The sequence below is a fragment of the Cupressus sempervirens genome, chromosome 4, assembly GCF_028749045.1.
Source record: "Cupressus sempervirens isolate cs-2001-9-10 chromosome 4, ASM2874904v1, whole genome shotgun sequence".
Classification (NCBI taxonomy): Eukaryota; Viridiplantae; Streptophyta; class Pinopsida; order Cupressales; family Cupressaceae; genus Cupressus; species Cupressus sempervirens.
This window is the reverse complement of record NC_143121.1, coordinates 342,337,840-342,409,928: the sequence shown is the minus strand read 5'-3', so window position 1 is coordinate 342,409,928 and position 72,089 is coordinate 342,337,840. Positions and strand designations below refer to the sequence as shown.

Sequence of the window (72,089 nt, the reverse complement as noted above, 5' to 3'; positions counted from 1 at the left end):
ATGTTGTTGTCCCTACTTCCATCGCGATTAGTTCCCTACCTACTTTTTGTGATGTTGTTGATCATGGTGATGATGGTTGTGGTGATGATGGTTGTGGTGATGATGTCTTTGTGTGGCAGAAGGCTGCTGGTTTGGTGGAGGATGGATGGAGCACAATAAAGGGTAAAAAGGTCAAGCCATCCACTTCTTTTGATATGGCATTACGTTCTCAGAAAATGGGACTGAAAGGGAAAGTTTGATTCCCTTATGTGGCTATCTCGTTTTTGTTTTTCCTGGCTCTTTTAGCCTGCTATTTTTTGTAGTCAGTCATGGTATGTTTACCATGGGGATGCCTGTTATAAACCTATTTTGGTGGCTGGAGAATACTGTTTATCTGCAATGCCACCCTAGTCACATGTTCTTGGTTGTTGACCTATTTCACCTTGGGCTTGTTGTATTGTTGGTTTGGGCTTCTTTGAAATTTTTATGTTATGTATAGGGTTTTAGGGCCCTTCAAAACATGTTTTCCTTAATCAAAAAAATTCTTGTTGTGTACATACATACACATACACATACACATACACACACATATACATCTACATATATATGTATGTCTGTGTGTGTGGACAATGAAATATTACAAACGTACCTCTAAAGGATCGATGACTACTTTACCTGGGAGTCGTCTATCTTGATGCAAAAAGATATGATGCAATACATACATACCATCCAAAGTAGTACATAACAGTTGGCCAATCATGAAACAAAGAATAATAGAGGTGTTATTTTTTTAAAAATATTCTTAAATTTCTATGGTTCAGTCCATGTGGAAAGTTTTATTTTCAAAACTTAGATTTAATTTTTTAATTTTAATATTTGTTTGGTTTTCACGTCATAACTAATAACTTTTAACTTTTTGTATATTTATTTTTATAGTACTTTGAATTCGTTATAACTTATTTTTTATTTTATTTTTATTTATAAAAAAGTGTAAACAATAATGAAGATGTTCTAATATTATATTTCACTTTAAATAATATAAGCTTTTTTAAATTATATTTTTAAAAATAAAATAAGGTTTACTATGTATAAATATATTATTTTTCATAATCTATGATAATCATTGTTGTTTTTGAAATTAAAAGCGACCAAAAGCAAGGGGGTCGGCCCTTAACAGTCAAAAGGCTGGTAACCAACACATTACCAACCAGTAACAAAAAAAGACAAAAAGAATAGGAGAACCAGTAGTCAGAGACAAGAACCTAAAACTAGAGAGCTAGAACCAGAAAGGAACCCTAGCAACTAACCAAAGTCCAACGAGGCACCCAGGCCAAATAAAAACTTAATTACAGCTGATAACCAGCAAAACTATAACTCTCATAACAGTATATAAAGTCTTTGGATCCATGGACCCCATAACTAAACAGAAATATTTTTTAAAAAGACTTAGATTTCTTTTTTCCCTTTTCCTCTTGCATGAAGAAGAATTTGGGCCCAATCGTTAGCAAGGAACTTAAAGAGTAATTTATTGTCCTCCATGTCCAAGCTAGCTTCCTCCTTCTCCTGTGCCAGCAAATATTGGAGGGTAGTTGCAGTAGCATGAGTAACTTTAAGTCCAAACTTGGAGAAGGTGAAAAACCCCTCCTCCAAAGCTTTGACTCTTTCCTCCAGATTTCTATAATGCTCCTCCACCATCACCATCTCCTCTTTATGCTCCTCGACCTTCTTAGCAGCAACCTCCTTCATTTTTTGTCCCTTTGGTTTATCCTGCAGCACTCGTGGGTTAGAAGAAATCTTCGAATTTTCCTTAATAGGGGAAGAAATGGTAATTGGGGAATTATCCTTTTTGCTTGTCTCATCACAAAAAGTAAAGGGTTTAAGTGAGAAGCTAGCTAAAACATGGGTTGTCTTAGTATTCCTTTCTTTGTCGTCCAACACTTGAGTTTGAGTGTCATCCATCAAAATGTTCCCAGAATTGAAACTTTTTTCCCCCTCCTCATTACCATCATCCTTTTTAGAGTTGGAAATGCTTTCCTCCTCCCTTCTGTCACTGTTATTGTCTAAGCTATCTTCTTCAACTTCCTCAATAGGGTATCTAATTGACTTCTACTTACCCCTAGCCTGGGACTAAGCTAGCCTACCAGACCTTCTTCTTGCTTTTCCCCCAATATCTTCAGCAGAATCCTCTCCAACAACCTCTACCACCTTATCAACTTTTAATTTCATGTTTCCCTTTTGTTCTATGGCTATGTCAAGTTTTTTCTTTTTCTTAGTATCCTTACTAGGAGATGGCCTAGGAGTATGGATTTTCGTCCCCGTATTGGAGCTTGGGGGGGGGAAATCCTACTATGGCGGGGGTTTTCCACAAAAACCTCTCTGGGGGGACATAAAGCTAAGTGGAACTGATACAAACAAAAAATTAACCCCTGATGAATAATGGTGAAGTTTAGGTCTTTACTTTTTTTTTCTTTAATATCCTTAATCATATCCTCAAGCAAATGTAGAAGAAAAAACGGAATAGAAATGAAATCCCTATTTCTAAAATGATTCAACAAGGGAAAATGATAGTAATAGCACACTCCAAACCTGCCTTCCAGGGTGAGATACTTCATCAGGACCAGACACACATCATCCCAGGGCTTAGGTAGCTTATCCCTTTTAAACCCTCCTCTGTAGCGAACTGGCTCCTCATTCTCCGCAAAGAAGTTTTTCATGCTATTCTCATCTGAGACTTTGGTGACTTTCTTCCACTTTTTTCCCTTCATTGTGAGTCTTGTTGCCATGGCAATAACCTCCTCCATGACTTGAAAAGTAATGTCGTTGATTGTGACCTTCCTATCATCCCAATTATTCACAAATTGTAATGCACAATTTTCATCGTGCCCAGCCATGGACAACATATATTGCAAAAAACCCCCTTCCTTCAGGAGATACCAGGTCGCCATCCTATCCTTGAAGTTCTCAAGTCTCGTTGGTTCCAACCGATTCAAATCACCTCTCATATCAATTTCACCACTATCCTGCCTCTCTTCCTCAAAAATATGCATCAGAACTTTATTGCTTTCCAATTCTTTGTGGCTGCTCTCTTGCTTTAATCCTTTGGGGGAATAGGGATCAAAATTACAGACCCATGTATGATGAGCACCAGAATCCCATAACATCTTATTATGAGATTCGTGGGTATTAAAAAACCTAATTTTCTCTCCCCATTGATTTCTAACATCCCAATCCATAATATCTATCATACTTCCATTTGGGAAGCAATTTGAAGCTTGCCCCGAGTTACCATAATTGCGAAAAGACAATTTCCTTAATTCGTAATTACTCCACTTGTCATTTGTATGACCACATCTATCTCTTATTTCCAAAACGCTAAAGTTAAATTTAGCGACAAAGTTCTCCATCTCGCCAAAATTGGCCTTACTTTTAAATTTAGTGATCATCATTTTGAATTTTGCCACCTTTTTCCTTGAATATCAACATCCTTAGATTTTCGTTGATATCAACTAAATTTTCCCAGCACGTGATTGCCCTAACGTTAAACCCCATGGCAGCCACAGCGTCTGCCACTTGATTACCCTCCCGGTAGATATGTTGCAGGTGGACCATTCTCATTTCCTCTAATATATTTTTAATATCCAAGATGATATTTCTAATCTTCCATCCCAATTTTTCCTCCCCCTTTACCCAATCGATCACCCGTTTGGAGTCCCCTTCTATAGTTAACTCTAAAATGTTTCTTTCCCTAGAGAGTTGTAGACCCCATAATAACGCCATAGCTTCTGCCACATTATTGCTACCAATCCCCACCTGGCCTGCATAAACCAATAGAACATCACCATTCTTGTCTCTCAGCACACCACCAGCCGCTCCCTGTCCTCCTTTCATAGCTCCGTCAAAATTCAGTTTATACTGTGTGATGGTGGGTGGTCTCCATATTGTTTGTTGTCTCCTCCTCCTAGCAGAGCTATCAAAAAGGAAGAAGTCCTCTTGACAACCCCAATTCTCAGCCACAATGCCTTCAATTCTTCTAGATTCCTCCTTTGGCATCTTGTATTTAGCTACTCTTATATTTTCCTTCAACAGTTTGTTCATCACTCCAAAAACCACTTCAACCGTCTTATTTTCTCCCCTAAATATCCTGTTATTCCTTTCTTTCCATATGTGTCAGCATACATATGGTGGGATAAACTTCCATAAGAGGGTTAGTCTTAGATGATGGAATGGGCAATCCCAATTATCCACAAACTGTCCCAAGTTATCTTTCATGACCCATACCACCCCCAATCTTTCCCAAACCTTAGTCCAGATGTCAACCGCAAACTGACATTTAATGAAAAGGTGGTAAATACTTTCTCCTTTTGTTCACAAAGATAGCAACGGTTTGTTATGTAGAATCCCCTTTTTTTCAAATTATCGATTGTTAGGATTTTTCCATGTTGAACTGTCCACCAAAAGAAATTAATCTTAGGTATAAGGTTACTGATCCATACCTTACTCCACATAGTTGGGCATAGTTCCTTACTGAACATTAGGGTATAAGCAAATTTGATAGTGAAGTTCCCAGTCGGAGTTAAATCCCAAGCTAATACGTCTTCCTGTGGTAGCATTGGGATCCTCTATTCCTTAATTAGTTCTTCCAGTTCCTCTATGAGAATACCTATCTCCCGCGGATACTCCTCCTTCAATAGCTTCTTCCATCTCCTCCCCTGATCAATGTAGTCTTCCACTCTAACCCTTATGTTCTCCTTAAGGAGTTCCTTTAAACCACTATATTTACTTAAAGCCAGAGGTTTCCCCTCTGTCCACCTGTCTTCCCAAAACCTTATATTGAAGCCATTGCCCATAATCCACCTCAATCCTTCTCTTAGCAGTCCTCTATTTCTAATAATGTTCTACCAGATCTTTGAACCACTCGAGAGGTCATTATTATACAGGTTCCACCGAAAGGAGGTATTAGACAAATATTTAGCTTTCATAATATTTCCTCACCCCGTGTTTCCTTCTGCCAGTCTCCATCCAATTTTTGTAAGGAGAGCTTTATTAAGGTCTTTCATTCTTCTAATCCCAAGCCTCCCCTTAGCTTTTGGTTTATACACCTCCTCCCAGTTGACCAGATTCAATTTATTTTTCTCTTCAGTCCTTGACCACAGGAATTCTTTTGAATTCTCTCAATTTTCTCGACCATATTAAGATTAATCTTAAATATGGATAAGAAATAAATAGGGATTCCCTGAAGGGCAGCAGCAATTAGTTGAAGTTTTTTGACATTGCTTAATATCTTCCCTTTCCACCCTACAAGCTTCTTTTGAATTCTCTCCACTAGTGAATTCCAAAATTCATTAGACACCTCCATGGTAGTGAGGGGGAGGCCTAAATAAGTGTCTAGGAGGCAAGCAGATTGGCAATCCAAGATTTTCCTAATCCTTCTTTGAAGTGAAGGATCAGTGTTAAAGAAATAAATCTTGCTTTTATGGTAGTTCACCCGTTGCACTGAGCTTTCTTCATAATTATGTAAAATCATTTTCCAGGCTTTAGCCTCCATGATTGAAGATTCTCCAAATAGGAAGGTGTCATCCACAAATTGCTGAATAACCTCAGCTTCAACATTAGTGGTTGGTTTCACACCTTTAATGCAGCCTGAATCAGCTAATTTACAAAATGACCTTCCCAAGACTTCAGCAACCATGATAAATAGGTAAGGTGAGGAGGGGTCGCCCTGTCTTAAGCCTTTTCTTGCCATTATGTTACCCCATGGGCACCCATTTAGTAGGACGGAGTACTGCACTGAGCTCACCATCAACATGATCAAGTTTATAATCCTATTGTTAAATCCAATTCTTTCTAGTACATCCTAAAGGAAGTCCCACTTGACCTTATCATAAGCTTTGGAAATGTCTAACTTGAATGTCATTCCAGGTTGCCTACTCTTTTCCATTGAATGGATAACCTCATGGGTTGAAATAGCCGCATCAAGGATCTGCCTTCTTGGTACAAACCCCTTCTAAGGACTACTAATAGTTTTTTCCAAGAAAGGCTTTAATCTGTTCACTAAAACCTTGGCAAAGACCTTGTAAATAGTATTACATAGACTTATAGGTCTAAAATCATTCAAATTCAGAGGATTGGAATTTGTAGGAACTAGTGCAATAAAGGTCTTATTTATGCTCTGTAGTATTTTGCCAGTTCTAAAAAAATCCCTAGTCGCCCAAATAACTTTTGATTTGATCACCTCCCAGAAATGTTGAAAGAAAGCAAGTGGGAAGTCATCGGGGCCCGAAGCCTTAAAAGCTTTCATTGAGAACACTGCCTTTTTCACTTCCTCTTCTGAGATCTTGCCAAGGATCCAATCATTTTCCTCTTCTCTTATACTCCTTGGGATTGAATTAATCAAACTTCTCCTGATCACCTAGTTCCCAGCAAAGTTATCTTCCTTAAGCGCCTTACTGAAGTGATCAACCACAAGTTTCCCCATTTCCTCCTGCTCTTTCAATACCCTTCCTCCTTCTTCACTTAGTTTTGAGATAGTGTTTCTTCTTTTGTGGTTAGAAGCAGATCTGTGAAAGAAGGTGGCATTTTTATCCCCTTCCTCCAACCATTGGATTCTAGATCTTTGTTTCTAGAAAATTTCCTCCTTTTGCAAGATCTCTTTCCACCTTCTTCTAAGTTTTTCCTCTTCCTGAATATTCTCCTCCAAGTTATTCCCTTATGCAATAGCCCCTTGGAGTTTTTTTAGCTTTTCCTATACTTCTCCTTTACCTTTAAACAGATCCCCAAATGAACTTTTAGCCCAAGCTTTGACATTTCTTCGAATATTATCTAGTTTCTGGGTAAGTCTGTACATTGCAGCACCCTCTATTCTTATATTCCACCACTCCTGAATCTTATCTCTGAATTTCGGATGTGATTCCCACATTATTTCATATCTGAAGGTTTCTTTCCCCCTTTATAGCCATCCTCCCAATGGAATAAAATGGGTGAGTGGTCAGACACCATTCTGTTGAGATTTTCCAAGTAGGAGTTGCCCATGCTATTCCAATTCCCTGACAGTAATAATCTATCCAGCCTAACCTGAATGAGATCTTTGCATTTCCTATTATTAGTCCAGGTGTATGGGTTACCCCTCAACTCCACATCCATGAAGTCTAGCTTCCCCGTAAATTCACTTAGATCTTGCAAGCTTTCTTGACATTCTTTGTTGTCTCCCCTCTTCTCCGAATGGTAAAGAGGGGTATTGAAATCATCCATACACATCCATTTCTCCTCCAACATAGTTTCAGATATCCTTATCAAATTGTCATACATTTCCTTCCTCCCTAATCTGCTATTAGGTGCATAGATATTAATCAGTTTCCAACTGTGACTATTCGATTGGAAATGAGTAATTATAAAGTTTTTTTCCTTCCAGATCTCATAGCCCTTCAACGAGTTTAGATTCCACATGGTAGCAATTCCTCCCGAAGCTCCTTCTGAATCCCTATGTATATACCCTACCCCTGGCCAGATATAGCTAGCAATTTTATCAAAATTTGAGCTAGACATTTTTGTCTCTTGAATTAACACAGTCTATTTTTTCCTGAGATATTAATTGCTTGAGAGCATACTGCTTCTAGGGATTATTCAATCCCCTTATATTCCATGAAAGGAGTTTCATTTCTTACCTTTTGTTACTGTCTCCAGTGTAAGCTATTTACCACTGGCTACATCTCTAGCAGTTTGCTTTGTCCTGGTAACTCTGCTTGATGGTCTTCCTACTGTTCCTAAAACTCCAATATCTGGTTTTCTCCCTCCCCTTTTATTCTTCTTTTGCACTTCCCATTCTCCATTATCCTCCTGAGGCGAAGAGGGGCTCATCTCCTTATCCATATTATCAATGCTTGCCATTACTCTCACCGCTATCTCAGCCTGCGAGGCCTTTACTATCCTCAGAGGGGAGCAAACTAACTCCCTTATATCACCTTCCTTATGCTTATGGTACCCCCCCCCCGTTTTTGAGGAGCCCATGAAAGCGGGGGTTATCCCTTTCCCCTTACAAGGGGTTTCAAGCTTGCTCCCCCCAAACTGGATTTGTCAAATCTTGTATAGTGTTGGTTCCTTCTATTTCTCCATCTTCCAAACACTCTTCTACCGAAGACCTCGCCAAAGGTGAGTCTAGAAGATCCTCCAAATCTCTTTTGAAAGGGTATTCCTCCTGAGCCTTCTCATCTTCCTTAGTCTCCTTACCCCTAGGACTCATATCCTGCGTGGAGGTCATAATGGGCAAGGTCATAGGAGGTTTCGTTACTATCTTCTCAGTCTATACAAAAGGTTCCCCAATGTTCTCCATAACTATCCCTGGGGAGCACTCCTATTTATCTTTTTGCATTTTAGCTTTGCAATCCACAATAAGGTGACCGAATTGCCCACATCTTTGGCAAAACAAGCCAGCATTCTCATATTCTATGGGCTGAACTCTCTCACCCCATTTAGTTTTTAAAGTGACCACAGTAGGTAGTGTTCTGTTTAGTGCTACATTCACACAAAATCTAGCATAGACAAGTCTCGATTTTTGCATTGTCACTTTGTCAGTAGTAACAAAATGACCAACAGAGTTCCCCACCCATCTTAATATCCTTTCATCCCAAAATTCCAGAGGGAGGCCAGGTAATCTTACCCAAACTAGGGCAAGTTTGTTTAGCTCCAAACCAGCATCAAAGCTCGGATGCCATCTAGTCAGGGCCAGACAGTGCTTCCCAAAATACCACGTCCCAGACAGAACTGCCATGAGATCTTCTTCTGTGGTGAATCTGAAACAAAAAAGACCACTTGGCATGGCAGAAACACTTACAATTCCTTTGACCTTCCACTTATGGTCCACCCATTTCCTTACCGTCTTGATAGAAGGGCAGAAAGCAACAAATCTGCCAACAACACAAAGTTTGAGGCCAAAAGTCACATTATCCATCATGCCATTAGGGAGTACAATCATAGGACCTTCTTGTCCACGTGTTACTATGGGATTCTCCATGATGGGGCTGGACATCTTGGAACCCACGAGCGCATTCTTCCATCCTGACAGAGAACCCACATCCAACTTTTGGGCATCTCCATGCTGACAACCGGCAGAACTTCCTCCCACCTGCTCAGGGACGTCCACACTCGACCGTCCATCCTCCAAAGCTGGCTTGACATACCCCGACCCATCAAACACCATGGACCCACCGCCAAACAATTGGTCAACATCTCTACTCACCACAAGCACCAGTTGCAGGTCCAGGCAAGAAGGCAGATCCGGAGGTTTAGGGCCCTCCATCATTCAAAATTCAAAAAGAAAATGGGTGGCAAGGTTGCAGAGTTTTTCAATTTTCCTATATTATAAATAATTATTGTTGTTATTGATATACATCTAAATAATAATAATTAGTATTATTATTATTTAAATGTATATTATTATTATATATAAGTTGAATAGAATAAAAATGAATTATGAATTGATTATTTCTTATTAGATTTGTATATTTTTAATTTAAGATTTAGGTTTACTTGTAGTTTTTAATATAAAAGTTCTTTAAAAATATATCTAATATTTTTTGTATAATTATTTTATTTGAAGTATAATTATAATTTTTTTAAATTGGCTAATTAAATATTTTGATCATATTCTCTCAATTTTATAATAAACTTGTATTTAGTAATCTTTAGTTTATAATTATGTTAATATTATTTAAAACATATTTTGAAGGTGTATATTTTAATTTCAAAGTTTAAAAAGTCACAATTTTTTAGTGAATGTCAAATAATTATAGAGAGAAGAGGGGGAGATAGAGAGGTAATTGGAAAGAGGAGACTAATGGAGAGGGAGAAGGGGTTCTAGAGAGAGGGAGAGAACTAGAGAGGGAGAAAATAGAGAGGCGAGAAGCTTGGACGGGGAGAGAAACATGAGAGACCTAGATGGGAAAGAGAGCGATAATATATATGGAGGTGGCCAACAAGAGGTATTTCGATATCCAACCTTTAATTTGACATAACATCAAATTAAAAGAAAAATTAAATCTTACCTACTATGATGTAAGTTTTTGTAGGTTGGGCAAAATAATTATAGCTCAACCTAGAACTTAGTATTTGCAATGAAATCTCTTTGAGGTGTTCTTACCCACTTAAAGAGATCCGATTTAATATTTTACATTTAATATACATTTTACCAACCATTGCACATCTCTCTCTCTCTCTCTCTCTCTCTCTCTCTCTCTCTCACTCTCACTCTCTCTCTCTCTCACACACACACACACACAAGCTCCATTTCACCTCTCTTACCCTTTTCCTACTACTTTATTTTATATCCCTACCAATTGTACCATCAATATTAGCCTAAAGAGAGATGAATAAGGGAGGAAGAAACCTAGATATGGAAGGAAGGGAGAAGAGAAGAGACAAACAAGAGACAAACAAAGATGAATAGAGGAGTAAGAACAAAGAATAAAGAAAAATAATAAAATGATGAATATAAAATATAAAAAACTATTATCTTTCCCATCTCCATAACACCATCTCTCTTACCCCTCTCTCACTCTCTCACCCATATCCCTGACTTCATTTTTCTCTCTATCAATGGTACTATCAAAAAGGGCATGAGAGATAGACATGGAGAGAAACTGAAGGGAGGAGGAAAGATAAATATGGAAGGAAGGGAGAAGATAACAGACAAAGGAGCAAATATTGATAGAGGAGTATGAAGATATTGAAGAATAGGTAAGAGACCTAGGGAGAGACAAGATGAAAGCTAAGAGATATGACATACTTAGAGAGGGAGAGATACATGAGATTATGGTTGAAGGATTTACATAATAGTTGGATCAAGGGTTCGGAATACAAATAGAGAGAAAGTTGAGCTTATTGGTTAAGGATGAGATTATGGTTATGGATACAATAACCATATAACACTCTCTTTCTCTCTACCTTGTCTCCTTACCACTCTCTCACTCTCTTCCCCATTTCCTTACTACTTTATTTACTCTCTCTTCTAGTTGTATCATCAATCTTTCCATATAGAACAGAGAGAGAGAGAGAGACAGAGAGAGAGAGAGAGACGTAAGGAGGGTGGGGGAGATAGATAGGGAGAGAGGAATAAGGGAGGAGGAATCCAATTTCTCACTATTTCTTATTTTCCCTTTCCTTTTATCTATCTCTATATCTACAAGTATTTTATTTTACTATTTAATTGATCTAAATATCAATATTGAAAAAGAAGAATAGTTAATAACATGAATTTAATCAAATATATCTATTGTGTGTGTGTGCGTGCGTGCGTGTGCATACATACATATATTGTTGAGGGTGTGTGACTATAGTGTCTATAGATAATAGATAGTGACTATAGTGTCACAAACCATCAATTTTATATATATAGTGTCTCAAACCCTACACACACTCGCGTGCACGCGCGCGTGTGTGTGTGTGTTTTATATATATAGTGGTGTGTGTGTGTGTGTGTGTGTGTGTGTGTGTGTGTGTGTTAATATATTATTGAGGGTTTGTGTATTTGTGATACTAATATATTATTGGGCTCATGACACATTCTCCCATGATCCAATATTCTTTTGGTTCTGTGTTATTTATATATTATGTGGCACCCAATCTTACAGTATTTATAATTGGGTATCTATGGTAGATAAGTCACTTACCTTGAGCCTCACAATAGTTTGTTATCTTAACAAGGATTTCCTTTTTCACTTCTTTTATGGTATCTTGTTGCATTATCCCCTTCTATGGTCTCATAGGGGCTATGAACTCTTTGGCTTGAACTAGGTGTTTCTTATGGATACTATATTGTTGTTGAAAATGCTTTATCCCACTTCATCAATTCCTTAAGATGCCAAAATAAGCACTTATTTTTCCATCTAAAGGGGGAGCATACGTGGTCCCCTTATTTGCATATATTTTTATTCATTTCAAGCACAACATACAGAGTACACTCGCATAACATAATTTGTTAAGGCCAATTACTCTTCTTCTTTTTACATTTCTTTGACTAGAATTCCACACACTAGACCATTTGATCTATCCTAGAACATACACAAATCATCCTCATGGTATAGGAGCACTCTATCATGGGGGTGTAAACTTACCACATAGCGCAAAGGTTTGTAGGATTGACTATCAAGCACACAAACCTGCTAGACTATTCGACCCTATCCTTTTTTGTCGGATTGACTATTGAGAACAAAAACCTATTAGACCATTTGATCCTACCCCTTTTGTTTCATGAGATTGAATAACAAGCACAATAACCTACTAGACTATTCAATTATACCCTTTTTGGTGTGGTTCACAATAAGAAACACAAACCTTATTGGGTGATTTCTCTCTCTCTCTCTCTCTCTCTCTCTCTCTCTCTCTCTCTCGCTCTCTCTCTCGGTGACATATCTCTTTTTATGATTTCAGAATTGAAAAGGACTCAGGTCTGTTGGGGCTCACTAGTTTCTTTGTCTCCTTATCCATAACAAGATAATTCCTTTGATGTACTTTACCATGGGTATAAGGTATCTCGTACTCCCAATATGATTAGGGATAAATGTACTATCTTAAAATAGAAGCACCAATCATTTAAGACATTTTATATCCTTCCCTTTAGTGATTTTATGGACTATGCATGTATTTGTGCTCAATCAACTCTTGCTCACTCAAATTTCTCTTTTCCAATTTTGTCAACACAATTTTTGAGACCTCATGGATCTCTTTTTTTGGGATAACTCTAGTATAAGTCAGCCCAAGTAAAACTATAGCCAAAATGTCGACATATGCCTCAAAAGTCAACCTATATCTTGGTCATCTTTGGTTTTGGGGCCTGTTTTGTCTCAAGGACTTAAATTTGAAAATTGGGTCTCTATCAGCTTGCTTTATTTTCGAGTCAAAAAACTAGTATAAAAGAAGCTTAGGCACCTTATATTCACAGCAAGATACTTATATACACACATGAAGGACACTCAAGCTAGCATACTCAGGGCATTCATAAAGTTTTCAAGGAAAAATTCAAGCTATTCTCAAGATTCAAGGATCCTTTGTGAACATTTCATCTTCAAATCTAACATTTTTTGGCCATCAAGGGAGAAGATCCAAATTGTGGAGTTCATCATCCTCTTCTTATTTGTTTCACATTTAAATATGTGCTCTATGATGTGACTCTGATGGATCTATCACATTTGTGGAGATTTTCTACATCCTTTATTGCAAATTCAACATCTACAACAATCAAGCATTACAAAATTCTTATTGACAAGGCTTTTATCAAGGAGGTGAATATTTACGTTTGTTTTTCTTCCTTTCATTCTTGAGTTTTATTTCAATTCAAGATTGATTCCTCAATCTAGGGCTTTACCCAAGGCAATCCTTCCCCCCAACAAATAAAACCAATCTTTTTAGTGTCCAAGAGTAGGATATCAAAATTGTGACTAGATATGAAAACTACTTGCCAAGAGCTTTCAAGAGAACCTGGATTGTTTTTTCTATAGTGCCCTGGGAACATGCTCAACTGCTTGTAAATTCTATGAATAGTTTTCCTCAGGTCAACCTCTTCTTGGAGATCTGGGATAATTGGGGTTTTATGGGGGTTTCTATCCTGACCACAAATTCAGAGTCAGAATTACAGTCGCAGTTTTAGATATGTGGATTTTAGAGTGGAAAAAAATCTTTTGTGTATTTCAAGGTAATTTCTCCATCTTTTAAGGAAAAATTAATTTAATCAGTAAATTTGTAATTTAGCTTTTATGCATGTTGGTATCCCAGAATGTGTAATATAAAGCCAAACAACTGATGCCTAGAAACCAAAATGGTCAAAGTTAATTTCATTGTTTTCCTTCAGAAATGGATGCCGGATCTCCCTTCTGAGTTTCCCTCTTGTGAGATTTTTTATATGATTTCCAGGGCTGAAGACTGATAATTTTTTCATGCAAGGAGAAGATGATTCAATTCAAAAATTTACCTTGCCCTCTATTGTGTCCTGTTATATATACTGCCATCCTCTATTTTTTCTAGATTAGAAAAGTAGCAAAAACACACCAACTATTTTAATCTTTTTCAGGTTGCAGCTGTTCTGAAAGATAGGCCTGCATGATTTGTGATTACCATCGAATGAAAATGTTTGGGCACATGCAAACAGCTTTTTTATTTATTTTTCTTGGAGAATGTTATGATAATAAAAGTTGACTTAATCAACTAGCCTTTTGCATTCAGTGCGATTTACCAGGGGTGCAAGTGGAGTCATGTTGTACAGAAGTTGGAATTTTCTAGTTTTTAGCATATAAAAAGAGATTTGCATGCATTCAATATTTAAAGAGTCTGCTGGATCTATCGTACCTTAATTGCAGAATTTATTTATCGAGAACCATCGTTCTTGTTTTTGTGACTATATTTCACATGGTTGCTACTATATTTCTCTGCACATGACATATTACATTGGCAGACAGAACTTTGGTTATTAAAAATTAAATTTACCGTTTGCCTTTTTGTATTTCTCTGAGCATTCATATTATGTTCAAATGTCTATCTTCCACTGATATGATTTCGTTAACCTGTGTGGTTCATTTGTACTTCATGGATGGATGTCAATATTTCTAAATCCTTTGAACTCAAAATGCCTAATGTAGGTCCTTTGATTGGACAATGATCGTTTTCTTGCTTTATTTCAGTTTTATAATTTATTCGAGCTCACTAAAGCTGAGCATAGTAGCACCAAGGCAAGATTTTGTTAGAGCAGAGATGCTGTCAAATGGATATCTCATCCCACCCTGTGGAGGGGTAGGATCAATTGTTTATATAGTTGACCACTTGGATTTTGAGATCTATGTTTCTTGCCATGTTTAATGCTCCAAAAGGATCTAACTTTATTACTAGACAATATCTTGTCAAAAAATTTCAACAATTAATTTGTTATGTCATGAAATGGCTTTCACCATAAGGAACAAATTTGGGGTTTCTTAATTGCAGTTGGCTTTGATCTCTGTGCAGTAAGTTATAGCTTAAGCTTGTGGCACATGCAAACAGCTTTTCTATTTATTTTTCTTGGAGCATGTTATGATAATAAAAGTTGACTTAATCAACTAGCCTTTTGCATTCAGTGCGATGAGTCTTGTAATTAGAGATGACTAACTAATTACATTAATCACTTAATTGGTTACGTACCATGCAAAAGTATCCATATCCTGTTTGGGGTGCCAAAAACATTAATCAATATATCTTTTTCATCAAGTCTTTTTTCTCTCCATTCTCAAACTAACACCATACATGTTAGTTTTTCAGGATGATGAAGGCAACAAGAATACCTAAAGTTGGGAGGTGGGACCAACTAATATGAATATTATCTTGATGATGGCTGGTGGAGGCTGATTCAAATTGTTGATGTTATTATCTGCTAATCAAGTGTTCTCCAAAAGATTAACTCTATCATTAATATTTGGAGATAACTCGATTATTAATATTATCTAAGAAAACTTGATTCTCCCATGAACTGTATATTGTTTTTTGTCAATTCTAGCTACATATTGCTCATGCGTGCTTATTTTCTTGTTTATCCTCATCATAAAGTGTTTCTTTTCACCGTTCTCAGTTCAATGCATTTCCCTGTCTCAACTGACTGCCCTCACAGACAATCCCAAGAACACAATACAATGTTCTAGTACCAATATGATGGAAATATATGCAAAACACATACACACAGTTTCTGCTCAGTTTGCAAAAACAATTGGTAATACACGCAAAACAACACCACAGGCAGAGCTGGAGACAAGTTATTATTTCTATTAATCATAAAATGACATTTACACAATATCTCAAAAACAGATTACAAAAATGATTTCAAACAACTCATCTGCAGCAACCTGGAACAGCAACCGCTGTCTAAAGTTGCACTGAACTCCATGTTCTTCTGCTTGTCTAGCACTACCTGGTTTCTATTTTGTTCATATGGAGTTTCCTTTTTATATATCAAACTATCAAGTTTTATAACAGCTGATAAAATAATAGCACAATAATTCCACATAAAGTGGAAATGCTCCGACTCCTCCTATGCAATTCCCTAAGTAAACTCAAGTGTCATTAGTACCTAGGTGAGAAATAACCAAGGTAAAACATCTTGATTACACCAACACACTACAACCAGATGCATTGCATGAGCTGAGGCTTCGAATTGCTAGGTTGCAAATCTTATGAGATAAAATATGGAAGACATTAACCTTTCTATGATGGGTATTCCTATTACTAGATCTCAGTATGTGATATTTTGTGTATGACCTTGATGCAGGGGTTCCAATGATGCTATAGACACTTTTTTCTAAAGATGTATAGTTGTCAGTTACTAAAGATGGAATGGACGATGTCAATATTTCACTTCATTCATCTTGGAGTCCTAGAGTGTTTGGTCTTGAATGTGCCCCTCCAATAACTTATATTCTGATGGTGGTGGTCATGTGCAAAGGCTCCAATGCTTTTAAAGGTATGCCTGTTTTCAGATGCTATCTTGTTAATGATTAGAGTACAAAAATTACTTTCATGTAAACATCTTCCACCCTTCAACTGGGTATTTTTGTGCTGCATAATGTTCCTCCTGCAGAATGTTTATGATAGCTGCAAAAGAGCTCCTCCATACCTCTAATTATCAACATCAGTTTTTCTCTGAGTTTATCTGCTGTGCTGTCAATGGTCATCTCCAGCACATTGGTTCTCTTCTTTATTTCATACCTATTTATTCACCTTCATATCTGCGGGGTATACAATGACTTGGCTTCATGGATGAGATGTCTTGGCATCTTGGACTTGCAGAGTGTGCTGTGTATCGCATAAGGCTGTGTATATTCATCTCTCATCGGTATTCTTTATGTCTGGCTGGTAGATTGGTCTTCCTTGTATCCACGTGGCTTAACTGTCTTTTAAAGATTCGAAATGGCTGAGTGTTACTGGTCAACACCTTTCGAAGGGAGGTGAAGCTGTGTGAAGTTACCTTGTTTTGCATTCATTCTTGAGTATGTTATGTAACTCTAGCAAAAGGTAGAGTAGGCGATATATATATCACAGGTGCGTATGCTATATAGCTTGCGCTTCTGATTTTTCAATCTTTGCATGATCAATACTATCGAGGAACATTATTCTTGTGTTATTAGCATCTGTGAGATGCTTAAAGCATTATATATGTCTTGTATTCAAACAGTGGTTATAGCAGATGTATTAGGACTAGGGATCTATTGATTGACTGTTAAAAGTTATCAGTCCTATGTTTTCATCATTCAATAAAGGATCTATCTTTTGTGGGGCTAGGATTTTCACCCTTAAGTGGAGGGTTTTCCCAGGATAAACAGTTAAGAGTCGTATGTTCTTATGCTTTCATGAGTTTCTGTTTATTGCATGTTATGGTATTCTGCTTCAAACATTGACATGGTATCAGAGCAGATCTAATAAAGATCTAAAACCAGAATAGGAATATTGATAATTTAAGAGATGCAAAAAATGAGGGATTTTTATAAGAACGTATAGCTGAAGAGCCTTGGAGGATGTGCTGGTGTTCAAATTTTTCTCCCTTCCAGCACTATAATTTTGTGATGGCGAAAGATCTATTGATAAATTGAGAGGAAATTTAGGCAATAAAGAGATAAGTATTTGAACAAACATTTAATGTAGTTCTTCTTAGTATAGTAATTCATGTATTCTTTTAGCAATGATCTCTAAATTTCTCTTCTAGGTAGTTTGATTCTATGAATTATTATTAATCTCTCTTGGTTGCAGGAAAGATCAAGAAGCTGAACTATGGTTAATAAATTATCTGAAATCACAGTAGGTTGATCATTCATGAAGACTTAGCCCACAGTAATGAGTCTAAATTCATAAGATCGGATCAGCCTTGGATGAAGAGTTTGCTTCAGTATGGAAGTTGAGAAAGACGAAGATACTAATTAATGGAATCCCTATCATTGTGATCAGCTACTTCTAAGCGGAGGATATGACAATTAGAGAGAGCTTAAGCAGCAGAGGGATAGTGCCAATCCTTTTGTAAGGATCAATAAGCTTGTCTAGCAGTGTGACTGTTAAAGCTCCTTGTTCGGTCAAATTTGAATTAGCTCTACTTTGTTCTGCTGTGAACATCAAAGCAGCGAGAATGCTGCCCCTGTTGAGAGGGAGTCTGACTATCCATCACATGCAACCTTGGACGAGGAGGTCAGAAGGTTGATATTGAATTCATGGGGAGTCTGACTTGGACAAGGTCAGAAGGTTGACGTTTATCTCAAAGAAAGCCATATCATCATGAAGATTTGTTCATGAGTTCTTCTCCATGAGAGATAAGTTTGAGGTGCAATCTCTTGTTAATGTGTCATGTCCCCTTCTCAATTTTAATTCTGAGCGACAGAATTAATCTCTCTCCACATCCGGATAGATTAATATCGACTTCAGGCATGATGCTATCCAGTCACAAAAGGGGAATTTAATTTAATATATTCCAGGACTTTATTAGATGCAAAGTTAAGTCACTTTAATGTTTTAAAGTATTTACTTTATAAATAGTTTTAAGTGACTACAGGACGAAAATGACTTTTAATCCCACATTCTTTGCACGTGGTACCTTTCCCTCGTTCTGAGGTTATAAATGCACGAGTTTGCATTGGGATTGACACACAAGAAGAAATATATGAAACCATATACACTGAATTCTGGTTGCTTAGATGTGACTGGTTCATGACTGGGAGGACGAAAACCCTCTAAGTCTGGAGTTCCTTCAAGGAGTTGGACGTTACCCCAGCTTCTCCATTTCATGCATTGAAGTAATATTGGGCAAAGTCGGCAAGTTCAGAAGGTCAGTTTAAGGAATAAAGATTCAGCATTCTGTGTCAATTTGGAATTAATACAGTAAGGGTCAGAACTAGGGCGAGATTACTTTTTGTCTATGGCTGGTAGTTTCCATTGTTTGAAGGTGAAAACCCAGGGAAACAGCGTTGCAAGTTTTGTTACGGGAGTTGAATAACAGATGGTCATTGTTAACGTGAATGGCTGAGTTTAATGGTGAAAACGTTGCTATCGAGTCAGGTCATTCTACAGCAAGTTAAACTCACGGAAATTCGCACTGCTCAGCTGGTGTATTAATATTCTTTGGCGTCTAAGGAGAATCCGTATACAGTTTCCGGTTGGTCAAAGAGAAGTGTTACACAGTCAGGCTGACCCAGACTTATAGCGTTCGGAGCTAATATCTCACACGGGTGAAGGAATTTCAGTTTCTTGGGCCGCAGGAAGGATTTCACGGGTTTATCCATTTCTCATATTACTATCAGACGGGTCGGGTTGTACCGCCAGAGCTCATTTCGTGACTACCTTCTGAGGTGACCTCCTGGTTCAACGGCTCCAGTCTGACGCGTTTCACATTCAATCGTTTCTGTAGCAGTGGGTGACTGCAGGCTTACTTGTTGAAGGTGAGGGGGTTGAATGTGGAAAGGGAGCTGAACTCAAATGGGGTCTATGGCATCTTAAGTGGTTAGCACAGTCGACTCCATTCAGCAGGAGACATTACCAGCAAGCCCAACATGATTAGAGTACAGCAAACTCAGGAATCACTACAGAAGTCTGTGAACTGTTTGTTATAAATTACTATTACATTTCAACATTGGCTCAATTTGATATCAAAACGTTATAAAGTTCATCAGTACTGCTGTAGGTAATAGCTCAGTATATTACATAATGAGCTCTTCTCTGCGAGGGAGAAGTTCAAGGTGTGATCCCTTGTTAACAACTTCTTTTCCGTGAGGAAGAAGTTCAAGGTGAGATCCCTTGTTAATGAGTTTTTCTCTGTGAGGCAGAACGTTGAGGTGCAATCCCTTGTTAATGAGTTCTTCTCTGTGAGGGAGAAGGTCGAGGTGCAATCCCTTGTTAATGCATTCTTCTTTGCGAAAGAAGTTTGAGCTGCAAGCCCTTATTAAAGCATTCTTCTTTATGAAAGAAGCTTGAGGTGCAAACTCTTGCTAATGCATTTTTCTCTGCGAGAAAAGTTTAAGGTGAAAGCCCTTGTTCCACCCTCTAGGAGTAGCCATGGTTGATGTCATGTGAAAGACTCCATGACTTAGTTCTCTGTTCTTTCACAATCTGGGAGTAGCTATGGTGAATTTCATGCTAAGATGACAATATTATGTTGAGAAAATCTGTATTGAGATTTTGTTATTGACACTTTTTGGTTGTAGTTCCATTGTGCTTGTCAGCTTGAGACACATGGCGACATGTGAATGATGTCTCCCTCGCTAATGTTTATGGTAGCTGCAAGAGAGCTCCTTCATACCTGTAACAATCAACATCATTTTTCTCGAGTTTATCTCGTATGTTGTCAATGGTCATCTCCAGCTCATTGGTTCTCTTCTTTATTTCATAGCTATTTATTCACCTTTGTAACAGCTGGGTATACGATGACTTGGCTTGATATATGAGATGACTTGGTTTCTTTGTCTGGACGGTGGATTGATCTTCCTTGTATCCACTTGGCTTTACTGTCTTTTAAAGATTCAACATGGCTTAGTGTTACCGGTCATCACCTTTCGAAGGGAGGGGAAGCAGTGTGGAGTTTACCATGTTTTGTATTCATTCTTGAGTATGTTATGTGACTCTAGCAAAAGGTAGAGTAGGCAATATATATAGTGCAGGTGCTGTACACTACAGCTCATGCTTCTGATATTCTAATCTGTTCGTGATCAATACTATCAAGGAACATTATTCTTGTGTTATTAGTGTCTGTGAGATGCTTAAAGCATTATATACGCTTTGCATTCGAACAGTAATATAGCAGTTGTATCAGGACTGTGAAGTAGGCAACTATTGATTGGCTGTTAAAAGTATTCAATTATATGCTTGAAACCATTGTATTTGTTTTGAAATTTGATCAATCAATAAAGGATCTATCTTTTGTGGGTCTGGGTTTTTCACCCTCAAGTGGAGGATTTCCCAAGGATAAATAGTTGTTATCTGTTCTTATGCTTTCCTAAGTTTCTGTCTATTGCATTTTATGCTATTCTGTCTTAAACATTAAGAAAAATTACTTTAAACATCTTCGACCCTTCAACTGGACCCTTCAACAGGGTATTTTGTGCAGCAGAATGTTCCTCCTACAGTATTGATAAATCTCCTTCATGAACATCAGTCAGAAATTCAGAATGTGTAAACACTTTATGGTTTTCCCCCAGTTTTTGCATCTTATATTTGTCAAAGGTTTGGACTGACACTAAATGGATAATTTTCTGATTTTTGAGTTAAGTTTTCCCCCAGTTTTTGCATCTTACTTTTGTCAAAGGTTTGGACTGACACTGAATGGATAATTTTCTGATTTTTGAGTTAACTTATTGCTTAGCATACAAGGCTTCTCATTCATAGATATTGATATCGGAACAATGGATAAGTTAATAACAATAATAGCAGGTATACATACACCACAGAACTTGCAGTTTATGATTAAATATAGGACTTTGCTGTCATAACTGAAATATAAATTTGTTACAGATTTAAATTGGGCAGATTGTCAATACAATCATTTGAGTGTCCTGACCTTGGCTTGCATCAATGTAATCATTAATGAAGTCTTTGATGAATAGCAGCAGTCTACTGGACATCCATGCCTTCATCTCCACAACCAGCGTGGATGTATGCACACAGCCAAAAGGAGTCTCATGCCCCATAATCTGCACTTTGTTCACATGTCCACCTTCACATAGCATGACTCCTCTATATCCCACCAAAATGTCAACTGACTTCAATAAAGGATCACTCATGCCTTTACTCAGCCTTCCCTGACCTCTAAGTATGACATCTCACTCCACACAACAAATTTTAAAATCAGTAGTGACAAAGCATAGAATTCGACACCCCAATCAGCAATATTACCCTTCAACTTGACACAAATTGCCAATAGAAACCCATGCCTTGCATTTGAAATATCACCCAGTATTCATAATCACTAGTGAAAAATATTATGCACCGATTTAGCAATGAGTAACTGCCCAATAATGATGGAAATGTAATATTCAACATTAAATCACAAGGCTCCCTTGAAAGAATTCCAATTCTCCACACACTAAGCTCAGAAGTTTGTCTTTGCAAAAAACTTAATTTATGAAACCTCGTCAACTGATGAAAGCAAGCGAGAAATCTGAATGATCCCTCCTGCAACCAGCTAAGGTAGAATCATGCACTACCTAACTAGTATTCCTTAGGGATCTTGTCTGAAGGTTTCCACTCCACAAGAAGTTCTCCAAAATACATAAAGATGAGATAAAACCCAGCATAATGAAGTGGGCTCCAAAATCACCTTTTTGTAAAACCTGTCGAATATTCTCAGAAACCTTTTCAAATGACTACTTAAATAATTCTTTAAGTCTAGAAAATAAAGTGACTTTAATATTTCACTAAGTCACTTTATGGATCTTTATCAAATTAATTAAATAAAATCACCATTAAAATGTAATTTATTGGACAATATTAAATAATTAATTTAACTTATTCCATCATTGCCACACTTTAGCCTACAGGAATAAAATACACTAAATGGTATCCTGGGCTACTCCTGAGGAAGGTACATTACAGAATGGGCAGATCCAATGGATTGTGGTTTTGATACAGGCAGTTCAAACAATTAACAAACTTGTGTATATGATGCCTCAGCATTAGCTGGAGCTGAACTTGAAAGACAACAAATACCTATGCCTCTAGCCCATTCTGTGGAGCATGAACAAATACCTATGCCTCTAGCCTCTTTGGTTATTTGCCAAAGAATTGCATCCTTTGCAATTCTTTGCAACTATAAATAATGCTCAATTTGATTGAATCAATAGAAATTAACTTTTTCATCTCTTCATGTTGTTGTATGTTGGGAATTTCTTCCCACTTTCATACATGAATGAGTTACTGCCTTTTTTGAAGGGGTTTGTTTTGCAATAAAAAAATTGCAAAAACTGTTTGTAGATATCATATTCACTCCTAGTGACTTTTGGATCCCATACCTCCATATTTCTTTGTGAGGACTTTGTGAGTTTAGGTCCTTTTTTTGGTTATTTTGGTTGTCATGACGAAGAGGAAACTTATGAAGTTTTGTTGCGTCATGGCCCCTTTCCTTTTTGCATCTCTTTATCGCTTTTTTATCTTTGAGTCATTAGAATAGGGCTAAATTTAGTTCAATGTGTGTTGGGTGGACTAACAAATGCCTGGGCTTTGAAAGGAATCAACCTTCTCTACATGTTTGACCTCAATTGCAAAGGTCCCATACCTTCAGATTATTTTCATTGTATCACTAAAATGTTAAAAGTTAATGTACTATTTCAAGTGATAACACTTCCATATTCAAGTGTGTTAGGAAGCCTCATGTTTATGATAGTTTATACTTGACAAGACAGAGTCCGAGAAATGGGAGTTCTACTAAAATCATGGAAAAACTTAAGTAAAAAAACATTGGATGCATGTAAAGGGAGTGTTTAGTGAATTGAAGGGAACTTTGGCAATTGCTTCTGGTATGGACAGTTGATTGTTGAGCATAGAGGGTTTGGTAGATACAAATTAGACTAGAGATTTTTGACAAACAGAGATCTAAAAGTAGGTATGGGTTTATTTTGTTTGGTGAAGTTATGAGTTGGATGAGCAAAAGGCAACAAATAGTTGATTTATCAACTCTTGAAGTAGAACATGTGGTCACAACATATTTATAATTATGTTCCATGGAGAGGCATGCTTTGGAAGAAACCTCACATCTCCTATAACGCACACCCCCCACCCCCAAAACCACCACCTTTGTCACCTCCACTTCTTGCTATATTGCACATGCCACACATACTCACTGCAACCTTTAACTTTGTGAAAACTAGTTTGCCTTTCATGGGGCACTCACAAAGATATTATATTGCAGATTTTGCCTTGAAGATTTCTATTCAGCTCAATTTGTATATCAATGCCACCCACCAACTACCACTCCTCTGTCATCCCCTTGTTATCCCCTCACCGTCCCCAAGTTGATACCCTTGCTCCCTCAGACCCCAAAACTTGTCCCCACATCCCACATCACAAAACCTTGTGAAACTATGGTTTATAAGGAAGTTGTGTGGTTGAATAGGTTATGTAAAAATATTTGTTTTAAGAGTCTAATGGTGTTGAATCAATGTCAGTCATAAAGTGCAATTTGTTTGGATACGAATCCTATTTGCCATTCATAAAAAACACATTGATGTGCAATATTAATTTAAAATGATGGTTGAAAACAGTCCAATGTCGAGAGTCCTTGTAGAAAGAGTAAATCCATCATCACCTTTGCGGTAAAATGTGGTGAGTTGTCAAGTATTGTAGTATAGTTGGCATAGTGATTTACATACAATAGTAATGTTGCAAATGTCACATTGCAACAACCTCAAGGCATTTAGGGGATTTTATAGCCACGTATGAGTTAAGTGCTTTCTAAGGCATGATTAGTGATGTAGGAAGATGTTTGACAAACTAGAAAACATGCAAGATGAGTCAATGGCATGATTATGTCTTAGAAGATGGCACTAGATATTGTAAGCTTATGACCAACATGATGATGTTGTGAACTACCTTGATATAATGCCTTTTCATAAAAGTTTAAATGAACATGCAATTTTGTCTATCTCCAATTCATGTATGATTGGCAACTGATAAATTTGTTTTTTGAAGAATTTGTGATTTTTGTGTTTAGAGATTTTATGCTTTTTTTGAGTTTTTGGAAATAAAGAACAATACATGAAACTCAAATCTAAAAAACTTGCAATTCACCAATAGAGATTGCTTAGTGCATATATTGATAATAACAAGGCATAACATTTGCAATTGAAAATATAGAAATGGAATTGCGTATTAAAGGAGATCCTGGATATCAAATGCAGCCTAGAAATTATTCCAGACCCCTTTAATTTCTGATTACAATGAGCATTAACAGCTACACACCCAATATGGGATATAAACACCGATTGATTTGACTAGGAAATCCAAACGCTGGCTTTGGGATGTCATGTGGGCCTGAAAAAGGAGTACAACTGCCTTGAACTTTGTCACCAGACCTGTCCCAAAGCTGTGATCTATTCTACTGACTGCCCTTGACAAAATTATCTGCAATGAATACTTTATTCAACTCAATATAAACACCGATTGATTTGACTAGGAAATCCAAACGCTGGCTTTGGGATGTCATGTGGGCCTGAAAAAGGAGTACAACTGCCTTGAACTTTGTCACCAGACCTGTCCCAAAGCTGTGATCTATTCTACTGACTGCCCTTGACAAAATTATCTGCAATGAATACTTTATTCAACTCAATCCACACCTTGAACTTTATAAATGAAGCACAATTATGACTCTAGCGTGTAACCATCACAGAAATAAAACTGAATTATTGCCCGCTAATGTTGTGCAGAAGCCCTTCTCTCACACACAAGTGGAACTATTAACATTGCTATCGTCACTAACCAAATCCTACAATGACATCATGAATACAACCAGCAGAATCTGCCAAACTAAAACCATCTCAACAATCAATGTCACAATAACAAAACCATCATGTGAGAGCAACTTTGTTAGCAAGACTTGCTCCCATTCACTGTGCGAGATAAACTGTTATACATTATCATCTAGCTCATGTGCGTTTGAACTGTGCATCCAATAAGTATCATGTACACGAGGATCAAATGAAAAACTATATGCACTCCTTACCTTGTATGCCCCCAAAAAACTCCTTTGCAAGACCTACCAGCAATTTGATGGACTAATAGGATACCAAACATCATGAATGCTCATCTCAAGAGAGTGATCACTATCAACCTCAAAAGGTGGACTGTCATATGACAATGCAACATCCACCTCAAACAAAAGATTGTTCATGAAGCGAGCCTCACCACTGTGTTGATTGAACTGTCTATCCCTCAACTGTCGGAGACATAATGTGTCACACTCCTGAATCATATCATGCTCCTCTATCACCTTGCCCTTCTCTCTAAAAAGAGAAATAGAGTGTTAACTCACCTTTGTAATTCCCTTCAATACGTACCTCCTGCCCTAGTACTCAAATCTCATCTCCATCAAAGGAAGGTTGAGGGTGAATTCTCCAATGTCTTGAAGTCATTGCATACCCAAGTATGCTTGTAGCCATCAAATGAAAGAGTGAGATTGCATATACATCTAGTGCAAGCAAGGGTATAACCATCTACCATTAACACGGAATCCAATAAAATCCTTTGTTTGAAGTCTACACCTACTGACAAATCCCTCTTCAATGACATGTGTAACCCCAATGGTAGCCATGGCAATAAACCGTTGCCCATCCACTAATCCCCTGATCCTGAAAGAAGATGCATGTGGTACAATGGTGAAGAATGCCAACAAGGATAGTCTAGCATCAGGTCCAAACTCGAGAGAGGCTTTCCAAGCCTCAATAACATCGTAAACAACTAGCTGGTCTGAAATTTAAGCCTCGTCATCCTCGTAATAAACCCATATGGAACGGACAACTTTTCCCTCAGGCCTCAATGGACAAGTGTGCTCATGATCATAGGGTTTCTACAAGTATACACCAATAACATAGTTATTTCTTCCTCACATCCCCACAAGCTGCATCATCATATTTTGCTATGATTTTTTCTTTTGATCAGCAACTGGTGGATTATCCTCCTTAGAAGGCAAAGTGGTGGATTAAGACTGAAATCACCTCTTAGGTGTTGCAAGCTCCATACTCATTGCCTTTTTAATGGCCTCATGCAAGAAAGGCGAATTCAAAAGCCAAGCCAACTTCTCAAAGGCTCTTGACGACCCTCAGTGCATAACATAACCAATCGTCTCTTTGTCACATCAAGTACCATCACAACAACCTCTGAATCTGACTCATGAGAGAAGTCAAGCTACCCGTCTATCTAAGTTGAGCAAGTTCTCAGAATTATACCTTTGGATCCTTATTGTCAAAGTCTTAATCAACCTTTCTGAGAATTCATGATAGGAGGCAATGAGGTTGTGTTGCATGGTAACCATCCCATTATGCCACCAGTCGTGGTTTGCACCATCTACACGCAATGCTACAAATTTAATGGCATCCACTTCTATCATAAGAATAAGACTCAAGAAAGTAACCAATTTACCAATCCAAGCTCTCATTGTGACCTTCGCATTGCCATCAAATGTAGGAAGTGAGAGCTTGCTAATGACATGTTTAAGATCGTTATTCTAAGTCCTTAATCCTCTTTCTTGCGTGGGCCTGCTATGCTCTCCTCTCTAGGTCATGATTATGTCAAAAGGCAACTGATCTTTAGCTCTTTGTAGCAATCCATCCCACTCATCATGCATGGCCAAAACATCATCAGCAAAAGCTATACATTCTTCCTCTACACTCCCTACCTTTGTCTCATTCCTCAGGAATGCAAGACATGTAGGCCTTTCATAGGTGCCTATAGGAACTCTTCTCGTCATAAAGATCCCAACTGCACTGTCATGCTCTTCTCAGTCTTGATTTTGCCCTCTAAGACAAGACATTTGTTGAATGGTTGCGGTGAGCTACAAAACATCAGTCACCTATTGGTGCCTTGCTGCAAGACCCCTAAAGATTTACATAGCTTTTCTATCCTTGTTATGTTTTGCATTCCTGGGTGGACTACCACCTCTCCAATCACCCATTGTGTCTAATTGCATTTCCTGTAACTAACCAACCAATTGTTCTATTCTTCCCCTTCATGTATAATACATATTAGGATCAAACCATTCTGGATGCCAAAAAAACTGAACCCTGTAGGATAGAAGGAAATCCCTCGGATACAAATATGATGGACCCTGCCAGCTCATCCTCTAACCAACTGGAAACTGACAAGTTTGGTTTTTGAAGGATTGTAGTTTTTTGTGTTTTGAGATTTTATGTCTCTTTTGAGTTTTTGAAAACAAAGAAATATGTGAAATTCAAGTCTAAATCACTTGTGATTCACCGATAGAGACTGCTTATTTCATATATTGATAATATCAAGGCACAACATTTACGATTGAAAATATAGGAATAGAACTGCTGATTAAAGGAGAACCTAGAGATCAAATGCGGCCTAGAAATTATTCCAAACACCATCAATTTCTAATTATGATGAACATTGACAGCTAGACACCCAATATGGGATGATATACAAGCATAAACACTAATCAATTTGACCAAGAAGTCCAAATGCTGGCTTTGGGGTCTCACATGGGCTTTGCAACCAGACCTGTCTCAAAGATGCGATCTCTTGTACTGACTGTCCTTGACAAAATTGTCTGCAATTAATACTTTATTCAACTCAATCCACATCCTAAACTATGCAGATGAAGCACAATTATGGCTCTTGTGTGTTGCCATCACTAAAGTGCAACTTCAATGGGTCTTTCACCACCTCAAATGGTACAAACGTTGAAGAATTATCACCCTCCAATGCTAATGTTGTGCAAAACCTTGTCTCATACACACTATTCCCAAGATTCCAAGAAACAACTCATAAACTCACATTCGTAATGAATGAATTTTCACTTTTTCCGTTTTATAATTCCTTCACAAGGTTCAACTCAAGAGGAATCTCAGATAAGTCACATTAATGACTTATTAAATTGCATTGAATTGACTTTATAACATTAATTTATATTTAGGTTTCCACTTAATTTAATCAATTAATGCCCTTTAATGATGTCTCGTGGCCCCCATTTTACTTTATAAACTCTACAATAGACTTTATAATAAATTATTGATAAAGTTCACTTTATTAATAATTTAATAACATGAACTTGTGCCATTAATTTTAAATCACTGAGTCAACTAGGAATCATGTTATAAACTGCACATGCATATGATCTAGTGCCCTGCCAAAAATAGCAACTTTGTGAAGATAGTAAGTCCCTAAAATAACTGCTCAAGCCAAAGATGCCAAAGCTCAACACTGCAACACAGCCTGTTCAGGTGCCCTTCTCTAATTAGAAAGCTCTGAAAACTTAAGAGCAGCATCCTCTTACATATAATAAATTGAATAAAACATCTCATTTAACCATTAAAAGTCTGTTTATATAAATTATTATGGCATCAATTTGTAAAATGATTAGCATTGCATTAACTTCTAACATTTTTAAAATTTCAAACAACCCAGAGCTCAGGTTTTGTACTTTATACATAATAAATAAGTAATCATGTAATTAAAAGTACAAGCAGTGATAAATAGAAACATTAAGATAATATAATAATGATGGCAAAAGAGACTATACATAATAAAATGATTCACCCATGGACAAGATAAATTGAAATTTAAAGACTGGATTTTTATAAGCATTTAAACAGTTGATTGTCCACATCTTAATACAAGAGGCTTCAAGGAACTAAACCAACACAACTTAGGTGAAGCTTCAAATGCATATATATTCTTCCAGTTCCAGGCACTTAATATATAATTCTTGAGAGAAAATCTTCAAGGAACCCTGCTATGCAAAAATATTTGCCATAAACATGAAATCATATGTTAGTCACTAGCCCATCAAAATTTAGAACATTAATGGATTGAATTATAACAAATACATGTCAACATTAGTAAAACGTTATTACATCTAATCAAATGGATTGCTTCAGCATTACATTGAAGATGCATAATACATACAAATAGAATAACACACAAGGCACCTGTTTCTTTCTCAATCTGCTAGTCAAACACTTTGCTGTTGACTCCAGCCCTGTATAAGTGTAGAGGCCTGTGTTCTTTATTTTCTTCCATGAAAGAGGAAATGTTAAGGTGAGTACCTGCTGGAACAAAGAAAACATCTCCTTCCTGAACATTAGTTTTTGACTCATCATTTACAAGTTTTTGTGTCATTACCCCCTCCCCATATAGAATTAAAAAAATGGATGGTCCTGAGACTGCTGGAAATGTTACAGTTGTGCTAAGGGGGAGGATACAACGATCCACTTCAAACTCATAGAAAGGTGGTGAGTATCGTGTTGTAAAGGAATTCAAAGGCACCCCTTGCAAAATCTCTGGTAAGCCCTGAAACATTTCACAAAGACTAACTTAAAATAACCTCAACTAGAAAAGAAATAATAATTATTCATAAAACACTAAAGAAGAATCACTTGATAAGACATTTCACCTGTTTGTATGTTAACATCGAACAAAGTGTTTCAACATCCCGGTATTTTGGGGTCAGGCCAGCCCGCACAACATTATCAGATGTAGCCATGCATTCAACACATTCCCCATACAAGTATGCATGAGGTTCATTTGCATCTAAATAAAGAGCTTCCCCAGGAGCCAGCTTGACATAATTAAAGAAGAATGCAGATATAACACCAATATCATTTGGGTATTGCTTTTCCAGCCTTAGAACCAGTTGCTCTTTTAGTGTCAAATTCCTCACCTGTTGTGAACAAATCAAAAGTTTCAAAAGGAGAATATAATGTTTAATGTGAATTTAATGTTGCCAATACTTAAGAATCTCAAACACTGACAAAAAATGATTAGAAAGTATATTTAGTGACCTGCCTGATTCTCCTGATTCAGACGTACTATTAAATTCATCAGTGCCTCCATTACTGCCTCTTTATTAATTGTCATCAGTTGAGTAAAAGCAGACTTCAATGACATTTTTGCATGATCATCACCTTGGTCCCTCAGTTCTATATTCATGAGTTCTATTGTTCTTGATTCTCCAAGAATATTCTCAATCTCAGGCACAGTTTGTAGGACATTCTTAAGCTCCTGCAGAAATTATACAAAAAAGGTATTCACATCAAATATAATTTATGAGTTGTGATGACATAGTTTTTCCCATTGCCTATGATTAGAATCATCCTTGTTTTAAGTGTAAAGAGAAAAACATTTCAAAGCAGTTAACCTCTTCTTCACTTCCTAATGTTTTTCCACAAGTTAGTTGGGTGGCAACCACAAGCTCTAAAGAAGACTCATTGATCACATGGCCAATAATGGAAAATGCTGGATTGTGGATAAGATAGCCAAGAGAGAGTTGCAATCAATTAATAAAGAAAAGAATGAGTGTGAAGATGAGCATTTGAAGCTTGACAATTAAATATAAGAGCTCTAACAAGATCTAGATAGGTAAATGACAGAAAGAAATATCAGAGTGAAAAAGTTAGAGAGATGTTCATGGTGCAAAGAAGATCATTAGGGAGCAAGTCAAACAAGGGAAGTGTTGTGACCTTTTCACACCATCACCTCATTGCAAATGGAGACCCCCTCTTTTTGCTTGACAATACTAGTAGATGTCTCGATAGGACTTAGTTTAGTGGCAATTTCTAAGCTTTTAAGTCAATAGGCTTAAAGTGATCAAATCTACATATGTGTCATGCCCACTTGAGAGTAAGCCAATAGAGGAGGGAGTTGTTAGCAAGGGTTCAACACTCAGTTAAATTCTTGGAAGTCTAAGATCTGATATGACAATGGTAAAACTGATTTGAAGTCTAAATAATTGAGAGAGAATGGAAATCTAGTTGAAAAGGATTGAAGTATGGCAAGTTAAAATCGAGACATTATGAAGTGAAGACAAGGTGCAATAATAGGACCAGTTTTGAAATGGAAAACATCTAATTATGAGGTCTTTTTTATCAGGTCTGAAGTTGAACAAGATGAAAATCATGACTAAAGGTGATGCAAGAACATCCTGGGTGTAAGGGCAATCTTGCATCACCCAAAAATATTTCTATTTCTAGTTTTCCAATTTCTGTGTTTTTAATAAGGTATAGTCCTGTACAGTGTTGCTATTTGTGGGAGCTTGCTAGTTTTAGTAAGTTGGTATTATGTGCTCAGATTGTTCTAATCTCGTATATAGAGGTTCATCTTTGACATATCAGCTTGTTGGATAAGTTTTATTGTCATATCATATGATTAGTGTAATTATTGCAGATTTTCAGTATGACTTTTGGCTATCCAAACTTCAGGTCCAGTGATGAAGACCTAAATGGCTTTGAAACAAGGCAAAACCCCAATTGATGAATGCTTGTGCGATCACCTGCTGTAGATCACTAACCGAGGATTCCGGAATGGGGTTATGATAGCCCATTGGGTCAATGATTTGCTAACTATGGTCTCCAGAAGTTGACCCATCCAAAAATGTAATTTGTAAATTCTCTTGAGTTGATCATATGTAATAAAGTGTAATGGAATAATATAATATGAGGTTGGTTGGCCTCAAGAGTTAGGGCTTAGTCTCTAGAACCTTCTCAGGCGGTTAAAAGTGTCTCTATAAGGAAGGCTCGTAGGTTGTCTAGGGCAGTTATGGCTGATAGTCGCTGCTCTGTCTTGCAAACTATTGTAAGGAAGGTGCCCATGTGGGTTTGCATATTGTAATTCTGTAATTCTACATTTACGATGATAATAAGCCCATATTTTGTTCTCTCAATTTGTGGTGTTCTCTGTTTCTGTTGTTTGTTGTCGTATTAAGGGGAGCACCCTTCATCAAGTGGTATAAGAGCGGGAGTTCTTGAGTGTGTAAACAAATCGCCAACTGGGAGGTAGTTTGCACCAAGATCGTGGTTTGAGCTGACCATGTGAACAGATCACGGATTGTGAGGAAGTTTGCACTAGGGTTTCAACGGAAGCGCAAAAATGCCTCACCAAGAAGAGCGTGGTGAAGATTTGTAGGTGTTACGTCAAAGAGTTTTAGAGCCCTCATGAGATAGATACAAGCATCGAAACAACAAATGTGTAGAGGAATAAATCTTGCTGTAAGAGATGAAAGTGAGGATGAAGAAGAAGAAACAAATGTTGAAGAAGAGGTCATTTTGAACCTAGAAAAAGAGAGGCTTTTTAGGGTCATTTCCAAGATTGGAAAAAGACCTAAGTTTAAGGTTCCCACATTTTCGAGAAATCTTAACCCGAAAGAATTGATCGATTGGATCAATGAATTGGAGGAATACTTTGGGTATGAAGATATTGAAGATTCGGATAGGGTCAAGTTTGCAAAGGCCAAACTAAAGGGTCATGTGAAGATCTGGTGATAGGAGATTCAATTGGAGCGTAATAGAAGAGGAAAGAACAAAATCACAAGATGGGACCAGATGATAGCTAAATTGAAGCGACAATTCATTCCTGTGGAATATGAGCTTGATCTGTTGAAGAAGATGCAAGGCTTGAAGAAAACGGGAAGATTTGTTTAAGAGTATACCAAAGAGTTCTACCGAGTTCTCATCAGAACAAGCTATGCAGAAGTTGACAAAGAGAAAGTTGCCCGTTATCTTAATGGGTTGAGACCAAGCATTCATGAGGAATTAAGTCTAGTCCGAATAAACAGTATTGAAGAGGCATATCAGTTTGCCCTAAGAGTTGAGGAAAAGATGAACAAGAAGTTTGATAATAAAAATAGCAAAAGAGGTCGCGGTAGAGGATCTAGCAAACGGTCTTATGAAGGCCAAAATGATGATCAGAAGAACAAGGATGAGGCTAGCATTAACAGTCAGAACTAGAGGGGAAACACCTCCAATCATTTCCATGATCAGAATAATAGAGAACAGAGAGGAAGACGCAAAGGGCAAGGATTTGGGAGAGGAGGTTTTCGTGGAAAATGTTTTCACTATGGAGAAGAAGGGCATAGAGCATTTGAGTGTTTCCATCGTCGAGTAAGGAATGATAGAAGAACTGAATAGCACATGTTGATGAAGATGTCAAATCATCACACTCTAGAGATGTTGAAAGAGAAGTCCTAGTCAATAGAAGAGTCTTGCTAAGTGGTGAGAATGAACTTGATCAAAGGGGGAGTTTGTTTTGCACAAGGTGCAAATGTGAAGATAAGTGTTGTGATGTGATCATTGATGGTGAAAGTACTGACAACCTGGTCTCAAAAAAGATGGTCATAAAGTTAAATCTCAAGAGGCAGAAACATATGCACCCATATCCTATTGCCTAGTTGCAAGATGACCACAAGGTCATGGTCAATGACCAATGCTCAATGAAGTTCAAGATTGGAAGCTACCAGGATGAGGTGTTGTGTGATATCATACCTATGGACATATGTCATATATTGCTGGGTAGGCCGTAGCAGTTTGATAAGCATGTTGTACATGATGGGAGTACAAATACCTATACTCTGACAAAGGATGGAGTGAAACATAAGTAGAAGTCATTGAAGGAGAAAAAAAGATAAGGTATGTAGTGCTGCCAAAATATGTTTTCTTAATGGAAATGAGTTACTCAAGGATATGGGGCGTGAGCATATGTGTTTTGTTGTAATTCCAAAAGATTGTAAAGAAGAAGTAGAGGAAGTACCTGCAAAAGTTGCAAATTTGTTAGAAGAGTTTTCTAATATTGTATTAGATAATGTACCTAATGGATTACCCCTAATGGAAGATCAGTCACCAAATGGACTTGGTTCCAGGAGCTAGTTTCCCAAACAAGGCAACGCATAGAATGACACCAACAAAAAGCAAAGAGTTTAACACACAAGTGCATGAGTTATTACAGAAGGGGTTGATTTGAGTCCATATGTTGTGTCAGTAGTATTGGCACCTAAGAAGAATGCAGAATGGAGGATGTGTACAGATTCTCAACCTATCAACAAGATCACAATCATGTACAGATTTCCATTGCCAAGGATGGATGATATTATGGATTGTTTGAGTGGAGCTATGTATTTCACAAAGAGAGATTTGAAGAGTGGGTAACATCAGATTCGCATCAGAAAAGGAGATGAGTGGAAGACTGCCTTCAAGACAAGGGAAGGATTGTACAAGTAGTTAGTCATGTTCTTTGGGCTGACCAATGCACCAAGCACTTTCATGAGGCTTATGAATGAGATACTAAAAGAGTTTCTAGGTAAGTTTTTCATTGTTAATCTAGATGATATTTTAATCTTTAGCAAGACATTAGAGGGGCATTTGATGCACATTCGTAAGGTGTTTGATAAGTTGAGGGAGGAAAAGTTGTTGATAAATTTGAATAATTGCAGTTTTGTGAAGGAGTTGGTGTACTCAGGATTTGTGCTGTTAGTAGAAGGTCTAAAAATGGACCCTGAGAAAGTGCAACAAAGGTAAGATCTTTTCGTGAATTGGCTAGTTTTTACAAGAAGTTTGTCAAAGGTTTTAGCAGTATTTGTGAGCCTTTGACTAAAACAATGTAAGGAGATAGGAAAGAATTTAAGTGGATTGTAGAAGCAGATAAGAGTTTTAATCTGTTGAAACATAAAGTTACAGAGAAACCTGTTTTAGCACTTCCAGACTATAATAAGATGTTTTAAGTACACTGTGATGCTAATGGTACTGCAATAGGAGATGTGTTGAGCCAAGAAGGTAGACCTATTGCTTATTTCAATGAGAAATTAAATGATGCCAAAAGAAAGTATTTTGTTTATGACCAAGAATTTTATCCTATAGTTCAGGCATTGAAGAAGTGGAGACACAATCTTCTTCCTAAGGGAGTTTGTTTTGTATACTGGTCATCGAGCTTTGCAAATATTTAAATAGTCAAAGAAAATTCAACCAAAGGCATTTGAAATGGGTTGAGTTTGTGCAAAGTTATACATTTGTTTTGGAACAAAGGAGTGGAAAGTCTAACAAAGTTCCAGATGCTCTTAATAGAAGACAAGTTTTGCTTACAGAAATGCAGATTGTGGTGGTTGGGTTTAAGGAACTCAAGAATTTGTATACGGAGGATCTTGGTTTTGGTGAGGCTTGGAAAGTTTGTACAGGACCTGTTTCACTCGACAAGACAAAGTGGTTGGATTTCATAATCCAAGACTGTATGTTGTTCAAGGGAAGTCAGTTGTGCATTCTCAAAAGTTCCATGAGAGCTAATCTCATCAAAGAGAAGCATAGTGGAGGATTGGCTAGACACTTTGGTAGAGATAAAACTATTGCTTTGGTAGCTGGAAATTATTATTGGTCACGGTTGCAGCAAGAAGTCAAGAAATTTTTGCAGTGTTGCAGAGTATGTTAGATGGTGAAAGGAGTGAAGCAAAATACAGGGTTATATCAGACATTACTTGTACCTGAGAAGCCATGGGAAGATGTTAACATGAATTTCGTTCTTGGTTTACCAAAGACACAACGAAGGCATGATTCCATATTTGTGGTGGTTGACAGACTTTCAAAAATGGCACATTTCATTCCTTGCAAGAAGACAAGTGATGTTTTTCATGTGGCAGAGTTATTTTTCAGAGAAGTTGTGAAACTACATGGTCTACCAAAGAGTATAGTTTATGATTGAGATACCAAGTTTGTTGGTTATTTCTGGCATACATTGTGGAAGAAATTGAAGATAGATTTGAACTTTAGTTCATCCCATCATCTACGGACTGATGGCCAAACAGAAGTTGTGAACTGAAGATTGGAGAATTTGTTGCAATGCTTGGTTGGAGATAAGCCAGAAGGTTGGGATCTGATTTTACCATAGGCAAAATTTGCATACAATAATTTTGTCAATAGGAGTACTGGTAAATCGTCATTCCAAATTGTATATGGGAGTAGTCCCAGAAATGCTTCTGAATTGCGGCAATAGGATAAAGGAGAAATAAGTAGTGTTGAAGCAGAAAAATTTGTTGAACATTTGAAGAACATCCATGAGGAGGTGAGGAAACACATTACAAAGAGAAATACACAGTATAAGACTAAGGCTGATGTGAAAAGGAGGTATAAGGAATTTCATATTCGAGATGAAATCATGGTTCATTTGAGGAAGGAAGGAGAGATTTCCAGTGGATACATATAATAAGCTGAAAGTCAAGAAGTTAGAATCATGCTTTGCGAGATAGTGAAAAAGCATGATTATGGAAATGCTTATGAAGTAGAGTTGCCTGTTGAACTGAGTATTTTACCAGTGTTTAACATTTCAAATTTGACAAATTATTATGAGGGAGGTGATGGAGATGAAGTTGCAAAAGCTCTATGGAGTATTCCAGCATCTACTTCAGCTACACAAGACATTGAGGAGATATTGGACAACCGTATGGGAAGAAGCACAAGAAACAAAACATATGAGGAGTATCTGGTCAAATGGAAGGGAGGCCAATGGAGGATTCATCATGGCTAGCACGTGAGGGGGTTGACCGTCTTGGTTTTCCTCTGAATACCCGAGACGTAACAGGGTCACTTCTCAAATTACCCAAGGTGTCTGATGTAGGAGCATCCTAGGTGTAAGGGCAATCTTGGATCACCCAAAAATATTTCTATTTCCAGTTTTTGTGTTTTTAATAAGGGTTATTCCTGTACAGAGTTGCTATTTATGGGAGCTTGTCAGTTTTAGTAAGTTGGTATTATGTGCTCAGATTGTTCTAATCTCATATATAGAGGTTCATCTTTGACATATCAGCTTGTTGGATTAGTTTTATTGTCATATCATATGTATTAGTGTAGTTATTACAGATTTTCAGTAAGAATTTTGGCTATCCAAACTTCAGGTCCAACAATGAAGGCCTAAATGACTGCGAAATGAGTTGAAACCTCAATTGATGGATGCTTGCGCAATCAGCAATCGTAGATCGCTAGCCGAGAATTAGGGAATGGGGTTATAATAGCCCATCGAGTCAATGGTTTGCTAATTATGGTCTCCAAAAGTGGACCCTTCCGAAAATGTAATTTGTAAATTGTCTTGAGTTGATCATACGTAATAAAGTGTAATGGAATAATATAATATGAGGTTGTCGCCTTCAAGGGTTAGGGTTTAGTGTCTAGAACCTTCTCGAGCGGTTAAAAGTGCCTATATAAAGAAGGCCCGTAGGTTGTCTAGGGCAGCTCTGGGTGATAGTCGCAGCTCTATCTTGCAGACTGTTGTAAGGAAGGCGCCCATGTGGGTTTTTATATTGTAATTCTATAATTCCACATTTGCGGCAATAATTAAAAGCCCATATTTTGTTCTCTCAGTTTGTGTTGTTCTCTGTTTTTGTTAAGGGGAGCACCCTTCATAAAGAGGTCAAATTGATAACAAGAGGGAAATTCAAAGGGGAAGACCAATGTTTAACATGGACATGGAAAACTCTTGGGAAACCTATCCCAAGGTAGGTCGGAATCCAACCTCACCTTGGACAGGGCTGTCCAAGGGGAGGTCAGAATTTGACCTCTTCATGGACAGGCTTGTACGAAGGCCCCCCAAAATTCTGCCCCTTAGCCTTGGTAAAAATTCAAACCATACTGATTATTATCATGAACACGATCATTTTGGATCACCACAAAGCATTTACAGCATGAAATCTAATCCAAATTGATGAAGAAATAAACCTCCTCCATGCTAAAAACATGAAATCAGATCTCAAATCTGGAAGAGTTTGTGATCATATCTTAAAATTCACAGTGAAATCGATGGTCTAAGATGAATTTCAAGACTGAAAATGACAACATAAACGTAAAATTGAGTTTGTTCCAAACCAGATACAAAAGTTATTGAACAAGAAAGAATGCAGTTCAACGAGAGGTTGGAATCCATCCACACCTTAGACAGGGCTATCCAACAGTAGGTCAGATTCTAACCACCTGTTGGATAGGCTTGTCCATGAAACCTTGGAGGAGAACAATTCAATCTTGCAAACCAAAGTTGCCTCATCAGAAGGGCTAATATAGGCCAGCCATGATGAGAAATCCATCATTAAATGTAAATAGAAAACATTTTTTAATTGTCACCATGTATTTAAGCCAAGTCGGCCAGCATTAGAGGATTAAAAAATCAAATTTTAAATCTTTATTTCCCCTCCTAGCTGGGTCGACCTAAGCAAGGGATGGTATCTCTTCATCATGTCGCCTATAAATCCATTTCAAACACACCAACAAGGCAATTACAAGCAGAATAGATCCACTTAGAATGTCGGCAAATTTCACAACAGCTATTCAAATTTGGGAAGCAAATTGAAAGCATTTTTTAGATCAGACTTGAGAAAACATCAAATTTTGGACAAGTTCAAGAGTTTAAAATCATATTTTGAATGGGTGCGAACTCTCAGATCTGGGCAACAAAATCAGAATTCAAGACAAACACATACAATCCTTAGACATTACACACCCATTTTTTTATATCAACCAGCAAGGTACACAAACTAAGTGACATGTTAAATGGCATTTCAAGTAGGATTGAGATCTGTTCAATGTTAATCCATTAATTAATCCAACACTAGGAGTGGATTGAATGCTTTATCTTGTTTATATTCATCATTTAAGAACTTTACACAAACATTTTCTTGTTTTGCGAGGTGAGATGAAGATGACTTTCAAAATGAAGTTGGCAAGCAAACAAGATTGTGCGGAGCTGGACCATTCATATGCAAAGATGACTACAAGACCAAGGTTAACATGGAGGCATCACTGGGGCAACTCACAAGTCATTCGCCAAGTTAGCAAAGCGGTTTGAGATTGAAGGTCAAAGTGAAAATGAGAACCCAAGAACAAATTCAAGCCCTCAAGATGACATTCAATGGAAAAGTCTACAAAATGGAGAGATTATCACCATCTTGAATTGCTTTCGGAAATCCAAGATCAACTAGATTGATCCAATCATCACTTCTACAAGAGCGAGATCAAGGCAAGATACCAGTACAAGCAAGTTCAAGACATCAATGATAAGGTTTCAAAATAAAGAGGATGGTGAAGATTCATGAAGATGAAGCGAGTTGGGATTATGGGCCTTCACAATCAATTGAAGACTTAATAGACTATCAAGAGATATAAAGAATTGATCAAATCCACAACATAAGCATGCTGACGTGGCACCAATTCATCTTTGACCAATCAGATATATACTCAAGAGCATCCAATCAAATTATCAGACGTGTACATGTCAAGAGCATCTAATGTCTTTACTGAATCAATGTTCTAATTAGTTCTCAAAAGCAATGTAATTTTTTCATTAGCCCATAAATTGGTGTCCAATTGTAATTGGTCAGCATTAAATGCTTGTAGCTGGTAGTTGGATTAGGGTTGTGTTGGCTTAATCTGGGTCATTGGTTCCATATCAATCGGAGTTGTTCATTGTACTTAGATCCTTAAAAGGCAAGGCCTTCTCATTTGTAAAGAGAGAGATTTGGAAAAAATTGTTGCTAATATACTACCAAAATTATTACTTCTTCATTGTTGTTATCATGGTGAAAGCTAGTGAAATTTTGTAGTATTGTATAGTTTCTACATTTCCTCACTTAGAGTAGATTCCATTTATGTTGCGTAGATATAGAGGTAGATGAATGGAAAATGTTGTTGGTGAATCATGGTGAAACTAGTGTCCATACCTTTCAGTATTTGTTGATTGCAAGTATCAGTGTAAGGTCAGTCTGGGTCTTATTGCAAGCATTTAATTTAAATTGAAAATGTTCATTTGGATTGCTCCATCAATGGGTACTTAAATGAGTGTTGACAATATGAAAATCATTGATACATCCTTAGAAGCAAGCACCCTCCTATGCGTACTTGATTTGGCAAAGCAAGGACTAGTTAGAGTCTTGCCTCACCATCAGTAGTCTCTTACATTGTAAAATTAGCCTATCCTTCTAAGCCCATTTCTTTTGCACTCTGTTTCATTAAAAGTAATTGAAGAGCCTCCTTGTTAAATCATTCATATTTGCAAAGTTGATGTCCATTGAATGAATAGAGAAAATTCCCAACTGATTACCAGCAAGTCACATCATACAACTGAGTTTAGTCCACAATAAGAAGGAACTTTAAGGTTGTCTTAGTTGATCACACAATTGCATACATTTTTTAGCATCTAAGCTTCCTTAACAGAGAGGATTGGATATTCAGAATTTCCTCTTGGAATATTAAGTGTTATATCCTACATGTAGTGGTCACAGAACTCGCACCAATGGGAAGGAGGTAGAAGAAGACAGCCAGAATCAGAAATTTAGGAAGCAATGAACACGGCAGGAGGAATCTGGACATGAGAAACATGGGAAACAAGATCATGTCAATACATCAATGCATAGAGAATTTTCAACAATAAAAGAAGGAAAACATTGAAAACAACAATTAAATGGAGGCAGGCAAAGAAAGAGTTGTAAAAACAATGAAAACTACTCATATAGGAAGAACATAATGATGAATCTGGCCCATATTTGAGAAAGACTTAGCAAATAGGCAATGCCGACAGAGAGATATGTCCCCAAAGAGCACAAAGAGACATTCTTTAAATTTAGAAGAAAGAATATAAAAAAATGCCTCTAGTACCTTGAGGCAAAAGACAAAAACGAAATTGTTTGTTTTCCTATAAAGAAGTATCTTATTTAGCAAAGAGTGAGAAATACCAGGTAGATATGGCTATTTTTAGTTTAAGTCAATTATTGTTGTCAAAGACTCCACACTCATTGTGGAAACAAGAAAGTACCCGACAACAAGGAGAGTTTATAAGACAATCAAAAGAATCAATCAAAGTGGAAGTCATGGTCTTTAAAAGAAAGTGAGGCATATGTTCAATTTAGGGTTTGAAATTTTACAAAATAATAGTGGAAGAAATTTTATATCTGATGCTGCAGAATGGTAACAATCAGGCAGAACAGATGATGCGATAAAAGCAATACAGATCTTTAGTTGGGTTGGGTGGGGCTCAATAGTTTGCCTGTTAAATAATCAGCCCCATAGTGAATTAATTAACCAATGGCATCTAGTGCTAGCAGAGTAGCTTGAGCATGCGGCACATTCTTGCCCTCAACGCGGGTTCTCATGAGCTTGATCCAGCTAGTTGCAGACATAAGAAAGAAAGCTCCATCCATCACCCACTGTGTGGGAGGGGAGAAAAAAAAGATAATCAGGGGTGCCACTCAGGGCAGATGGAGATCACACTCCCCAGACACCAGGGTGAGTTCTACCAATGCTACTGCTGGAAACACACCGAATATAGATTGGGATGGCACCTCCCAATAAAAAATAAGGCCAGTATGATTCCATTCTCCCCGCACCCAACATTGCATGCACCTCGCATCTCTCCCCCAAATCTATAGCTATTGCAACTTCTCGAATTGAAAGTATTTCTCATGCCGGTGCTTATGTTATCAAGTGCACGGGTTTCTGATTTGGTGACAAATGGTGAGCTAGATGCTTAAGAAATTCAGCAACACTAACAAGTACACCTTTTGCAAGGTTATATGGTGGCAACCTATCTTAAAGAATACAATTGAAAGGTGACAAAATATGAGTTAGTAATTATTGTTGCCAGGAAAGCTTGGTAAACTACATAAATGTTTGGCAAACTATATGAAAGTGAGTTGCCTCAGTAACAAAAAAAGAAACAGATATTGTAATGATGTGCATGAGATCAGATTGTCACCAAATGGGAATCAGGATTCAGCTTGTCCATAGAAGATATTCTGGTATATTCAGCCCATTATTTGCATAGTTTCTAGGATAATGTCAACCAGCTTACTGAAAACATTTGAAAATCATAGCAGAATATTAAAAAAACCAAAAAAAGTTGGCCTCTGATTGCGTGAGAAAAAAGTCCACATTTTAATTATCCTCTGACCAAGTGAGGAAAAGGTCCACATTTTAAGTAATTTAAGTGCTCTCTCCAAAATGAACTGTTAAGTTTTAAATTATGTTGGGCAATGTCTTTCATGATGTTAATTTTTTGTCTTTCTATGCATAGTAAAGAGTGCAATTTGTAATAATTGCACAACATAATGACTGAATTTGTCAAAAAATGCTTGAAAATCAATCCAAGGAAACAAAAATTACCTGTGCGCTAACGAATCCACATAAAGCCTCAAACTCGGTGAGAGCTAGAGCCATCTCAGGTTTATGATTAGAGTCCTTATAAACCTTTGGCTGAGCCTGATGCAAAACTTGAGCTAGATCCTTGTCTGGATGTGCTTGTATGGATAAAGCCTTCCCCACTGAAAGAACCTAGATGAAACGCACAAAACTATAAGGCTCTTTTAATAGGTTCACATAATGCTCATAATCCATAATAGATAAATAAGGATGATTTTCACAGATAGCATTGTTACGTTAAATGTTGAAATAAAGCAGTCAGCAGTTCTTGTAACATGTAATCAAACATCATCAATCACTTCTTTTCAGGACTTGCTAGGGCGGTTTTTTTATTTATTCAAGTGGAATTTTTTTTGAAGAAATTTGATGTCAACGACAGTTAGTGAAGAACACAATTTCTAACACAGCACTAAAACTGTGTCATGTTATAGAGAGATTTGTCTGCCCCAACAGAAGAAATGCCCTCAAGGGTGCTGGTCGAAGGGGAAGTCTCCTTCCTTTCTATACACTTCCGGAGCATTGTTTGCCTTAATGACAAAAGAAAACTCTAGTGGGACATACAAAACACGAGCTGTGTAAAGAAAAGAACTACTCTAATTTACTTCCCCAGGCAATTCAAAGGAAAATGACTAAAGTGAAAGATTGGTTATGAGTGAATTCCCCTCAAATGCAAGTTCTGTCATGACTAAGGGCACCTCTGGATACTCCACAGAAAGAATGTCGTCGCTTCTCCTGTCATCAATCGAAAAACTAAAGGAAGAAGAATTTCTAAGTGAGATCTAAAGAGGCTTCCGAGAACAGTGCAGCAGCCAAGAAATCGATCTTGTATTCAGTTCTCAAAGCTAAAAGAAAACAAGGCAAAAAATAATGATCCGCTTTCTGGAATTTAGAGCAATATTTGTGGGATAATAATATCAGTTGAACGGATTTCTCGTCTATGTTCGCTTCTGAACTGCAAATTGGGTGTGTTGATCCATCCAATATTTGGGCTGATCAATCCTAGAAGATTATGTACGACAAATCACTTGTGACCTGTCTTCATTCTACTACCCAAAATCTTTGTCAACGCTCCAAAACCAATGGTTGAAATTTAGGTATTTTATAACTAATTAATCACGTTTTAATATTTTAAATCAATAGATTATACCAAATTTCTACAAAAAATTGGGGAACTTTTTGCTTCAAGAGATTATTATTTAAAATGTACCTTGAACAAAAAGGGCAGATCAATTCCCCACCGTTCCAGCACCTTATCTCCAAGTGCTTCAGGGTGTTCCTGCAACCAGCTTTTCAAGGGCAACTTTTCAGTATGTTCTTCTTCGAAATCTACAAGGCTAGGACCAGAATCATGGGTACCCATCCAGAGCTCTGCATAGGGTTTATCTTCTTCTGGAGGAGATTTGGATATAAGAGAATAAAGCCTCCCAACCTCACCAGCGCCTCCGTGCCTCCCCCATTCATAGTTTTGCACTGTACAACACAACCTTAATACCTTGTTCTTCGAATCCCTTCCTGTCATTCTGGAACAAGGAAAAACAAGTCAGGATTGAGCTTGAGACTTTTCTCAAACAAATCCGGTAAGGCCGTGCATTCCATTAAAAATGTAATGATGGGAGGTATTTATCGATAGGCTACGTCGCTACAGTTGAGTATAATGCAAGAGAAGGCATTCAGCGCATGAGGCAGACACGAAAGGGACATGAACCCAATTACGTTGGCGTTGAATGAATGTGAATAAAGTGAAAAGTGATGGAATTGAAGATCAAACTACCCGTAAATCCAGAATACCGTTTTTCTCATTGGAACATTTTGTCTTGTTTATCGTCATTTTGACTACTTCTCTCGTTTGGAAATCGGACATTTTGAGGATTTCGTGAAAATGCTCGCTTAAATGTGATATTCATGGCTTAAGATCGTCGGCCGTGAAGATTACCTGTCATTCTCAGCATGGGTTCGTAGATATATATGGCGCATCGTTCGGTTGATGATTTTTAGTTAGGGATGCTTTGAATCTTGGCAAAGAATTTTTTTACATTATTGTGGAGAATAGGCCATTGCATTCATTTTTGTTACTATTTTTTCTCATTTAAATATTTCTTAAGTTTTGTTATTGTATTGCTATTTTTTGTCATATAAATATTGTATAAGTTTTGTTATTGTATCTAGTGAAGTTGAAAGGTTCACAAAGAATCCAACAAGGATCAAGTCTTGTTGAATGTAGAGCTTCTGACATTTAAAAGGGATGAGGCCAGGATCGTGCTCTGGGCGAACTTGGCGAAATGGATACCCCTCAGTGCTTGGTTCTTAACCAAAGAGACTAGGTGGAAAAGCTGAGTCTCCATCAAAAATATTTTCTATTTCAACCAATCAAATATAAGTATTTTTCTTTTACTTTTTAAATTTTAAATTTTTCTAGTGTTTATATGTCAAATTTATAAGTTTTAAAAATAATTAAAATTATTTTAGGTTAACTTATTTTTTTATTTATGAATTTTATATATCAGAGAAATTGTTTCTCTCAAATTGAAATGGTTCATTTGATTTGTTGTTTGTATTTGCCTATATTGCGTTCACTTTTTCCTATCATAAATTAGCTTCCACCAATTACAAATCATAATCAATTTTTTCGTCATTTAAATATTTGTAAAGTTTTGTTATTTATTTATGAATTTTATATATTATAAAAATTAGTTCTCTCAAATTTTCTTGGTTAATTTACCCTTTCTCGGAATCCATCTTGCTTTTCTTTGGGTTAGATTTTTTTGGGTAAACACTAGTTTAGATTTTTATTTGCTACTAACAATTATTTAGTGTATTTTATATAGTTGATGAATAAGCATATAAAATCTATAAGATTAAAATTAATATTTTAAAATATACATCACTCTATTGAATGTCTCCTACAAGATAATTGCCAAGGCTCTTTCCCTTAAAATCCAAAATTTGTTGTCGCAGGTTGTTTGTCCTAAACAAATTGGTTTCATCAAATCCAAATATATTCTGGAAATTATTATTATTGTTTGGGAAGGTATGGAGTGGACTTGTCAACCCAAATAGCAAGTCTTGTTTCTTAAGATTGACTTCTCTAAAGCTTATGGCTGAATTGAATGGCCTTTCATCTTGGTCATGCTTCAAGAACTGGGGTCTAGTCCAATTTTTCTACAATCAATCTAGATGATTTTTGGAGTTGCCTTTGCTTCTATTACCATAAATGGCCACCAATCTGAAGCCTTTGGGCTCTATAGATCTATTTGTCAAGGTTGTCCTTTAGCGCCTTCTCTTTATGTTTTGACTGTTGAAGGGTTTGGTAATCTTCTTGTCGACACCATATCTCAGGGCCTTGTGTGTGGCATAGCTCTCCCTAATTCCACTACGCAGCTCGTGAATGACCATTTTGGAGATGACTCCTTTATCACCCTTCTAGAAGATGAGGACAATATTGCCAATGCCCTACAATGCTTGGACATGTTCTGCCTTGCTTTTGGGTCTGTTATTCAATAGCACAAGACCCTCTACTATAGATAATCTTTTTTGCCAGGCCCTCAATGGTTGCAATGCTATGAGTGGAAATGGGTGCAAAATAGAGAAATTTTTCATTTTTTGGGCAATCCCTTTGCTTTTCAAGCTTCCTCGGTGGAGCTATGGAATGTTGTCCTAGCTAGGATTGAGAAGAAGTTGGAATATTGGATCACCACACATCTATCCCTTACAGGAAAGTTTCAGATTTGTTCTAAAGTGTTGGTTGTTATGCATTTCTACTACTACTCTTGTTGGACCCCTTCCAAAGCTTCATACCTCGAGCTTGAATGTCTCTTAAGGGACTTCCTCTAGGCCTTTGGTGTTGTACATCATAGTTTTCATAGAGTTTCTTGGGACTTTTGTTGTCTGCCCAAAGACTCTAGTGGTTTGTGTAATAACCCTGTCTGGTTATAGCTAAATCAAGCATCAATTTCTTTCACATTTCGATGGTTTGACATTTCGTCAAACACTTGGCAAATAGCCCAATTACCACTAGAATCTATTATGTCTTAAATTTTCAAACACAATATTAAGATGTACAAAAAATTGATCAGAATTTTACTTAATTTTGGCCTTATTACTTTTGCATAAATAAATACCAAACACCAATAAACAATTCTGAAATGATTCACACCAACCTTTGAATTCATTCATCAATAAACCATATAGCAATATAATGAAAAGGGAATTTAATTTAATTGTTGGTTGATTATAAATCAGAATTTGAAGCTAGCATGTTTACTTTCAAACTATGTAATATAAACTAAATTTTACAAATTAAGAACTTGATCTTTGTCATAGAATGTAATTGCAAAGTCAAACTGAAAGCCACCTAGTCCTATTTCAATTTGGTGTTCACAGTCTACTCTTACAAATGTTGCCCAAAACAAACTACAATCGGCAGACTAAACCCTCGTCCAACAACAAAGAAATTATAATATTCAATTGTATAAATGCTCCTTAGCCACAGTTAATACAAAAAGAGGAGACGATAATAAAACTCAAAAGTCCACAATACCTCAACTGTGGATTCTCAGAATTAAATCTACAATACTTCGATTATAGATCCCAAACCCTTATACTTTAGCAAGGGCACAAACTTCAAACTCAGAAATGTCACAAAGACAACAAGAGCAAAATAAGATAATCAAATAATTGGATGCTTTTCTCATCAAATGTTCTCATATTTATAATCTCCAAATGGCACCAGTTTCCCAAAAGAACTCCACTTAAGAAGCTTTCTCTACACAACATTAAAATATAATAAAGTGACATTAATCTAATTTATTAATTGCTTTTGGTTCCAAAAATAACTTTTTCCACCATAATTTAATATTCTGACATGCAAGGCCATTGTTTCTTGTTCCCATGATTTAAACTTTTTGTCCTGGTTCCAACAAGTTATGATACTAAGGCAACTAACCAACAACACTAATAAAAATAGCAACCTCAGCACATTTAGATGAATAATAATAATTCACCTATCTTGCAAAAACAACTGAAGAAGCATCATAATAAAAAATCTGACAACACCAAAGTGATCCTGATGATGAAAGATGATGAATGAACCTAATGGGATGACTTAATATAAATAGATGCCCCCTCCAAGATTCTTGGAGTCCAAACTAGAAGATTGAAATAAAAACTGAGAGCATCCTCTAACTCCTTTGACTCAACTCAGCTCATTAGAACTGACAGATTGACTTACTATAAATAGTGAGTCCCTCAAACAGAGACAAAACACACCATAGGCTACTAGAAAGCCTATAACCATACAACTAAGACCCTCAAATACTACTATCAGCTCACAAGGGTCACGATGGTGAAGTGACCTAGCCAACTGCAAGAACCTACTGAAAATGGGGACATTATAGTCTAGATTGTTTTCCACTTGCAAGTAGGGGATTTCCCTTTGTGCTAAGTGGATCATTCAAGCTCTGAGGCCTAGAAAATTTTATTATGACACTACATTTCTTTAGGCTTTCTGGTTAATTAGCCAGCCTAGAAGGGGATTATATTTCAAACCCTTCTTGTGACCACTAAACCAATGCAAATTCAGTACACCTTTGTTGCTAAAAGCATTTGGAAGCCTAGGAAGCCATCAAACCTTGGCTTCACTACGCAGGAAATGGGTTCAGAGATGGGCTCTCTATGAACCATCAAAACTTTTGGTGGTCTCCTCTATTTGTTATTGAAGGTGTTCCTCTAGCTAAAACTCAAGGAGCTAGCACACTATGCTTATTTAGAAGGGGAATCAAAACATTCAAAGATCTCTTTTCCAAAGTTACTATGAGCCTTTGCTCATGGGAGGACCTACATGTGCAGTTCAAGTTTATCCATCTAGATTGATAGATAGTTGATCTTCTACTTTTTGCGGTGCCTCCCCATATGTTGCACAAACTTGGTATTCATTCATCTCACCCATGGTGGAAGGACTGGAAGCAGAACCCTACCAATCCTTTAACTAGTTATATATCCAAGTTGGGTAATCGATGGTTGGTTCCCCACCTTTTGATGGTTGACACTCTTAACTAGCATTGGCATTTGCAGTCCTCTCATAAAACTTGGAATCTTAGATTTTCCATGGCTTGGAAAGCTATCACAGAGCCAAAAATAGCTCACTTTTCCTGGTGTTTCCTTTTCCAGGGGTTGTCATTGGGCCCTTGGCTCTGATATTTGGGTGTCTTGGACCCTAAATGTCCTTCTTGTGGCCAATCAGAAAGCTTCCTACATATTTTTTGGTTCTATAAGTGAGCCCATAATTATTGGCTTTGAACTCATGATTTTTTGAGCCTTTCCACCCAGAGGCCTTTTCTTGGCATATAGTTGTGCTAGGAGATGCAACTAGACTCCTTTTCAAATATTCCTAGTTATGGCGTGCTTTTAGAATAGAGATTTTGTTTACTATCTAGAAAGACCACAATGTTGTTGTATTTTCTCGCAACTTTTTTGATATGCATGTTGATGTGTACCCAAAAGCATGTATTTGTAATAATGTCATAATTCAAACTCAAGTATATATCGAGAAGGTAGCATTGGAGGTCACTCACCTGCAAGAGCTTTTGGCTCATTGGGGAAATACCCCTTTTATAGTGGATCAAGTGCCGCTAGATACTTTATCTATTGATCATACTCCTTGTAATTTCCAGAGAGGCTGGAGAAATTCAACGCACTGCTCACATACTCCCAAGTCACAACCCTCTTCCCACTCTCCTAGTGGCAGTTTCGGTGATCATTGCTACTCGTCCTCACCTCTGTGGAGGATAGGTTCAGGATGGTCCCCAGTGGCTCCTCCTACTACTCCTGATGTGGGTGGCCCTTTGTGCATAAAGACCCTAAATGGGCTTTTCCTTAGCTAGACTTAGCTATCACTTTGCCTAGATCGAAGGGAGATAAAGAAAAAGATCATGTTTTTGTCGCCCCTACTAATGATTGGGCTCCTCCCAAGCCATCTACCAACCCCATGGACTTTTGGGGCTCTAATGATAAAGACCCTCGTTCGGCTGGCACTGCTCTTACAGCTTGAGGACTTTTCTTTCTTTCTTTCTTTCTTTTTCTTTTTTATGAATAGTTGTTTTATGCTGAGTGAATTTGTTGGGTGATCTTGTATCCACTGACCCTTTTTTGTGTGGATATGTATCTTTAATATTCAATTAATAGAGAAGTTTTATTCATCAAAAAAATGTTAAAGCTATTTTTTAGAATTTTGGTAGAGTTAAATGGACAATAACAAATTTACTATTATTAATTTTTGGAGGGTGAATTCAACATTTTAAATCAAATATCAAATTTCAACCATGTCATGAACAAATTTGGTAAACTTCTTTTTATCTAATTTTTGACTATTTTGTATGAATTAAAGTTAAAATTATTATTATTATACTTATTTTATTATGATATAGAATTTATTTAAATTAAAGTTAAAATTTATAGATTCTTATTTTTACTTTAACTAATATATTTCTAATTACTAAACTATAATAAATATTTTACATTATTATAAAGATATAATATTGTAACAAAAGTTCTTATTTTATTATTTGAATTCTAATTTCTAATTACTATGAAAATTATAACGTCAAATACACCACTTATTATTATTAGATTTATAATTCCAATGTAATTTGGCCTTAAAAAAATATTTGTATCTACAAGTTTTAATTTAAAAGAGTTTTAAAAATAAAAATGACAAGTGTCAACCTCTAAAGAGTTGTTGTACATTAATATCATGTCATATATATAAAATAAAAAATAAAATAGATATATTTAATATATAAATATAATGGTCGCTAAAGTTTTTGAGAAAATGTTAAATTAAATTAATATTATAAATAAATATTGTTAAAAAAAAAAATTTAAAAAAAATAATTATTATTAAGTTAAATAAATAATTGTATATAAAATACATATATTAATATATGATATATATATGGGCTTTAACTCTTCAATGTGGCTTGATCTTAATGATGTGTTATCTTTCGGGTGCATATTAAGGAGGGTGGAGAACTGTCATGACTTATTGTGGCTCACTCAACAAATATTGGGCTAGGTATTTATAATGCTAGTGAGGTGTGTTACCTTAATGGTCATCCTCATTATTGTTGGAACTACTTAGAGTAGTGAGGTCTAAGACAATTTGTGCTCCATTCGATTGCAAATATGGTACATAACGAAGTTTGGATGTGGATAGGTGTCAATGGTGTGCTATTGTTTGTCAAGTCAGTACTTAATCAAGCAAGGTTCATTTATTCATTATTATTGAGAAGTGATTTCCTTCTTCTTTCTTAATATTTTGTTGCATTAAATGTACTCTTTGTTGGATTTTCAAATCTCGAGCATGGTAATGAGAGAGCATAAACATAACGGTAGGATGAAAGAGAATGGGAGTCGGATACATATGCATAGATTAGGGGACTAAATAGAAGATTGGTAGGCTTTGGTGTGTGCCATGTGAAAGGAATAACGTGGCATTTTTAACATTGTCAATTGTGGGGCTTGGTCAAGTGGGCATATTTATAATAGACAAGTCTATGAAATCTACTTATTTATTGTGGTTCAAACCATTGGGAAATTATTATGGGAGATCATATTTGGGAAAGTCTTAATGACATGTACCAGTTATAATGTAATGATGGAGGCAATCTTGTCTAGTGTTGCCAAAGTTGTCATTAGTGTAATCACACATTTTTGGTCTAGCAAATTATAAGCCCCCTTTTTTATAAACTTAAATTCAAATACTAGACCATTATTGTGCACTAAAACAATTTTGCATAATTATTTGATCAATAATCCTTGATCAAATCATCACATAATCATTTATTTGATTATATCCTAAAGTTTGACCATTTTATCTTAAGTTTATTTAATTAAAAGAATATGTCCCCTTTTAATTGAATAAAAAAGACCCATTTATCCTAAGTACACATGAGAGGGGCATTTTGAAAATAAAGAAAGTAAAATCCCACCCACTTAAAGGTGCAATTTCCAATGAGTGGAATCTTTTGACTTTTCAAAAAGGTTTTTTGCCTCTTTATCTCAACGGCTCATTGTTTTGCTTCTTAATCCAAGTCATTCATTTTGTCTTTTGAGACATGAGCACATGGATCAACCAAGAGTTAATCTCCACCATTGCTCAGCATTTTGCCTCTTAATCTTGATCATCTAGCCATTTCTAAATCTCTTTAAAAGGAGGCTCTCTCCTCAATCTTGAGAATATCCAGAGTTCATGTTATTTTTATGTTGTCACTTTGTCATTTGCTTTTGTGAGTACTTTGCATTATCATTTTAGCTTAGTTGTTATTTCCTCTTTTTGCATCTAATTTAGATCATCTAGATTAAATAGTATGAAGTAGTAATCATTTCATCCATGTTAGCTTATATTGCATATCATCTAGCATAACTTTGGATTTTTATATCATCATAGGGATCTTAGATACTTGCATCCTCATTGCTTGATGTCTTTTGAATCTTCTATTCTATGGTGCACCTTGCAAGGGTCTTATTTATTTGGTTCATTTGAGAGCCATTATTATTATCACTTACTTGATACTTGCATGTCATAGATAGGAAGTTATTAGTTGTCATTTGAGACTCTATATCCATTGGATTTCTCAAACATAAGGGTTTATAAAAGTATCCATATTTTTGGTGTACAGATGGATCAATATCATTGTAAATTATAAAAGGGAAGAAGAATATGCTTAGAAGCTCTTTAATTTGTTGTAATTTTCTTTTAATTAATATAGGGAGTTACTTCGTTTGGAAATACATTGTACACATATACAGGTTTATGTACCTATAAGTATAAGTATATGTATATGTATGAATATGAATATGGATTGTTGGAAACTACAATTGAAACAATTATTATTTTGTCATTGATGTCAATTCTATTGATGAGACATGTTACTATTTGATCTAAATGTCATATCTATTTTGATTGATGATGAGGATCTGAGAGATTGCTCATAATAAAAGTACCTAAAGGAAAGGTTGAGTTATGAAAATGAAGTTACAATGGACATTTGATTAATTAGACTTTCACAAACCAAAGTGATTATTATATTATTGATATAAAGATTAACTGAGCAATAGAGTAAAAGACTAATGAATGTCAAGTTATGTTAGTGCCAATCGAGCCATAGTATGAGCTGAGAAAATATAGTGTGGACTGAGTGATAGTTGGTGTTGAGCTCTATAGTGATCGAGTGATTAATTAATGATCGAGTGTTAGAACTTAGTGATCTCCAAGTAACCATATTTTGAATTTATTTGAGGAACCATGATTTCCAACTGACTCATTTGATTTCTTGTGATATGGAAACCGTGTTGAAGATAAGTTTTATGAGTTGGATCATTTAATTCAAGGAGAGGATCAGGTATCAAACCTAAGGTCAAATTTGATGGATGAGAAGTTTCTAGACAAGAAGGAAAATAGACAGATACAATGAACTTGATGAATCTGATCATAAACCCTAAGATTTATGGTAATCATGGAAAATGAAAAAGCAAGAATTACCTATTTAAGGAGGTATAGACACAAACTTTAGTTAGATACATACACATAGAGAAAAAGTGGAACATAGGCACACAAGGGTGAACACAAGTGTGAGTTTGAGAGAGAAACAAGAGAAGAAAATGCTTGTGCAGATGCTGTTGAAGTTGATAAGTGAATCTAAATAGAATGCTTGAGTTTGATGTGAAGAAGGTTGACTACTTAAAGGGTTTCCAAGCAAGTTAAGAGACACAATTGGCAAGAGGGAATTATCAATGAATTAACACATGAACCAAATAGTGATCTGAACCTGCAAAAGTGAGTTGTAATCATACAGATCAAAACCCTACTATTTTCTTTCTAATAATTGTAAATAGTTTGTATTGAAATCCTTTTAACAAAGGTTGACCTGGTAGTCATTTGAAGGACTTACTAGTCTATGTAAATCCTTTAGCAAGGTGACATTCTAAATAGAATGATCAAAGTCCTCTGACAAGGCCACTCCTAACAAGGTGATTAAATCATCTAACTAGGTCGCATTTAACAGTTTGTATTGTAACCTTTAAAATGATTGGCTCCTAACAGAGCTCACTTTGAAAGATTGAAAAAGTGGTGACATATTGCTAGTGGTTTTTTTCCAAATTTGATTTCTACGTTAAATCCTAGTGTCAAACTTGTGATTGAATATTTATGGTGTTTTACATTGAACAAGTCTAGTATAATAGGACAATGAATTACTAGTAATGTTGTTTATCAGTATATAGTACAGACAAAGTTACAACACAATAAGCAAAAAAATGGATGTTTAATATTTGTTTGTTCAAATGGTACTTATGGACCTTGAGTAACTAATTTGCCCTCCCCCCTCTCAATTATTCTAAATATTTCTAATGATTGGTATCAAAGCATAGTGCTTAGACAGAGAAGTTTGAAGGTACTTAAATCTAAATATCATGACTTTGTGGACAATGAGTATGTGAAAGTAACGACTACTCCTTTGATAGTTGAACAACTGAGGCAAAAGAAAGAACACAATCAGGCAATGTTGGGGATTTCCTTAGTCCTAAGCTATGCTGAGTTTGTTGATATAAAATAATGTGATAGTGCAAAGAATATGTGGGATAAATTGAAGACCATTTATGGCAGAGATGACAACGTCTTAAGAGCCAAATTAGAAAGTCTGAGAGGTAAATTTGATGACATAAGAATGATGGAAGGTGAGAATATAGTAAAATATTTTACAAGAGTCAAAGCAGTTGTCAATGTTATTCGAGGTGCAAACAAAACAATTAAAGATGAAACGGTGATAAGCAAGGTATTCAAGAGTCTACTCCCTATATATGCCAATAAAGTTTTTGTAATACAAGAATTGAGATGTACTCTAGGTAAAACTCTAACTTTGGAAGGTGTAATTGGTAGAATAATTGTTTTTGAGGTGTCTAAACTTGATAACTAAACACCTACTACTATTGACTATGCTTTTAAGTCACAATTGGTTCATAGAAAAAGAAAAGACAAACATGTGAGATAATGAGCTTGATGAGCTTGAAGCCCTTATTGCAAAAAAATGTTGGAAAAGGAAAAGGTAAATTACCTTCTTCTTTTTTCATGCAACAAGGTTGGTCATATTGTTGCTAGGTGTCCTGACAAAGAAGACAAGGATGAAAGAAAGGAAAGCAAGTGAAAAGGAAGAAGAGATTACTGAGATTACAAGAAGAACAAGGATGGAAAAGGTAAGAAGTCTTGATATATTATTGAAGAATAAATTGACACTAAATTTGAAAGTTATAATGATGAAGTTGTCTATGTTGCTATGAAAGAAAATTATGATGAAGATGAGAAAAAATGCATTAATCTCTTACATGAACAAGAGTGATAGATGGATAATTGATAGTGTTTTCTCTAACCATATGACTAGTGATAGAAATAAATTTGAGGATATTGGATGTGTTAAATCTGGTAATGATACTCCATGTGTTGTGAAAGATAAAGGTACAATTGAACTGACTGACAAAATCAAGTGTGACAATATTTATTGGATTGAAGAATTTAACTATAGTGTGTTAAGTATTTCATAGCTAAACAAATCAGGACACAAAGTTGAATTCCATCACAAAAGGCTAAGATTTATGATGTTGATGGTAAGTTGATTGGTTGCGGTGATCAGATAAGAGATAATTTGTTCTATCTAGAGTTATCTAATGAGACATGTTTCTTTGCACAACAAGAAGATGTTTGGGTATGGCACAAAAGGTTATGTCATGTAAACTTTGATAATTTGGTGAATATTAGTAAAATGAACAAAGTAAGAGGGTTGCCAAAACTAAGGAAGCCTGATAATGCTATGTGTAAACAATGTCAATTGGGAAAAATGACAAAGTCTAGTTTCAAGAGCAAGAGATGTTCAAAGTTATTATGGAGATAAGTATTTCATTATGTTTATTGATGATTATTCTAGGATGATGACTATGATATTTCTCAAAGCTAAATCTAATGTCTTTCAGTTATTTAAGTAGTATTTGGCCATAGTTGAAAAAGAAATAGGAAAGAGTCTAAAGTGTTTGAGATCTAATAGAGGTGATGAATCATTTCCAATGAGTTCAATATATTTTGCAATGATAGAGGAATTAAAAGACATATTTCAGCACGAAGGACCCCTCCTCAAAATGGGATAGATGAAAGAAGAAACATATCAATAATGGACTATGAAAGAACATTGATGATGGAGAAGAATGTATCATAAAAAAATTGGAGAGAAGCCATTAGTACTGTTGTTTATACCCTAAATATAGTACAAGTCAAGAAAGGTACAAATGTTACACCTTTTGAACCACGGTATGGATATGCTCCTAATGTAAAATATTTCAAGATCTTTGGAAGTAAATGTTATATATTCAAAGATAATAGAATGAAAAACTTGATACAAAGAGTGATGAAGGTATATTCTTAGGATATTCCACTAAGATTAAAGCTTATAAGTGTTTGAACTCTAACACTAACAAAGTTGTGGAAAGTGCAAATGTGAAGTTGATGAGTTTGCAGAAAGAAATGACCTTATGTAAAGAAGAACCTAAAGATTATAGTACATGCATCTATGTTGATGATGGTGCTCTGAGCACTCCTACTAAAAAAGAAAATAAAGATATAGTTCCCCAGCAAACAGGGAATGTTGAGGTGCAACAATAGGTTGTCGAGCAGTAGATAATGGGTGTCGAGCAACAAATTGAAGATGTTAAGTCACAGACAGGCAATGCCAACCATCAAAGAGACAATATTGAGCATGTAGAATCTAGACCAAAACCTAAACAAGAAAGAGAAAATGAGCTTGAGATTATTTTTCAAGATGAACCTATTGAATAATAGAGAAGGAAACCACTTGTGGTAGCCAAGTTTGTAAGAATTCATCACAAACTTAAAAAAATCATTGGTGATGTTAAATGAAGTGTTATGATAAGAAAAAGACTCAAAGATTGTACATTCTTACTTTGTAAATTTGAGCCCAAATCAATGAAGGATGCTTTAGAAAATGAAGATTGGATTTAAGCAATGAATGGAGAAATTGAACAAATTGAAAAGTATAATACTTGGACCTTAGTACCAAGACCAAAAGGAAAAAAATAGTATTCGAATAAAGTGGGTTTTAATGAATAAGGTGAATAAAAATGGGGAAGTAACAAGAAACAAGGCAAGACTGGTATGAAAAGGATATGCTGAAGAAGGAGTTGACCATGGAGAGAAAAAAAATTCCATTGCAAGATTGGAAGGAGTCAAAACTCTTCTTGCATATTCAACCTACAATAATTTCAAGGTATATCAGATGGATGTCAAATCTATATTTCTGAATGGTATACTTGAGGAAGAAGTGTACATAAAACAACCTAAAGGATTTGTGGACCTAGACAAGAATAGTATGGTATGTAAACTAAACAAAGGTCTTTATGGATTGAAACAAGCCCCAAGAGCATGGTATGAAAGATGACACAATTATTTGGTGAAGATTGGTTTTGAAAGGACAAATTATAATAGTAACCTATATTTGAAGATTGGTAAGAATAATGAAGTACTGCTATTTGAAATCTTTTTTGATGACATTATATTTGGAGGAAAAGAAGCATTATTTAAATCATTTACTGATGAAATGAAGAAGGAATTTGAGATGTCTATGTTTGGTAAAATCAAATTCTTTGTTGGATTGCAAGTATGTCAAATGAAGTTTGGTATTTTTATTACTTAGTCCAAATATATCAAGGAGATACTAAAGACTTTGGGAATGGAGGAATTGAGGCCCATAAGCACACCTATGTCTATAGGACATAAGTCATCTAAAAATGATGAATCTACTGATGTGAACCAGACACGACAAATAAATGATTGGAAAATTGCAATATGTTGTTCAGAGTAGACCAGATATTGCATTAGTAGTTGGGATAGTTGCTAGATTTTTAGAAAATCCTAAGGAGAATCACATAATGGCAGTAAAATGGATATTGATATACCTAAAAGGTACAAAAGACTATGGATTGTAATACAAGAGAACTGATAGGTTTGAAATGAAGGTATTCACTGACTCTAATTGGGCATGAAATATTGATGATAGAAAAAGCACTAGTGGAGGTGTATTCTTTCTAAGAAAGAGATTGGTGTCATGGACAAGCAAGAAACAAGATTGCATTTCCCAATCAACAACTAAAATCGAATATGTGGCAGCTGCAATGAACTACTCAAACATTATGTGGATCAAACAATTGCTGAAAGAAATACAATAAGAAATTATAGACCCAATGGTTATCTATTGTGATAACACAAGTGCTATCAACATATCAAAGAATCCAATGATGCACACTAAGACCAAGCACATTGCTATCAAGTATCACTACTTCAGAGAACTAGGTCAAGACAAAAAAGTGAAGTTAGAATATGTGCACACCAAAGAACAAATTGTAGACATATTCACTAAAGCCTTACCTAAATTTTCTCATGAATATCTTAGAGGTAAATTAAGAGTGATTCCCTTAAATAAAGCAACTTAAGGAGATAAGGTGCATTACATCAAATGTGCTACTTAGAATATCATACACATTGATGTACAACTACTTTCAAAGATGCCTAAGACGATTATGAAGAAGATGACCAACATAACAGATCAGTCATAGACAAATGACAAAATACAACTAGACATGCAAATATCTACATGATCAAGATGAATGAAGTAATTGAGTTTCTTTGCCACTATTGCCAAAGAGGGAGAGAATCATTGATGAAGAATGCTTGGGAGATAATTACCAAAGAGAGAGATAAACCTTAGAGGGAGAGAATCATGAAAGAGAGGGAGAGAGAGATATACTATAGAGGGATAGATTTGAATATGAAGAAGGACACAATATGAGAATCATAATGAAACTAAGGATATTGTTCACTCATGATAGTGAAATATTTTGGATTACATGGTAACAAAGAGGAAGATTTTATTCCTATATTGTAAGATGTATTGAGGTGTTTCCATCAATGCCAAATTGTCATTGATGTCAAATCTACATAGGAGACATGTTGTTGTCTGACCTAAATGTCATATCTATTTTGACTAATGATGAGGATTTGATAGATTGGTCATTAAAAAAGTACCTAGAGGAAAGGTTGAGTTATGAAAAGGAAGTTATAATGAACATTTGATTAGTTAAACTTTGATAAACTAAAGTGATTTTTTATATCATTAATGTAAAGCTTAAGCAAGCAATAGAGTAAAAGACTAATGAATGCCAAGTGATGCTAGTGTCAATCGAGCCATAATATAAGCCATGCAAATTCAGTGTTGACTGAGCATCAGTATTGATCGAGTGATAGTTGGTGCCGAGCTCTACATTGACTAAGTGATTAATTAATGATTGAGTGTTATGACTTAGTGATTTTTGAGTAACATTATTTTGAATGCATTTGAGGAATTATGATTTCTAGCCAACTCAATTGATTTCTTGGGATATGGAAACCATGTTGAAGATAAGATTGATGAGTTGGATCATTAAAGTCAAGGAGAGGATTAGGTATTAGACCTGAGATCAAATTTGATGGATGAGAAGTTTCTAGAAAAGAAGGTAGATGGACATATACAAAGAACATGATGAATTTGATCGTAAACCCTATGATCTATGGTGATTGTGGAAAATGACAAAAAAAGAATTACCTATTTAAGATACATACACACAAATAAAAGTGGAACAAAGGTGCGCACGGGTGAACACAAATGTGTGAGTGTGAGAGTGAAGCAAGAGAAGAAAATGCTTACGTAGATGCTGCTAAAATTGATAAGTGAATCTAAACAGTAGGCTTGAGTTTGATGTGAAGAAGGCTAACTGATTGAAGGTTTGCCAAGAAAGTTAAGAGACAGAGTTGACAAGAGGGACATATTAGTGAATCAACACATGAACCAAACAATGATTTAGACCTACAAAAGTGAGTTGTAATTATACATATCAAAACCCTATTATTTTCTTCCTAATAATAGTAAATAGTTTTTATTGAAATCCTTTTAATCAAAGGTTGACCTAATAGTCATTTGAAGGACTTAATAGTATATGTAAGTCCTTTAGCAAGGTGACATTCTAAAGGGAATGATCAAAGTCATTTGACAAAGCCACTCCTAATAGGGTGATTAAATCCTCTGACTAGATCACATTTAACAGTGTGTATTGTAACCTTTAATAGGGTTGGCTCCTAGCATAGCTCACTTCGAAAGATTGAAAAAGTGGTCACATATTGCTGGTGGTTTTTCCCAAATTGGGTTTCTATGTTAAATCCTAGTGTCAAACTTGTGATTGAATGTTTTATAATGTTTTTCATTCAACAAGTCTATTATAATAGGACAATGAATTACTAGTAATGTTATTTATCAGTATATGGTAGAGACCAAGTTACAAGAAGATAAGAAAAATAGTGGATGTTTAATGTTTGTTTGTTCAAATGGTACTTATGGACCTTGAGTAATTGATTCATCCCCACTCTTAGTTATTCTAAACATTTCTAACAATGTATATGTATATGTATATGCATAGGCATAGGCATGGACATATGCATATGTACATGCATGCATGTATATCTATATCTACACACACACAGGTAGGCTAGGAAATATCGGAGCTCACTTTTACTTATGTAAATCCTTAATCTCAACAATCTAGGGATTGTCAAATCTCCACTCCATCATTTGATATCTTAACTCTCATTGGTTGTTTTTTTTCCTAAATTGTACAATGTGAATATTTTTACCTGATAATAAAAAATCCAAAATGTGGATTGTGGAGATTTGAAGTTTTTAACTCGCATTAGTGATCAACTGCCTATTATGTGTCAAAATATATTGATCTATTTATCCCATTAACCCACCAAATGAGATTGCTAGTTCTTACAATTACTCCCCCACTTCCTATGAACTTATTAACAAACTCCATGTGTGCATGAGAAATGAGAAGGAAAGATGAACTTATAAAAAACTTTGATTGCCTCTATACTAGTATCCTATGTTATTATTTTAATAGAATTTCAATAACTTGATAAAAGCACATATTATTGCGCCATTAAAGAAAAAACATGCATTTTTAGTTTTCAACATCCATTAATCCTTACAAGAAAGGTAATGAAGATTTTAGATCTAATCAAATTTTGGTAGCATAACAACATGTAAATAAACACTTCAATAAATGAAAGAAGAGGAATAAAAATAAAATAGAAGAGGACACATTGGCAAACACTAGGAAAATTACTTTTGGGTAGAAATCCCACACTTGTGGGTTCATAGCCTTAACATGAAGTATACACATTGATCTTCTAAAGGAAATTTTACAACATAACCCTACAAAGAAGTATTTTCCTCACACCTCTCTCAAGACTACATCAAAGCCATAAAACATACAAAGAAATAAAAATATGAAGTGGCTTCTACACCAAGCAAAAAGAGGTGTGTATCCTAATCCAAGAAGATCATTTTTAACAATATTTATGTTGCACCAAGTTACATCAACCAAGAAAATGATGAGTAATGAACTCAAACATTGAGTTAGAAGAATGTGTTGTCATTGATTGGCAATCAGTTAACAAGAAGTCACAAAATGTTGCAAGTGCAACTACCAATAGATTGGCTTACAAGTCAAGACAACATAATGAAGGAAAAGTAAGAGAAAAAGGAATGGATGAAGTCCAATCACCATTGATGTGACAATACAAAAGGAGGTTTGAACATGACAAGACATGTATCAGAGTTGTGTGGTGGAATGTGGCTAAACCTCACATAGTCACAAGCCTAGCAGGTAGATGTGTAGATGATCAAGTTGGCCTATAATCATAGGTATCTATAGATATTTGAGCAGTATAACTTTTGGGGTCTCCATCCAGAGTTCAAAAATGAGATTTAAGAGGGAAATACCAATATTTTAAAAGTATGGAGAGAAGAAGATAGATTTGGAAAGAAGGAGAGAAGAAAAATAGAATGTCAAGAAGCATAAGTTATTACTATTTCTACAACTGTGTGAAACCATAGAGCAATGAGAAAGAAAGTGTAGAGTGCATAAAGAGAGATAAGAGCTCAAGGAAGCTATACTTAAGCTAGAATAACAATGGAAGATCAAAGCATCTTCAAGAAGCCAAAGAAAATTATCTATTAGGCAAGGTGTTCCCAAAACTTAAATCCACTACTCTAGTCTACATTCTAACCATTGCATCTATTGTAATCCTTTAATGAGGAAGAGTTGTAATGTCATTAAATTCCTCTAACAAGGTATCTCTCAAAAAGGGATCTAAATCCACTAGTGAGGTAGTCTTAATAGACTGATTATAATCCTAATATGTTACAGGAATATCTAATAGGATGCACTCTCAGAAGGACTAGATGTAAGCTCTTAATTGGACATCCTTTTACTTGCAATGAAAAGGTAGTGGGCATATTACTCCCAACATGGCTTTCATCAAGAGTTTCTATGTATAAATACTTGTGTCATTGATGTATGCTTGTGTGTAGGATATCGTATGGTTTTATTACTTAGCTTTCATTATTTGTCTCATAGTTAAAGATATAACATCGAAGTGTGTGACAAGGATCTTTGGATTAACTGGTATAATTTCAAAAGGTAAAGGTACTAATTCACCCCCCCCTCAATACCTATTGGTACAAACAATTGTTATTAGAGATTAGACCTTGATAGTGATGAGTCTAACGACTTAGGGGAAGATCCAATGACATTACTAAGAAGATAGCTAGAAGAACCATTAGACACTATTGAGGAGTTGAAAGATAGACTAGGAAACTTTGTAGCCAAGAAAAATAAGTTGATGAAAAATATAGGAGAAAGTCAAGAGCTAATAGAGAAGCTTGAGGAACAAATTTTATCTAAAGAGTCAGAAGAATCCATATCATAACTCATGGGTGAGAATGAAAAGTTGAAGGAAAAGATCCAGGTCCTAAAGAAAGAAGAAGAACACTATGTAGTAAGACTAAGTGAAGCTATAGATGAGAAGGGTAGTGTCATCTAAGCTAGAGAGGAATCCTACAAAGAATTGAGATGGGATTCGGAGGCAAGACAACGAGCTAAAGGTTTGGTAAAAGAAAAAGAAAAAGAGATAAGTGTCATGATTGAAGATCACATGTATGCAGAACAAGAAAAATATATACTATAGGAGTATGATCATGAAAAGAATAAAAAACTGAGTATTCTGACTAAAGAAGCCATACAAATGGAAGAGAAAATTCAATAGCTAATAAGGGATCTAGGAGTAGTGAAAGAAGAGTATGACAAGATAGCTAGGAAAAGGGAGAATTATTCAAATAGAGAGAAGTCACTAAACACTCAAGGAGAAGCAACTAACTCAACTGATCAAGGATTCCAAGAAGTCCAAAAATTTGAGAGAGGAGAATCCTTGAAGGCTAATAACTCAAAATCCACGAAGGAAAAAAGGAAGGGAAAAAAGAGGTATGTCACCAAATAAACCCACTTATATTTATTGTGGAAAAATAGGACATAAGTTAGATAAGTGTTGGCATAAACAATTGGCAATTGGTAGAGCTAATATAAATAGAGAACTATGTTATAGTTGTTACCAGTATGGGAATAGCACACATGAGTGCAAAGATCTTGTAATTGAGGCAAGACAAAGAGATGCTACTACTACCATGAAATGTATGGTCAGAATGGAAGGAGTTGTGGATCAAGCACTAGATCACACTAGTCATCTCCTTGGAATAGAAGAAAAGTTTTTTTTTTGTGTGGAAATGTTGGGCACATCACATCAAAATTCAAGTGGTGGATTAAATAAAAAAGACAAGAAAGACCATGGAACAACACCAAAAATATATGCTATAGATGTTGAAAGGATCAACATGTACTCAAAGACTGTGGGGTATAGCAAAAGCCCAGATAGTACAACAATGATGACAAAGCAAAAGGGAAAGCCATTGACATCAAACAAGTCAACAAAGACTCTACCAAGGTGTGGTTCAAGAAACAATCATAGAATGCCAAAGTAAAGATTGGAGAAGAAACAGGTTCACTAGTAATTGGTGAGTCCTTCCAATCAAGTTAAGTGAAGGTAAGCTTACAAGGGCTTAGGAAAGAAAGTGGAGTCTTGCACTAGTCCCATCATGAAAATTGGTAAGTCATGACTAAGTGACTCAAAGATAGTAGTTTAACCACACTTAGAAGTGGAAGACAAGTTGTCTTCAAAATTTGACCATTGGGTGTGTTGTCAAAATGCATTTATTGCACAAAGATAGAGGTAAGTAAGAAGAAAGGTTATTGTTGGAGTGTAATGCCACATTTCTGATGGATCTATAAATAGGTATTGTGCCAATCAAAAATCACTTTTTCTATTTTGAGATTGTTTAGGTTATTCTTACGAAATCCTAGCTAACAGAAGGTTACTTTGTGAAGTGAGTGAGTGCTAAGAATTAACGATGGACTTGAAACCTTAGGTTTCACTAAGTGTCAAGAGATCAATAGATAGAGTTTGAACTACAAAATTTCAATGGCACAATACAATAATTTTTTTGAGGTTAAACTAGTAGGTGGACATGATGAGGAACCACCTATTTATGAGCTAATAATATTAAATACTAATAAAAAAGATATAAATGGAACATTATCCTCACTTCCAAGAAACATGCTACTACTAGAGGATGTTGGTGAATATCTTAAGACAAAGATAGTGGAAATGGGACATGTAATGATAAAAAAAATCTATATGAGGAGATTTGAGCAAAAGGAACAAGTGAAGAAGATTCCAATGTACTAGAAGCCACAACCCTAACTCACACAATAAACATTCCAAACTTCTTCAAATGATAATGCATAAGATTCACATCCAATTGAGTGCATGGAGAGTAAATGTGGTTGGATAAGCCATGCAAAATCAATAAGGAGGTGATTGATAGAGTAATCAGGTTCAATATAAGTGAAGAATAATGAACCATTAGAGTACATACGTACAATAGTAGAAGTGGCTAGATTGACAAGATATCACACAGATGGCAGAATGTGCTCCATAAATGACATCCCAGGTGATAAGGTGCAATTTGTAGCAAGGGTAATAGGCCACAATCTCTACTAGTTAAGTCATTCTAATAATGTACCTGTAGGAGTGATGTATGGATTGCATTAATCATTAGTGAAGCAAACGAAGCTAGATCTAAGTGGTTGGTTGCATGGATAGATGATGAAAAGTATTGATAAGATTAAGACATGTACAATATTTACCACACCTTCAAATATGGAACTATATTGGTATGCATATTCTTCTATTTCAAGGGTGAGTATCCTAGATACAAGGAACTCTAGTGGAAGTTGAGGAGAAGTGTCACTACCTAGATAACAAGTATGCCCAACTAGTCAGGAGACAAAGGAATAGAGCAATTGGAGAACTACCTCAAGAAGTTTCAAGAATGTAGAAAAGCAGAAGGATACCATTGAATCTAGTATCGATTATAGGAGAAGCATTTGCTTCTTGGATGACATAGATAACTGCATAGTTCAAGTAGTTGAACCAATAACTAATTGGTTAATAGAGCTACCATATGAGAACAAACCAATTGATAAGAAATAACATAGATTTGAAATTGTTGATGAGATAAGGAAAAAGATCATAGAGAAAGAAGCATAAGTTTCAAAACAAACCAAGCCAAATAAGAAGAAAGGAACAAACCAACAGACTAAAGTAGAGGCAAGCTCCACACTAGACCCTAAGTCAAAAGAAGAAGAGAAAATGAGAAACCTCTAAGCCCTCTACAGTGGAAACTTACAAGAGAAAAGGGAAAAAAGGAAAGAAGCAACCCCTCCCCCCACCCCCCCACCCCCACCACTCAACCATAGGAAGAAGATAAAGAATAAGAATTAGATCCTGAAAGCTTGAAGTCTATGAAAGAAGGTAAGAAGCTTTCATTGAAAAACATCTTAGATGATATTGAAAATAATGGTGATTACAATGCCATTAGAAATAGATTCATGAAGTTTCATAAGTTAAATAGAAATAAGATATTATGTACTCTATACCATTAAGTCTAAGGGAATTTAGTAGAACCCCACAAGATGTAGAAGCTCAAATGCTAGAAGAGCTAAATAAAATAATCAAGGAGAAGTGGTCTAATGCCACCTGAACAAACAAGAGGTCATATATCTTGTAAAATCTTGTAGATCAATCACTAAACCACTGGAGAATGAAGCTTTGATTACAACACAGTTTAAGATAAATACATTTGCAAATGAAAATAAATTTTGGTCACAAATCTACAATCAAGAGAAAGAAACACTTGAGAAAAGAGGAGGCGGAGGAAAAAAACACAAAGAGAGACCTAAAACTATAGTTTGTAGAACCATTAAGAAGAAGCTAGTAGAGAAGCTTGTTGAGTAGGTCAAACAAAGGACCCAAATAATACAAGATTTGAATCTAAATCCAAAAGGAAGTGGACAAACAAAACAAGTCTCCATAGGACAATCTCCTATAGAAGGAAACCCTCAAATCATTGACATAACCACATGAGAATAAAGCAAATGCATGCAGGAGGTAACTGGTCAAGATAAGGACACATGCTAAGAAGAACAAGAAGATGTTATCAAGGAGAAGGAACCAAATTAAGAAATGGAGGATGCTCAATTACCTCTAATGGAAATTCACAATGATGCAGTTGAATAATAGGAAAAGGATACTGAAGTATGAGAAAGAAAAGAAGCCTTGAAATCCACTAAGTTCTAGGGAACACTGACTATCAAACTAATATCAACACCATCCAAAGGGTAGTAAAGTATTAAGAATCGAGAGAAGAGAAAGTGAAATTCTGCGGAATGAAAAAGAAAAAGGAGTACAAAGGGGCAGAGGAAGGTCAAGGAAAAGGAGAATCAAATGTGTGCAAAGATGAAGGAGCATTATATGACATTGATGCAACCAAAGTGGTGAAGATGTTGGAGCTCGGAGAACAAGTAAATGGCATGAGAAAGATAACCAAAGAGATGATTCAAAGGTGCTGGGAAAATACACCAAGCTCATTGAGAGATAAAAAAGAATAAAGTAGAAACAAAAAAAGGTATAAATGAGTAACTACATTGGTTGATGCTCATGATATTCTAACATGTCTTATAGTTGATGTAACCTTCAACAAGGATGATAATTTAATTTATCAAATCAATGATGTAATAAGTCAGCTACATGACAAGATAGGTCAACTTCCACACATAGTGGAACAACAAGTTCTAGTGAGACCACCAAAAGTGGTGAAGAACCTACTTGAAGAAAGGAAAGGGGAACTTACAACACTCAAGAATGAGATTTTAGAAGCATTGAAGGAGACAACCCCAATATTTCAAAAGAAAAGCACGTCATGCATTTTAACGAGTGACCATGAATAGTCAAAGATAAAGGCTCAAAAAGAACTTGATGCTTTTATTCACAAGCATTTGATCCACTCTTTGGATTGACGTTAGAGTATTTAAAAAAGATACAAGACACAATGTACCTGTTACATCAACTACATGATGAAGAAGAAAAAAGAACTCTTAAACTGATTGAACTACATTGATTTTTGATTCCAACCATTGGATCCATTAGTGTTGTTCTCAAAGGTACAAAAAAATTACTTCCCATGCCACCATAAGAGAATAAGGAAGCATTTTATCAACAACTAGAAGAGTAATAGAGTGTAGTGATCACACTCAAAGACTTGAAGGAGTTGTGGGAGATCATTCTCAATTTAGCTAGAGAAAAGTGCAAGGACAAATTTGAAAGTTTGGGATGAGTATGGCAATAAGGATATTGTCATCAAAGGGGGAGAAAATACAAGGATCATTCTTCTATCCTATCTCTAGTCTTCCCATTATCATTGATGACAAAAAGGACGAAAATAACCAAAGGGGGAGAATAACTAAAGGGGAAGAACAAAATGAAAAAGGGGAGAACAATGAGGTTCACAGGGGGAGTAAACAAAAAGAGAGAAAAGGAAAGAAGAAGAAAGCAATTCCAATTTTTTTTGAATGCAATAGATAAGTTAGTGTAAATTGGTTATAGGTCTTGTTAACCTGAATAGGATAAAATGTTTTGCCATAAATATCAAAGGGGGAGATTGTTGCACCAAGTTACATCAAATGAGAAAATCATGAGTAATGAAATCAAACATAGAATTAAAAGAATACATTGTCATTGATTGGCAACCAATTAACAAGAAGTTGCAAAACTTTGCAATTAACAAGAAGTTGCAAAACTTTGCAAGTGCAACTACCCATAGACTAACTTACCAATTAGGGCAATAGAATGAAGGAAAAGTAAGGGAACAAGAAATGGATAAAGTGAAGTTTCCATTGATGTCACAATACAAGAGGAGGTCTAAATATAACAAGACATGTATAAGATTTGTGTGATAGAATGTGGCTAAAGCTTATGTAGTCACAAGCCTAGTAGGTAGGTGTGCAGATGATCAAGTTGGCCTATAATCATAAGTATCTACATATAAGAAATTGTGAATGTCTTGTGAATATGCTCACCATGCATTTCAAATTTAAAAATCACATTTGAGCAGGATAAATTTTTGGGGTTTCTATCTAGAGTTTGAGAATAAGATTTAAGAGAGAAATACTCAACATATTAAAAGTGTGGAGAGAAGAAAATAGGTTGTTTTGATTTAGGGTTTCATTTGGGTTTTCTCTAGTAGATTTAGCCATGACTTCAATTTCAATTGGTTCGATGCTAGGATTTATTGCAATGGCTTGTTGAGCTCTTTTCTTTTTAGTGAGGGAATGGGTCCACCTAGATGAATGTGAAGGATGAAGTAAACTCTGAGCAATAGTTTTAATTTCAACTTTAGGTTTAGGATCCAAGGCATCTACAAAGGAAAATGTGACAATTTTATCAATACAATGAATAGGAAACTCTAATCTAGAACTGGTAGAGCATCTATGAAGCTGTAACTCAATATACCCCAACTTGGACCTCACTCTCTCTACTAGCCATTTCTTAGTTCTTTCAATGACATGGAGAGTTCTTTCTTGAATATAATCATCCTCAAGTAAATTTTAGTCTATTTTAGGTAGGGGAAAATCTTTGACTTGATCTATATAGAAGGGATAAACTATTTCTTCACTTTCATCTTCTTCTACCTCCTTTACATCATTCTATAGATTGAACTCTTTAATTTGTTTCAAGGCAGAATATAATTCCAAGTTCACAAGCTTTAATTCAAGTTGATGACCAAAAGAATCCTCAATGCTTTTGCACCAAAAATGGCCAAGCTTAATAGGGAAGATAAAACTAGAACCTTTTCTAGCTTTGCAATTTTTGCTCATTTCAACTACCTACCTGCAAACTTCAATTAGAGCATACTAGTCTAAGCAGTATCTAGATAACTTTAGAGGTTTGGCTTCATATCCACCTACTCTTATGCATGTAAATTTGGGAAATTGGGTGAAGGAACTACCATAGATAGTGATTAATTGGGTTGCTTCTTCAATCAATCTACTATGTTCTGTACCTTGGAGCTCAAAAACTAACCTGGAAAGAAAAGTATCCTACACCCTTTTGAAATCCTTGGGATTCTTGTTTTTTATAGAAAGGGAAAATATTTGTAGATGAGCATGTCATTTACCCAATCTAGTTGGGGAAAACCTTCCCACTCCTTACAACATGCTCGAATATAAAACATATAATAAGCCATATGAAAACTAGAAACCCCAACTTCTTTTGAAAACTCTTAATGCAATTGGTCTACTATAATTTTAGCCCAGTCAATATACTTTCCTTCTCTTAAAATGGTTTTGACAAATAAATACATCCAATTTTCCTAGAAAAAGACATTCTTATTCCCTTTTACTCTATTCAAAAGGGTGATTATATCTTTAATCTCAAGAAATATATCTCCTCGTGTTAGGGGATGAGGAAGATAAGAACCTCCTTTCTTGGGTTTGAGAAACCAATTCTTAGCTATGACATTGTTAAATTTATTAGTGTTGGTGGAAAATTGGGAGTTAGGCAAACTGATAGTCCAAGCTCATGTTCTTCATGTGGAGGGACCCTTAGGGAACCCATTACTGTAACTCTATTGATATACACCAACATTTTTCCTATATATGTTCTAATGCACCTTTGGGTAGCATCATACATGTCTATATGCCCCAAAACTAGCTTTGGGAAACAAACTGCTTTTGGAAAACCCCTAGCTTGCACCAACCCACTCTTAGCTACCTTTTCTACAATAGATCGAGACTTAGGTCTTCAAAAACTTGTCATTATTTTTCTGATATCCTCATTAGCAAGAAAGGTATCTCCTAGTTCTAGTAAGAAACTAGTTAGGGTAGTAGTTATCTTTTCTATAGGTAACTTAGGGTGAGAAGCGAAAATAGACGAAGGAATATTATAAGTTTAACCACAAGAAAAGACAAAATGAAAAGGACTAGCACAACTATCTTTTATTTTAAACATAATTACTAGTAGCTAATGAGGAAAAGGAATGAGACTCATGAAAAATCTCTTGATGAATAAGACTATGTTGTAGGTTGCTTGCATCTCTAGGAAAACCATAATGCTTACCTTATATAGCAACATCCTAACATGAACAAGAAAGGAAACTTTTAACAGTTTAAACAAAAAAGTGCATCATGGATGAATGTGGCAAGTACCAATTTGACAAGGCTTTTTAATCATAAATTAACATTGCTTAACTCTGCACATACCAAATAACTTCACCACCTTTCACACAATTAGCCATCAAGGCATGCCTTTTCTACCTTTTCAAAAAATATTTGATCATTTTTGTACTACCACTTTTCATTATACCTACACCTTTCAGACCATTGAATTTTGAAAATTTGAACCATGGAGAAAGGGTTTAAATTTCAAGTTTGATAGTCTTAGAATATAGGGATTCGATGCTCATAAATTAACTCATCATGATAGAAAAATATTAGCAATGACAAAATACAAACTTGAATTGTTGTTGGTTCAAAGCTTAATTTCAAAGGGAGCATTGAAATCTAAATGATGTCATGGGTCTTTTTGGGACTTAAACAAGCATATGGGTTAGACAATGAAACTTGAACTTTGAACCAATTGGCTCAAGATTTCAAGTTCAAAGAAAAAGGCAATGTGGGGTAAACATGGCCAAGGTGTCCTAATAAGACTAAGATGACTTGAACCTTTGAACCTTGAACCTTTTGGTTCAAAGTTCAAGTTCAAAGTTCAAACTAAAAAGGGGGTAGTAATAAAAGATAAAATACAAGTATAAAATTTATTCTAAGGTTGAAAAGATGGTAACAAAGGATCCTAATTTTGGTGAGGCTTGGAAATCTTGTACAAAACATATTACACTTTCCATGACAAAGAGGTTGGATTTCATAATCCAAGATGGTATGTTGCTCAAGGGAAGTTAGTTCTACTTTCCTAGAAGTTCCATGGGAAAGATTCTTATCAAGGAGAAGCATAGTGGAGGATTGGATGGACATTTTGGTAGAGATAAAATAATTAATTTGGTTTGAGAGTTATTACTAGCCACAGTTGCAACACAATGTGTAGAAGTTTGTGTACTGTTGTAGAGTATGTCGATTGGTGAAAGTAGTGAAGAAAAATACAGGGTTATAGCATCCATTACTTGTACTTGAGAAGCCATGGGAAAATGTTAGCATGTATTTCATTCTTAGTTTACCAAGGAGATAGTGAGGGCATGATCCCATATTTGTGGTGGTTGGCATATTTTCAAAATGGCACATTTTATTCCCTACAAGAAGACTAGTGATGTTGTTCATGTAGTGGAGTTGTTTTTTAGAGAAGTAATGAGACTGCATGGTCTTCTAGAGAGTATTGTTTCTGATCAAGATACCAAGTTTTTTGGGTGTTTCTAATGTACATTATGGAATAAATTGAAGACAGATTTGAGGTTCAACTCATCACATCATCTATAGATGATGGATAAACTTAAGTTATGAATAAGAATTTGGGGAATTTTGTGAGGTGTTTGGTTGGAGATAAGCCAAAAGGTTAGGATTTGATTTTACCATAGGTAGAATTTGCATACAATAATTATGTTAATAGGATTATTGGTAAATCACTATTCTAGATTGTATATGGGAGCAACCCTATAAATGTTTCTAAATTAAGGTAGTTGGATAAAGGAGAAACAAGTAGTCCTAAAGAAGAATACTTTGATGAACATATGAATAATATCCATGAAGAGGTGAGGAAGAACATTACAAAGATGAATACACAGTATAAGGATAAGGTAGACATGAAAAGGAGGTATAAGAAATTTTAGATTTGTGATGAAGTCATGGTTCATTTGAGGAAGGAGAGATTTTTGGTCATACTGGGGACTTATATTGACAGGTCATGACAATGACTTTGGTCCCTTTTCCTTTTTTGGGTCTAGCTATAGCCTATAGTGTCGACGCATTAGGAACTAGCTCCAAGTGAAAAATATTCCTTACCTAGTCTTTGGTCAGCTAAATGGCATGCCTAGTCCTATG

General features: G+C 35.9%; 1 protein-coding gene across 5 annotated transcripts; it reads right to left on the bottom strand.

The window, feature by feature from the left end:
* Positions 1-29,236: 29,236 nt before the first annotated feature.
* Positions 29,237-44,202, bottom strand: LOC149561429 (mannose-6-phosphate isomerase 1-like). 5 transcript variants are annotated; one of them, XR_016363814.1, is made up of 7 exons: positions 43,816-44,202; positions 42,573-42,740; positions 30,469-30,684; positions 30,077-30,343; positions 29,886-29,973; positions 29,613-29,696; positions 29,237-29,413 (listed from the first exon to the last, which is right to left on the bottom strand). XR_016363814.1 is itself a non-coding variant. In XM_089825144.1 (7 exons), the coding sequence occupies exons 1-7, from the start codon at positions 44,125-44,127 to the stop codon at positions 29,404-29,406; spliced, it is 1,173 nt and encodes a 390-aa protein (XP_089681270.1). In that variant the 5' UTR covers positions 44,128-44,202; the 3' UTR covers positions 29,237-29,403. The 5 variants fall into 5 exon arrangements, 4 of the variants coding, with proteins under 4 accessions (XP_089681270.1, XP_089681269.1, XP_089681268.1 ...); XM_089825144.1 differs by having other exon boundaries at positions 29,590-29,702; positions 29,887-29,973; XM_089825143.1 differs by having other exon boundaries at positions 29,613-29,702; positions 29,887-29,973.
* Positions 44,203-72,089: the final 27,887 nt, after the last annotated feature.

Coding starts and splice junctions, on each gene's coding strand:
- LOC149561429 (XM_089825142.1), bottom strand. CDS start 44,127: ATGACAGGAAGGGATTCGAAGAACAAGGTATTAAGGTTGTGTTGTACA. Junction 42,741..43,815: donor ATCTGCCCTTTTTGTTCAAG/GTACATTTTAAA, acceptor CGTTTCATCTAG/GTTCTTTCAGTGGGGAAGGC. Junction 29,974..30,076: donor CGATGTTAACATACAAACAG/GTGAAATGTCTT, acceptor GAAATGTTTCAG/GGCTTACCAGAGATTTTGCA.